Source organism: Anguilla anguilla, chromosome 16, assembly GCF_013347855.1.
Source record: "Anguilla anguilla isolate fAngAng1 chromosome 16, fAngAng1.pri, whole genome shotgun sequence".
Classification (NCBI taxonomy): Eukaryota; Metazoa; Chordata; class Actinopteri; order Anguilliformes; family Anguillidae; genus Anguilla; species Anguilla anguilla.
Window position 1 is genome coordinate 20,515,661 of NC_049216.1, and position 72,089 is coordinate 20,587,749.

Below are 72,089 nucleotides of genomic sequence, written 5' to 3' on the forward strand. Positions count from 1 at the left end.
TTGTTGTAGTACAAGAATAACATGGTATCACTCAGAGCTGCTCAACCTGGTCTCTTGAGGAAAACATTGTCACAGTAATGTTTTTATCTAGTCTCCTAAAATGTTGATATAATATTGATTAAAAAAATTAAAACAAACATCTGTAGTACATTGGCAAAATGTACAGTTATTTTCCAACATGACATTTTGTATTTTTTGTGCACAAGTGTAACAGTAAGCACATCTGTATTTGGGAAATGAATAAAATGTAGGTGCTGATGGTCTTGTCATTGTGTATCTATTGTAAAAACATACGACTTTGTAAAATATTTCTGTAGAAATCTATTACTTGCCATTTGCATTGGTGCAACACATTCTTCTTCAAAGACTATTCTGAACACTGATAATCTGCCTGCAGCAGTTGTGCACACATAAGAGGTTTCATATGCCAGTGTGTGCCATAATTCACATTGCGATGATTATCTGGGACTGTAATTATGCTTTCCAAATTGAAGGAGAAAAGGGGACTAATAATTATTTCAAATTATTATTTTTTGATGAGAAGTCTCTGCAAGTAATTCCATAATAGAATACTCCCTCTTTCATGTGTGTTTATGTATAGCAAACTATAAAATGAAGCATGCTGGCTATTTTATTGCATTGAGATTGAATATGTCCTACATCATAGTGTGCAGAATAATCTGCATATGCCAAACCCTACCAGGCAGGACATGAACACTGCCTTTGTCATTTGCTATGCACAACAAGACATAAATAGCCTATTTGTAATATTTTACTAGAAAAAGCACATGATGACATCACCCTAACCAGATAGCCAAGCAGGCATTTCTATGCTCTATACTTTTGTGAGAACATTCAATGGTATTTTTATGTTTTTAACTGCAAAATCAGGATAAAGAATTGACACTGATGTTGTGTTGTTTCAGCATTTTCTAAAATGCATTCAATTTTAGTGTGCCTGGAAGGGGGATATATGAATTGTTTACCCTCTAGTGGCTATGCAGTTTGTTCAAATCAGATGTACTGTATATACACTCGACTCGAATCTGAGTCTGCACATTTGCCAAATACCTCACTTACGGGTGTATTGTAAAGTTACAACCTTATCTCTAAAACTGAACCCTAAAGCCTGGGCATTTCAATGTGGGGCTGAGCTGAGTTATTACTGAGTGTGGCAGAAACTGACTAGGACCTAATTAGCTTTGTTTCACCAGGGAATGGTGGATTTTAGTCAGCCAGGGTTCTTCATTTATCACTGCGCAAGCACCCACCTAGCTGGTCACCAGGTGTCTACAGGTTATCACTTTTCAGTACGATGCCAATAGGAGGAGACACTCCTCTCCTCCATTTGGTACTCTCTGCTGTAGTATGCAATGCATCTTATACTGCGATAAGGAATCACAGTGGGGATGCAAGAGCATCCCCCACAAAACATGAGAGAAAAAATATCCCAAGAAAAGTTTAAAGGAAAATAACTACAAGTGTACCTTTTTTGGGGGCCTACTGGGTGGCAGAGCAGGAAGAGCCACCCAGCAGGCCCCAAACCATTCACTATGTTTACAGTTCCATGGAATATATGTCGCTCTGCACCAACACAACTGACAACATTTTTTATTTCATTAGAAGGCCAAAGAAACTTCTAAAAATAGGAATACTTACATTTCAGAGGTGTATTGAGCAAAATAACAGCATTAAAACTATTATGGTGGTGATATGACATCTATATAATAATAATAAAAAAAAACATCTGAATGTTTCTTTGAGACCACAATTCCGACAACTGCAACAGCCAGACATGGCTGTCACTTTCATACTTCAAAAAATGCTGTGCTTTGTTTTTGTCGATAGCCTCAGGGGATATATCATCAGAACTCAATTTGACAGAGCTGATGTGTGAATGCACATGATGTGTCAGAGCTGAAAAGCTGAAACTGCACATTTGCATTTCAATAACATTTTCTTGCACATGAAGCAACACGATCAATTTCTTCCCACTGTAATGAGTAGCAGAAATCATTTGTCTTTTATTTTACCATTCATGTTACAATTGATCTTTCAACAAATAGGCTGTTGTCATTTGCTATGAGTTAAGTTAGAAAACGGAATACTTCATAACTGAATCAAATTATACACTATTCAGTAGGACACAATTCAGGCTTTCTGATTCATGTATACTTTGTATTTTTGTCAGTGTGGGCCTTACTTGAAAGTATTTTTGTTGAATGCAAGTAGTCATTGCACTGAAATGTGACAATGAAACATCAAATAAGAAATGAACTTCCACAAAGTTCAGGATTTGTTATTTTGGATATTTATTATTGCTTTTTAAAATCATTTTACTGTCTTGAGTAGAGTTTCGGGACTGCTGGGCGGCTCATTTTGTTAAGGCACCACGCTGTGGTGGATGGATGTGTCCCACGGCCTCAGATTGAATCTGGAATGTGCCAACGCCAAAGCTGGCAGTAGCTCCATAGGGTGACATGAAATTGGCAATTGCTTCGACCAGGGTATTGGAGGGTTCAGTCAGATATTGGGCCATGTTTCATTGCTTTCTAGCAACCCCCGCTGGTCTATCAGGTGCCTGTGGACTACATGTCAAAGATGCTTATGAAGGGTGTTCCTCCAGCTCCTTCCTATGTGCGGTTGGCCGGACTCTTTGAAGTGAAAAGAAGCAGCTGGTGACGCCATGTGTTTTTGAGGAGAACTACAGATGTCTACACTTTGTTTGCACATGAACATAGCTGTGGTTGCAGAGAATTAGACATTATTAGTCTGGGAACATCCAAATGGTTGGGAATTAAACTTGTTCAGCCTCATGTTGAGTGCCAAATACATTTTAAAAATAATAAATAGAAAAATAAAATAAAGAGTATCAACTTTGTGCTGAACAATTTCTGAAGTTCCCTTGACTAGAAATTGGAACGCATTAAGTGAAACTTACCTTACACTATATACTACAGAATGTACATAAAATAGAATATTCCATTTTACTATTTTTACTGACCTCACAAAGACAGGTACTATTGATAATCGCGTCTTACATATACACTAGAATTATGTAACACTATTATCTGTAGTTGCAATACAAAGTATCACTGCAAAACCTTGGATCAGTTGTGTCAATTGTTTGAAGATCTGAAGTCATACCTCAGGACTGCACCTTTCTTATAACAAATTAATGATATCTTATGCTTAATAACCACTAATCACAAATTCAACATCAATTCAATTCAAGTCCAAGTGAGGATGCACAATAGTATTTCTCCTCCAGTAAAAGTAAATTAGAAAAAAAAGTGGGCCTAAAAAAATTTAGCCTATATGTGTTGATATTAAAACTGAATTCTGGGAAAAATCATAACAAAAAATTCCCCTGAGGGTTTATATTCTTTATATTTTGAGTCATGTTTAAGGATTTATAAAATTATATCTGCAGTATAACTGAATTGTGCTCCAGGGGTCCCACAATGACTGTAGCTCTCTGTGACTGTCCTATCTGTCTTTTTAAGACACTCTAACCCAGAAGCACCCTTGTGATGCCTAATCAAACATGACAGCTCACAGAAAACAGACAGGAATCCGGGATGGCAGTGAGTGACTTCTGCCTTTGGATTTTGTGCAACAGCTTTTTCTACCAACAATGAGGGTGGTACGCTAGTATTTAATTCAATTAAAGTGTGTGGAATTAAAGCACCGTGGAAGCTAATCCTAAGGTTCTCAGGTAGTGGAGTAGAGAACGCATAGGAGCCTAGTTTAATATTGAGTGTGAGTTCAGTTCAGTGCAAAGGTATTTCATTTGGGAAGGTTTGGAGCTGTGGAGATCCTACCAAAATTAAAGACTCAAGTGAAACATACCTTCCATAACAGTAACATATTCATGAACCAGACAGAAATGTGCTAATATACTGATCAAAGGACCAGAACTTCATAAAAGCAGAGCTCTAAATAGCTCTCTCAATGGCACCCAGCAAAGACACCCTAGGGTACAGCTGGATTCAATTCTGCAGTATAAATTCAATTTATTTCCCTTTCCATACATGTAATTTTATTTCAGTCAGGACAACTCACATATTCAAATATTTACATGAATATGTAGATACATTTTTCGTTTGCCGCTGAATGGATCTGCTGCAGGCATTAGTGCACACCCTATCTAACAGGGAGTACCATACACCTCCCCTACTAACCAGGAGGAATACCAGAAAACTCCGCAGTATCTAGAAGCAGATCCAAATAACAGGTGGTGCTGTTGTGGTGGAGGGTGAGTGCAATTCTGAGCAGGAGCAGTGAAGCATGCAAAGCAGCAGAGGCAAGCCGCACCACTGAGAGGTCTGATTGTTGGTTTAAAAAGGGGCTCCACTGGTGATGTGTGCCTGTGATTGGATGAGGAAGAGAAAAGTGTTGTGTGTATGCAATTGGTTGATTATGGAAAAGCATGAGTATGCGGTTACTGGGCCCGACCGATTGGTCGGCTGCAATTTTGAGTTTTCTGATTGAATTTGCTTTGCGCATTCCATGTGCGCCGCTCATTAGTGCATCGCAGCATACTGCATATTGTTAAATTAAACATATTAAAAATACATTACTCTATCTACACATAAGATTACATATATGGACCTGATATATTTCACATATGCACCACATATTTTCACGTAGATGTAATCCTACTATTCCTTTGTTCATATTTAGATAATAGATATTTACATACATGACATATATTAACTTTCATTTGTAGTGCAGCCTCATTTACAACTCCCATACATACCAGGTTATTGTAATAGCAGGTTCAGGGAACTGGAAAGTCACTTATGCAGACAGGAATGCAGGGCTTGTGTACTGAAGCTTGGGCCACCATGGTAACTATGGTAACACTATGGTAAAATGAACTAATGAGCAGAGACAGGTAAGTGAGCACATATTTTTTAATCAAAATTAAAACAAGAGCAGAGAGAGGGTATCTGTCTGTCAGTCAGGAACACAGAGGATGTCTGTCCCTGATGTATAGCGGGCTGTGCATGTGTTTTCTCCCAATGTAAGAGCCCAACTGGGGACCCTCGTCAAAACAGCATTAGCATCCCTAATGAAATCATTACTGCGGGGGCTTATTCAGTTCATCGAATTATATAATTTACAAGTCCTGAAATGAAAGCCAAGAAGCAATGCAACTTTTATTTTTACAGAATTAAACCCGAATTGACAGAAATGAATTATGACGAGCCCGACTGCTTTGCACGCAAGCAGCGTGTGATTGAAATGAACGGATTCCTCGTCACGTGACTTGAACAGGAACAGGCAGGAGACACAGAGGGTAAGGAGGATGTGCAGCCATCCCCTCTCCCGCTGCTTTCTCCTCCTCCCCCTCCTCCTCCTCCTCCTCCTCCTCCTCAGAAGTCCATGGACATGGAGCGCTGCTGGACGCTGTCGCTGCCGTTGCTGCGGGTGCTCCCGCGCACGTAGATCTCGCAGGGCACCTCCTCCATGACGCGGTCCTCGATGACCTGCTCGGCGCAGTCGTGCGCCTGCTTGTAGCCGTAGCAGCTCTTCTTGTAGGTGCTGTTGAAGGTCTTCATGGGCGGTGGCTGAGAGAAGTCGTTGCGGTAGGGCAGCTCCATGGAGCCCAGGGTGGTGCGGCTCTGCTTGGTGCTGGAGGCCTGCGAGCCGCAGTGGTGCTCGTGGACGCACCGCGAGGCCGTGGACGAGCGGCGGAGCTTGTGGTAGCTCTCCAGCTCCTCCGACAGGTCGGCCATGTCCGAGGAGACCTCCTTGTCACGGAGGGAGAAGAGCTCGTAGTGCGGAGGGTCGAAGACCTCCTGGAAGCCGGTCTTGTTGAAGATGGCCTTGCGGGCCACCACCTTCTTGCGCGGCTGCTTCATCTGGACCAGGATGGAGATGATCAGAAGGACCAGAACCACACCTGCGGACACACCGATGACTGTACCGTGCGTCTTAGTGATCTGGTGGAAAAGCCCATTGGACTTCCTCTCTGTGGAGCAAGAAAAATACACTCAAGTACAAAAAAAAGGTGAATACTCCGACAGCACCCCAAGCATGGCAAAGGAAAGAGAATAATTTTGAGAGTTTATTCATCTCACCCTTGCAGTTATTCTCATCCCAGGGGTAAACACAGTTCTGAACCCCATTGCAAACCAGAGTGTCATTGATACACATGTTGCTGTGGCAGAAGAAGGTATGGCTGGAACAAGGAGCTGCAAGAGATAACATAACAACACTTTCCATTCAAAAATCCCAAGCAATTAACTGTCATTATCTGCACAGACAATGTAATGCATAAAATATATATACAGTTCCTGCAGTCTGCAGCATCCTGCAGTAGAAGGATGCTGAGCGTTATGCGGTGCAGTATAGTTTGTTAGGATGCCCATCACGGACCCTAGGTGAGAATCGTGACTGAACTGGCTCATGGACTGTGAGCCGTTCGATAGGAGAGTGCTGCTAATGGAACGTGACTGCTCTGGTCAGGAGATGAGCTCCCGCAGCTGGTTTCATGGCCTCTGAGAGACACCTCTCTCCCCTTCTCTCGCCCCTCACCTCCCCGGTCTCAGCCGCAGCCCCTAACTGCCCGCCCCATCAATCCTGCGCCGCGCGGAGGTTGGGTTAAGAGCCGGCCCAGCGAGGCCTCTCCTGCGGTCCGCTAAGCAGGCCTGACAGCTGAATGAAGGGCTGGACTGCGCCACCCCGTCTCCCGCTAAGTGAGAAGGGCTCCCGCTACTCGCGACTCCATCCAAACACATTAGAGATCCCTCCCCTTCAGTCTGGCCCTCTGCCTTTCATGGGTCTCCCAGGTGAACGCCTGCAAATCAGGGTGTGTGGGGAGGATGGGTATGCAATGCATGTTGTCCATCAGTGTGTCAAGGGGGCATGAGCTGCTGCCCACTGCTGCATGGAGCATGATCACTTTTATTCATGATTTCTAGTCCTTAGAAGATGGCACACTCAGGTCTGGGTAGACTTTAAGTGTGAGTCATTATGACTGTGTGTGTGATTTAAAAAAATATGTCATCTGTTTATTCTAATAAGTTAGTTCTACTGATTAAACAAGCCAAAATTAAACGTAGTGATAGTTTTGTTTCTTTTAGAGGAAGATAGCTCAGAAGGGTGAAGAAATATTTAATAGCCAACACCACTACAGTGCCCGGTGTGAAGCCTGTTGAGACTGAATCAGATCAATTGCCGCAAGTAAATTACACTTCAAATTGGATTGAAAGGCCTCACCACACTGGCTTGAAATAAGAAAATCTATACGCTGAAGAACACAAAGTCAATACACCACTTTAACAACTGTAGTTTCAAGCCTCAACCATTAGGGGGAGACTGTTATCTTGAATAACTCTCGAAAGACTAACAGACCTAAGATAATGAAGGTTTTTCCACTTAAAGATATTATATTTGAATGCACTATGTCTGTTACAAATACAACTCTTAATTTTTATATTATATAACTTATAACTTTTCATAACAAACATTTCCTGGACAGAAAAAAGAGCTATACATATATAGATAACATATTTTTTTTAAAGTGGAATTCCTTTTCTATTAAGACCACATTAAAATAAAATTATATGAAACAAAGAAACAAACAAATAATAAAGTGGTTTGATTTATTAAGCTTAACTGTCCCCAGTGTAGCTAACCCAGTTCCTAAAAATATACAGCACGATGTGAGGGGAAAAAGTTAAGCTTTTCAAACCAATGTGCCCTAGTTTTCTTGAATATATTGTATATATAAAGGAAATCAATTAAAGCTGTGACTGACCCAGCCACATGGTATAGTGCCACTGTTTCCTGCATAGTCCTACTTAAATATTAAACCTATTAAAAGTAAATAACTTATGATTTATGTTTATAACTATTTTTATCTGTCATTTCCTTTATTTTCAATGTTTTTCCAAAAAGTCCCACTTTGTATAAGCATTGTGGTGAATTCACAATGTGATTAACCTGCATTTGTTTAAATGGGCACCTGAATTGAACAATTTTTTAAATGTAGCAAGTAAGTATAAATTAGTTTACATGTGCACCATAACTTAGTATATTCACTGTTATGTAAGTTGCTCTGGATAAGACCATCTGCTAAAACAATGCGATGTCAATGCACAGCTGAATATTCCTGTTTTGCCTGGTCAAAAGAGATAAGGACCACAGAACACTGTGAGGATCTTACGGTCGACAAAGGAGGTGAAGAGCATGCGGAAGCGACTGAGTCGACTGCTCTCGTCCGCCCACATCCGGACCACGCCCACCTCGCTCTCCAGCATGATGTCATTGGCCACAGTGCTGCAGAACTTGGCTTTCAGGTTCTCTATGGCACTGCTCCCATCGTATACTGCCACAAAGTTCTTCTTGCACTCGTTGGAGTTCTCCATCTGGTACTCCAGGAAGCGGAGATAGATCTGCGAATGGAGACAGACCACATCAGAGAACGGGAGAAGCTCTTAAAGGAGATACACATCACAGTTTAATGGTGTTTAATGGTGAAAGCTGGATTTTTTCTTGTCAGCCAGACAAGGATTGTGATGATGAGCATATCATGTATAGCCTTTTTTTTACTACAATTCCCATGTTTTCATCAACTATCAATTGTGTTGCATTGTGTGCTGGGTCCTTGTACTGTGTTTTGTATTTGTTTATATCACGCCAGTCAATTCAGGGAAAATAAAGTTATCCTAATCAATCCATCTAAACAAAATTTTATTCAGACAGAGCTCTGCCCTGATTCAGAAAACAACTGCAGTAGTAGTAATTGAAGTATTTCCTTCACCTACTCCTACATCACCCTATCATCTGTCACTTGGCTTATCCAGTTCACCTCCCTTGTCTGCTCTAAAGAAACCTGAGTCTGATTTTGGCCACAACTGAGAATCCCTGGACTACGTAGGCCAATGTGTGTCATCGCTTCAGTGACCCACTTTTTTCCAGCAGGAATGAGAGGTCTCAGATAGCACGGTCACTCTCTCTGAGCGGCCAAGCAATCAAGCATACTGCACAGGAGAGGAAGCTCCATAAATGTGTGTTTTTTTAAAGATTGCAGTTTCATTTGTCTGCTTACAGATCACTTCAAATCTATTGATTTGGTATGCTCAGACAGAAGAGAAATGTTATTTTACAGTCCAACAGAGCCAAGGAGGATGTCACCATGTCACTTCAGCATCAGCTCTGCAAATTGCTTAGCAGAAAGCAAACATTGGTACAGCGTTTACACTGCTTTTTCATTACTGCTTCTGCTGTGGCTATGGAGTCTTTCCTCGTTGCAGTCCAAACATGTAGGTGAAGGAGTAAGCCATCTACATTCAATTATAATATCTCACTACATAGCTAAAACCCCCATTCTATAGTCTGTAAGCACTATGTACTTTTTTGATATGGTATATGTTGAATTGCTGGATTGACTCCAATGAAATCCAATGGCTGGAGTGCTGCTCTGGGATTTCTTCCCAGTTGTGCTGATTCTGCCACACCAGTTACTGCATCACTGGCCTCTCACCCGGTGGAAGCAGTGGCTCAGTTGACGAAGGAGTGTGCAACAGCAGGCTGCATCCTATGGCTTACAAATCGCTGGTTTGGCCCTGGACTGTGTTATTGGCTAATTATGAGTTGGACATAATTGGTGTAAGCTGGAAATAAGATCTCCACAGTTTCTGCCACTATAGCTGGGTTAGCTCCTCCCTGTGACAGGAACCCATGAGTAAGACACACATCAGGTTGGTGCAATCTACCCTGTAGTGCTAAGCAGCAAATAGGATGCAGTACAGTCCCTGTCTCATTAGTGAATGTAGCAGAGGTGTAGCAGGGCTCCTTGTGTGGCAGTGGTTGACATAGTGGTCTGAGAAGCACAGTTCCCAACTCCAAATTAGGGAAAAAAGCTAAATCCGTCAATCAACACAAATGCCCTTTCTGTTGGTACAGGCTTGTGAGCTGGATATATTTTGTCATTACAGATGTATTCTGAAATTCAGAGTGACATGATCAATCACTTTTTTATATCAATATTACAGACACATTCTTCATTTCAATGTAAATGATTTTCATTACTTTCCAGTCGCTATTATAGTTATCCTTCCCGGTAGAAACTGCCTGAAGAATCTGTTTGAATCAGTGTGCATTACAACGAGAAGAGATGAGAAGTTGGCTAATCAAATATCTCGCAGCCGGAAAGATGTGGAGGGACAGGAAATGGTGCTGACCTTGGATTTAGGTGGAGCACGTATCGTCCAGATGCAGTCCACTGCATCAGTGGAGCCTATCTTCTCTTCCTCCTCTACCTGACTGGACTGGATAATCCCATCTGCACCTCCAAGCTCAAACTGACAGTCTGAGGAGAGGGTGGGGAGACACAAAGAGAGGAGAGAGAGAGACAGCGAGAGAGAAAGAGAAAGAGAAATAGCCTCCAGTCAGCTAAAGAAGACTTCAAATCCAATCAGTCCAACCACTGAAATATTGAGGCACTTGCTCACCTGGAATTGGATTTAATATTCCTCCCACGTGGAGACGAAAATCTGGGTCTGAGTATATGAAAAAAGACAAGCCCCTCAGAGCAGCGATATACCAATAATACATGAAGGTGTAGACAAGTGATCTCTAGCAAAGGCCCAGGAGGACCGATTAGAAGTTGGTCATCTTCAGTGATACACTTATGAGGATGAGGACATGCTAACAATATAATGGTTTAATTAAGTAGTACTGGAGCTATGTAAAGCTCTTGGGTATTGAAATCAATCAGTCACTTAACAGAAATTAAGTTCTTCAGAAAATGAATGGATCACAACATCTTTGGTGATGCTTGAGGTTTCCCAAGCTGAAATTCTCTAGGGCCAGAGCTGAAGTGAAGGAGGGTGGTCCCTAGGGGGCACCATACCTGCGATGAAGGCATATTTGACACGGAAGCCCAGGCCCTCCAGCTCCTCATCGCTGGTGAACTTGACCCACATGAAGCGGCCGGTGGACGTGACCACGCCCGGGCTCTTTGGCCCGCAGAAGCGGTCTATGAGGGGCGAGAAGCCAAAAGGGCCGTCCCGAATCTCGATGTGGTCGAAGCGGCACTCAAAGGACGGCTCGATGTAGTACGTGTTGTCGAAGGCCAGCTGAATTCTCTGACGGGGGAGGGCTATGGTGTCGGGCAAGGCAAGGTGGGTGGGGGAGAGGGGTGGGTAAAAAGGGATGGGAGGCATTTATTTTCAGATAAAAGCACTCGGCTTGCACCAGGGAATTAATACGCCTGCTCTGCCCAGAAAGGGGAACATTCCCAGCTCCTACAGGGACCTGTCATATGCACACACATTCTCTTTTTTGCTGCCTGTCACCAGGCTTCAACTACACAGAATAAGTGACACCTTAATGACACCATGTATAAAAGGAACACTAAGTGGATTTATCAGCTACAACCAGCTGTCAACCTCTGAATATGAAGAAAAAGCCTAGATCACTGTCACATGAATACATATGGCTCCCTCCTGAAAACCTCAGGTCTCTGAATGCGGGTCAAACAGTGGGATCTAGGCGATGACTGCTATGACAGATTATCTTCAGGTGTTGCTAACAGGATGAAGCCATGAAAATGGTAGCCATGGAAGAGGTGCACAAGAAGCAACACAAAGAAAGAAATCTGTACACTGAAAAGAACGATTCACATTGGTCGGAATGCACATCACAGGCTCAAACTCCAGGGTAAGCAGGAGGATGGGTCGGGTATGACACTACCCACTGTTCTGTTCATGCAACACAGTTACTGAAAACTACAGTCAACACTATTATATATAACATTTGGTTGTTATGTTTTCCCAGAGGCGTATATTTACAAAGAAAATGATTTCATTCTCATAACTGAATTTTCTCATTAAAATTGTTGATACAGTCAAGGAAAGTTTTATATATTTATACATGTTTCAAATGTGGAAAAACTACACAAAACATTCACTACTTTGCACTAATATAACTTGGAATGTCCAAACGTTCACATGCAGTGTGCAGGACATGTGGAACCCTATGTAGTAATTTCAAAATAAATACTGCAGTTAATTTACCAAGATGTCTACCAAGATTGCAGCATGACTGAAATCAATTCAACACTGCTAACCATTATATTCGATGCAAATGAGGGTACAAAGTTTATATAAAGTGTTTACTTTTAATATATCCTTTTAGCACTTTAAACTTTGGTTTGGTTTGAAAAATAAATGTAAATACATAATAAACAAAAAATTGGGATGCTAACCATTTATAAAACTAATGTATCTCTAAATAATATCAATTTAGCTTCAAGACATACACTGGTTTCCCCCTGAATTCACTGAAGCACAGAAAGTTTTAATCAATTCACTGCATGAAATCCAGACTAGTATGACACATAATAAACAGATGAATCATTTTCAAGTCATTCTTTTTTAGCTTTGTTTACATAAGTTCTTGTCCCTGATCCTCTCCTTTATTGTCTATTATCATTATTATTTCTGTGTCTGTGTTGGCTGACTTAAGCACATGAAAATGCGACCAAGAGTTGCCTTGTAGAACCCTTGTGCGGCTTATAAGTCATTATTCCTACTCAAAAAAATCCTTTCTCAGCACACACAAGTTCCTCGGTGCTTCTAGAAAGCTGTTTTCCAAATTACATGACTTGAAAAGAGCGCTAACATTGATTTCAATTCTACATCGTAAATTCTGTTGGGCCAGACAGAGGCATAGCACAGAGAAACTGTCAATACGAGCTTGGACTTCAAAAGCGCCATTGTTCTGGGGAATCGGCATGCAGTAATTATGAAGGACAGAAGCAGAAGTGTCAGCAGTATCTCCACCGCACCTACCTTCCAGGATGTAAACGCATTCCTTGTTGGGGGGGTAGGTGTCCGGGTAGTTGGGGGAGGTGAACAGTCCTCCGTTGGTTTCTCGGATCCAGGTGCCACACTGACCAGCGGTCTTAGTCGTCTGACCTGCATTCTGAGACTCTGGGGACAGAAGTGCTGGTAAATACTATATTTGAGAGAAAGGCACACACATCAGCCTATGAAGATAAAGAGATTAGCTCAAGACATGCAAGTTTAAGACACTGCAACATATTTGCTTCTTTTTCTAAATTCAAAATAGAGCAAGAAACCTTGAAATTAATAATTATCAATATCCTATTGTAAATTAAATCCTAGCAAGCATTATACAATAATTTAAATAGCAATATTTTATATACAACATAATTTCATAATAACTTACAATATGACCAAAAGTCATATTACACTACAATATACTTGATAAGACACTACAAGAAGAAGCAAACCTTTAGTTTTCTGTGCCAGTGCAAAGCCTTCTTCTATCAGGATGAGGAGAACCCAGGCTGCAATACAAATCATGAAAACAGATTTTTCAGATTTCCAGAACATTTCTATTCAGAAATTAAGAGCTGATAAAATACATTCCCTTTAACTATGTCACATGTATGACAGCATTTACTGTTTGGTTGCTTCATAAATGCATTGATTTAGACTGCATTACAAAAAAAATCTGTTTCTATACTGCTGTTCATATCACCTTATTTTTTTGCACTGATCTGTAAGTTGCATAAAATAGTGTATGCTAAATGTAAAATGGAAATACAGCTCAAGCCTTACTCCAAAAGGATGACAAAAAACTGGCTTTAGTATTTCCCAGGAAGGGCCTCATATATATACCATATGCCCTGTCTCAAGAGTGACCATTCCGGTTCGGAACTGGGCTTGTAAGTCAAAGGGTTTGATTACTAACCAGTACACTGCCCTTATACCCTTGAGCAAGGTACTTAACCTGAATAGCTTCAGTCAAGAAATACTCAGCTGTATAAATTGTAAGTGTCATCTGTGCGAGTCAGTCTGAATGGAAGTGAAATGTAATAGGATGAAGTGAGGAAATCACTGTGCAGCTCAGCTGGTGAACAGAGCTCAGAAGAGTGACAAGGAAGGAGCCAATGGCAATGGCCGCAGAAGAAGCTCATGCTTGCCTGTGCTCACCAGGAACCATGGATGACACTACAGGGATGAGATGACCCTTACCAAAAAATAACAATTTCACATGTGAATTTAATATTTTCACATGTGAATTTAACATTTTCACATGTGAATTAAAATATTCACGTGTGAAAATAAAACGGCACAAGTGAACTGGGCATTTTCAGGACTGTTTGGAATTTTTCACATATGAATGAAAATTTCCACATGCGAAAACAAAACATGAAATCACATATAATTCAACATTTTCACATTCCACTGACTTTTTCAAATGTGAACTACACTTTTTTCATATGAAAACAAAACATGTGACTTGAAATAGCGTAGGTCACATTTCCCCACTCTCATCTCATATGCGGTATTATTTTTATATTCACAAAGGAAAGCTGTTAGTATGCACAACCAGCCCAAGTTGGGCTCAGGTGAAGAATGAAAAAGGCAAACTCCAAAAAGGGGGAAAAAAAAGCAGACCTAAATGAACCTCCCCTCACCTCTCACAGCTGAATAACACCAGAAGCTATTTGACAGTCCTACTCCTCAGCTCTCACTACCTGCAGTATATTTTTTATTATGCTGCTGCCAGACTGCATTCACAGGAAAAATTAGTAAGACATAAAAGAAAAACATTAGCTAACACCACCCGCAAAATAAATCTCTGTAGATTTGTCCAGCTGTTTATGAAATTGTTGGCTAAAACAAACAAAAAGTTTATACAACTTTTCCATTGAAGAACACAAGCACAAAATGAATGTGTGTTTATGCAAACAAATGCATAATCTGTTATCAGTTCTGAAGTCTAATTAAGGAAATGGTCCTGATTTTAATGGTAATGGAAGAGAAATAGCAGGTAAGACTGACAGGAACCTCCATCTACCCCTCCAAACAAGCAAAATGCAAACAATGAATCATGATTTTTGGATTTCCAGACATGCCGATATGACAGATGCGTGGTCAAAGGCTCCATATAAACTGGTGGATCTATGGTTGATCTTGTTCCATCGCGGGCCTTTCATCACAGTATCTGGTCAGAATATACTCAGTCTGAGGCAGGGGACTCCCACCTCTGTGCACCATTCCCACTTCAAACAGATCGATAGGGATCTGTGGAAATCCCTCTAATCCGCAGCAATTCATGGCATGCCGTCACCAGCCCAAATGGTCAAGAGACATCTGATTTACTCCCTGTCAATGTGCGTAAAAGGCACGGATCAATACGCAAATGCCCTGCATTAATGTGTAGGGAAGAACAGAGAAGAAGGCTTCTACTAACTGAAAAAGATCTATGAAAAATATTCCCAGTGAGACTAATCAAAACAGGCATACGTTTCAGCAAAACATGGACAAATCTGTGCAGTGTGGTATTTTCTTTCTTTCTGGACTGATCTATTTAACAGGAGACAGAATAAATTCAAAATGGGTATCCACCAAAAAGATTTAATATCCCATTGTGCCTGGCATGTTGTACGCAGATGGTATTACAAGGGAGCATTTACCGTTGTTTTTTTGCAGTATGTTTTGGTCTAACTGATTCAGACGGTTCTGACTAAACTTTGGTTGCTATTCACCCCAACTGTCAGACGTGGAAGGGTTAACTGCAGTTAGTGAGTGCACCCTCATGCATTCAAACACGAGTCGCTCAGTGATAATAGCACTGTAACAAATTGGATAAGGCATGTAGTGCTGAGATACCTGAGTGAGACATAGAGCACTGTGGCACGTTATTATCAACGCGCCGACAGCCTCAGTCCATGCCACCTCTGTGTGTATTTTATGCTGTGACACTGTGCTTACCAGATAAGTCATTATTAGTTTACCAGAATTGGAATTAAATAGGCTGTATCTTTTATATCAAGGCCACCAGCAGGTCCAGGTCTGACAGATTTCATTATGAAACAGCATTATGCAGAATGAATAGAGCACTGTGTATTGCGAGAAGAAAACCAAAGGGCACTGTCTCAGACAGGGTTTAATGGGAACACTACCAAACTGAAGACTCCAGAGACAGCGCTAAGTAAGGGCATGATGAGTCAATTAAATAAGCATGGTAAAAGGCCATAGGAGGTCTCTTTCTCTTTGCAAAAAGAGACGTAATATTGGGAAATGTTTAAGGGGTCGATTCTTTTCCAAAGCACCTCGTCTTGGACAGGGAGATGGATGGAGCAAACTCAAGCTTGATTGATGAATTCCTTGAGTAACTGAGAAAATTGGCATCGGCAAACAGAAACTACCAGTAAACGCAGAACACAATTGATCCAATTGATGGATTGCAATACAGCAATGTATATCACTGGTCATTTGTGACAAATCTATTACCTTTCCTGGAATAAAGGTAGGTTGATTTAGATCTGTGCTTAAGTGCAAATAACTTGGTGAAAAAACACAATAACAGGAAAACTATTCCTTCATATGAGTGCACATGGACATTTCCCGACATTATGATTACTATTAAATTAATTATATTCTCTCTACTACTAATCACTAGTGTAATACATTACTATTGTAACCAATGTGATTTCCAGCTCTTAAAATAAGCACACAAAACAAATAACCTGTGTTGTATATCAGTCAGGACAAATTAACGATATTTAAACGCATAACATTAAGCACACGGCCCACCCTTTGAGAAAATGATCAAATCTATTTCTTTCTTTGTCTTTCGACTCAAAGGTTCGATTCTCAGTTGGGCACTGTAAGGTTCTCTGGACATATTATATAGGCTATATTCCGTTTTTTACATTTATGTGACACTTACGGCAGTGCAGTTGTATCAAACTGGACTTGTAAGTAGAAGGTTACAGGCTTCTTCCCTCCAAATTATTTCTGTCAACCACCCTACGTGATATTTCAATATTATGCAAAAAGTGAAAAATATTTAAGTCCTGTAATTCTCCCTGGATAAAGGAGAATATAAGAATGGCACCAGCCGTCGCAATGTAATGTTGCTCCTAAGTCCTAACCCCTCTACAATATTCAGGACAAAAGGCTGGAAGTATGGAATAGATCTTGATTATCTGTTTCCCCAGAATCATGGTTACTTAGGAGAAACATATTGGCCAAAATCTTCTACAGCACAAACCCCCCATACAAAACGCGGAGAGGACGCCTAAGTGTTCTGCGCAATTTATCGCTTGTAACACGTTGAATAGCAGGCCTATTGATATTAACAACTTTAAACTTTGATAAAATGTATCGAATGTGGCCTTCTCATCAGATGTAGAGTCAGCGGGAGCTGTCACTTCAGAACCATCCACTGGCTCTGCCCTCATTCCATGCAGCGTTGTAGCGAGTTCAAGCAAGGCATGTTTTATCACATATCGCTGAAGCCGTGAGTTGTCCTCACGATTTAAGAAAATAATGATTATTCTCAACAAAGTTAGGAGCTATCTAGGAATATGACCTGCACAATTTTATTTTAATTGATAAACCGAAATAAATGTATTGTTGTTCAATTTTAATATTGTGGATAGCAACACATCATTGCATTTTAGTTTTTTCTTTTGTTTGTTGCATACTTTGGTATTATTGTGGCAGTTTAGTCTACCTATGTCAAATTAAATCAACAGAGTTTTAATCTTAACAGCATATGTTAAATTAATGTGTAGGCTATGAGTTCTCTAAAGAATCTATATCGACTTATTTTCCTTTCCCAAATCTATAGGCTACACGGTGTCAATTGGCCAGAGACATATTATCTGTAGCTGAACCGGGCTTTGGGTGAAAAAAAACAAAAAACAAAACACCACCTTATTGAATAAACACATTATTTGCTCAGCCTCACGAAGGGTGTCTTAAAATGGTTGATTTTCTCCCTCCCTACCCAAATGCCCCTCCAAAATATCAAAAAATAAAAAAAATAAAAAAAATCCCCTGCAGGTGGCGATCTTATTCTGAATGTTCTGTGCCAAGAGTAAGCAACTTGGTGCAAAAGGCGGAATCGTGAGTAAAATAACTCACGAAAGGGAGAAAGGGAAAAAATAAGTTGCTAAATAAATCTGTCATTTCAATTCATTTAAATTGCGCGCTGCTCCTTAAAATTTAACAGTTATAACCGGGTACGGTTTGAAAACACTCCAGTGTAAATTATTCACAGACATCTCCACATCCATTCAAATACTCTACCCTCTGATCACAACCCGAAGCCAGTTCTGCGAATTAAACTCACCTCCGTGCATTTCCTCTTCCTGTATAATTCCGAATATGTTAGCCTTCTTTAATTGTTGAACTTGCTTTATCTTTCCATGTTGTGAATCCAAAACGAAGAGCTGAAGAGCTTGCGTTAAAAAATGCAAACTTTCCTCAATCGCTTCATACCATCCTTTATGCAGGATAAAACCGACTCGGAATTTTCCAGGAGAAAGCCAACAGCTTCAGTCCCTCCAGAAATGTATTGTCCACGGCTTTTAATCCCATTAAGAAAGATGCAATATAATTCCAAGTGTACAATATGCATTCGCGACGGCAGTTCTTGTAATCCAATAACACACGAGAGAACGACATATGTTGGGTGAGCTCAGTGAGTTTCCTCAAGATGAACTGAACCGCCGGGTCCAAACGAGGCTCTTTTAAGCTCTGGGCGCTGTTTGCTTGAATGAGCAGCTTGTACGCATGCACCCTTCTCTCTGAGTGAACAATTCCTATGGCAAGTTCACCCACTGTAACATACCACTAGACGCAGATGAGGAGTAATGAACTGGAGCCACGCAAGCGTGAGAAGACATAATTCTCTCCTTTGTAGGCTACACACGCACTAAATGTGTAAATCTCCTGTCGCAGCATTGCTACCCTGTTGCACGGATGCGTGCCGTCATACAGCACGTACTGTGAATGAGCACGCACACTTTATTTTGTGTTTATACATTTTTATAATACAGAAGTCCAAACCAACCCCGAAGACCCCCCTACAATCACAGAGCTTCAGGTGTAACAACATAAACAAGACCCAAAGAAAACGAGATATAACAAACATCAGAACATAGTTCAGACTTCGACATGTGAACTTAAAAATTTTAAACATTTTCACGCAACCATTTGAATGGGAACTAGACGCAGTAATCGTGCGTTTTACTGTTGCAACAGATACTGAAACTGCCTTACTTAAAGCTCAGAAATCCATATTTATTTTAATGTAAGACTGCAAAGTAAAAATAAAGAGTAAACTCAAGTCATGTTCTCAACAGACTCAAGGTCACCTCAACCAGTTTTGAAACTTTATTTTCAGACCATCCATTCCAGCGTCAGAACAATATAACATCTTACAGTAAAAGTTCACATGCAACATTTTCCCTCCAGTCTCTTTTCAGAAAATGTTGGAAATGAAGATCAAAACATATTTAGAAGTCTAAAATGTACAAATCACAAAATTAATAACAAGAGCTGTGGGGAATTTTGCTCACAAAATTAATAACAAGAGTTGTGGAGAATTTAGCAATACATCTGAAAAAATGTGTACCGATTGAGCAACAAGTTCTCTTTGTAGGAAGAAAAAGGTTTGGAACACATTTTATTGAACTAGCTGGTTTAAGCAGAGTGTGAAACCAACTAGAAAAGCCGTTTTATTTTTATTCTGGCCATTTAAAACAGCTCCCAGCCACACTGCTCTGCAATAAAGTATGACAGATGTGAAGGGATAATTTAATTCGAAGTTTACATTTCAAATGCCAATTTTGAATACTAAATTATGTTAACTGGATATGTATTTGCATTGAATTTGTAATGACATATATGGAATTCTTTACATTACAAATACCAATTTTTTGATTCAGTACATGAATAGTGTTTTAGTAGTGTCTGAATTTTTTGATTCAGTACGTGAATAAAAACTAACCATGAAAATAATAATATTAACTATAACAATCTTTTTTATTTTATTTTATTTTTATTTTTTAAAGCTGATGAACAAAAAAAAAACAAAGAGGCTGTATAAACATCTGCAAGTTTCCTAGCACGTTTGTTATCTTTAAATGGACACAATTAAGAAATTAAAATCCAATGTCAATGTTTTTTTAAAGTCATTTTTTGTAATGTCCAAATAATGTAAAGAATCCTGAGCACCCCAGAAAATGCCCATAAGTCAGACAAGCAACAACAGCAACACAAAGCTTAGCTTGGAGTTGGAGAAGACGTGGTTCTTCAGTGCAGTTCCCACCAGCATTACCCTGACTGGCTCTAGTGCTAGAGTGTGTAAGTGCAGAGAAGGGTCTCACTGACAAGGAATGATGGGCAACAGTTCTAAGAGGCAAGTGGTGCCAGTGGGGATTGGAGAAAGAAGGAAGCACTGGCAGCTGGTTGGGGTTTGTTGGGTGCATAGAGAGCAGCCCAGCAGCTTGGACTACAGAATATTTTGAGAGTGACTCGAACATTACAGCACACTTCACAGTAACAGACATTCACATTGCTAAGACATTGCGCCAGTGTACACACAGCAGTGTTAAAAAAGTCAATTTGACTGGAATTGAAAATTTTAAATGAAGATCAACACATTTCCACACACATACAGGCTGCATAACACATGAGCACACATACAAAACAAAATTAGTTTCACCACGTCTGACATAAATACTGAATTTGTTTTAATTTTTAGCCCCTCTTTCCTGACAGACACAGAAGTACAGTCAGAAAACACCCAGGTATAAACATTTAATATTAAATAAATACAAATAAATAAATAGGTGGTCATAAGCTTGTTTTTTATTAGATGTCATACTTACAAACCCTCCATCATTATATTAATTAACAAGCAGCAGTGTAAATAAATTAATATTCCAGTTGATGCACAAATGCTCCCATTTCCCAAGATGCCCCTGTGATAGAATCTCCATGGACTGTTTCCTCATCTGTTTCGGATGATCTCACATGGCATCAAAGTGGAAGTGGTGTGCTTCTTGTCTCTTCTCCCGGTCATCTGCTTTCTGCAATAAACACCCAGCTGTGGTCATAACAGGCATATGGGTCTGGGAGGTCACAACCTAACCATGTCACTACTAATGTCGATACATGCTGGGCTAGGAGCCAAATAAAATGCAGTTCAATGCGATTTATAGGAATTCCCACTGCTCTTAGTGGCTTGCGGTTTGCATCCTTCTGTTCTAATTCAATAAACAAGCAGATGAAGACTAAATGCTGAAACCTGTCTACTTCCTTTGCTTGCAATATAAGGGGATAGAGGTAAATGCTTTTGTAAGAACATGCCCACCCTAACCCTTGTCATTTTGTCACTATGGTGACCAGGTTAATGCTTAATGCCTCCCTAGATGTGAAGGGAAATCACATCTCTGATGTTGCTTCAGTTTGTTTCCTCTCACAGCACTGAGATGCTGCAGCAGACATAGAGTTAAGCCTGCAGATCACCAGCTCTCCATCTCTGAAATTCAGCTGCATGGCCCCGTAGAGCCAGTTCCTCCTATTTATCACTGCCTCAGCAGGTGGCAGGCTATGAGAGTAATTGTGTTGATAAAATAACTTGAATGCGTTGTTGGTTTAAGGGCCATTTCCATAAAGGATGGCATATGAGACAGCAGGCAGAGAGTTGCGGGGTCTTTGATGGTAATATGTTTTCTGGAAGGCTCTCGGGTGGGGTGGGGGGGCGGAGAATAATCTGAGTTGGCCACACGTCATCGTCCTCGTGCTTCTGCTTAAGCGGTGTGTCTGGTCTGAGGGGCTGGGAGACTGTGCTGATACACCAGCCTTTCAGTGCTGCTGCTCACACAGATCATAGGCGTATTGGTGGCTGACTGAAGAGCAGACATCCTGGCCTTGTATCGATCCCACTGTTGAATGAGCGCGTGGTGATTATCCCCCCCAATGGCCCAGACTGAAACGTGCTGTGTGTAGGTGGGTGCACTGAGCTTGTTTCAATGGCGAGCATCACATTGTGCTAACTTTCTATGAATGCTGCACCATTGGGCTGCACAGATATCTTTTTAGTACAGTTATTTTAAGTTTCTAACCAGTAAACAGCACACAAAGAAAGTGAATGTGATAAAAGGACCTTCACAGCAGGGAGTGGCTGTGGGGGGGGGGGGGGGGGTTACCCTGACAGGTGTAAGCTCCTCCTCATCCATGGCCCTGTCAGTGGGGAGCCTATCTGGGGCTTCAGTGAGACACTATGAGAGCAGAATGTGTTTGGGTCTGTGGAGAAGACCTGCCAGATGCAGATGTGCTGTTCCTCTCCTCTGCTGCTTTGAGGTACGGCACTCCAGGGGCAGAACTAGCTCCAATCCTCTGTGGAGGCGTGGCTATTTAAATGAGGATCACAGGGTTTCCATGGAAATGGGTGAATTTCATCAGGATTGAAGGAATTAAAATTGCATTCAGTTCCTGCTGTCCCCATGCAAAAATCTTGACCTCTTCTGACCTGACTTGGCTAATTCCGGGTCTCACTCTTACGTTGGCCTCGGCTGCCCTGGCCAAACACCCTCCATCCGCATCACATGGGCACATCACATGACTGACCTGGAGCTTTAGGTTTTGTTTAATGATAATGACACATGGTTTCTGACTCCAGGTTTGAGTAAACTACTAAAGCACCATACTTGCACAACATTTTAACTGTATCTGCTGCTGTACGATTCCTCACGTTGTACATGTTAAATGTTCTCAAGAGCTTTCAGCCTTATGGGAAATGCTTAGCTTAGTACATGATATGCTGACTGTTGTGTAAAAAAAAAGAACTTCTGGTACTGCTCCAAGCTCTTAAGCTCTCCAGAATTTAATTTACTATTTTGTCCCACCAGAAAATGTATTATAATGGTCCATTAAAGCTCTGATCAGGCACTGTCAGTACCAAAGAAAATAAATAAAAAATCTGGCCAACAAAATGCTCCTTTAAACAGCTGGTACCAATGCTGCCATCTGAAATTTATGAAAATGGCAAAACATACATTAATCTTACCAACACACATATTTTACATTTAAGTATCATCAGTGAATACTAAGGATCTCTACAGCACCAGCAACACATCACACACCCACTGAGACAAAGTCAACTACATGTGGCAAAGTAAATGGGAAAATTAATTCCATAGAGATAATATAGATTGGGTGGGCTTTCTCAAAATGCCATTTTCCCTTGTGCGAAAGCTTACTCTAATCTCTTGACAGCAGCTTCAGTTATTTGTGTTGGGGTAGAAAGCGCTGCGAGTTCTACAAATGGAGACAGCTGCTGTAAAAAATGGTGAAGAACAAGCTCTTGTGCCGAAAACTCTTGGGGTTAGAGGGTGAAAGCAAGAAAAGAAATGCAGCCTCAGATGATGAGCAAGGCTAATTCATTAGCCAAACTCATCTATCAGGAGAGTAATTATTCTATCAAATTCTAATCATGACAAGACAGAGAGCAATGTTTTTTTTTTTTTCAAAAATATAATTAGAAGCTGAAAGTCCTCAGATATGGTGCCAACATGTTATTTTAATTCAACATCGACTCTAATACACTTTCTGCCCAAAACAATCTCCCTTAACAGGCTGCAATTACACCTTGCTGTGTGCATAATTGTGTACCAATGGCAGCTGGCTCTGAGACGACACCAGCGCTGTTGTTCTCCTTTTATTGGGTCTGGGAACAATAAGAAAGACCCAGGAGGTACAGATATTCTGGGAGCTTTTCCATAAACATCATACACAGCAGACACAATGTCACAGAATAACAATTGGCCTACAAATTTTAAAATGTTGCTTGCTTGTTTATTTTCTCAGAAATGCTTAATGATAATGGAAAACTCAAATGTACAGGAATGACAAGAAAATACAATTCATTTCTAAAAAGAAAAAACTGTATAATTATCTGAACCCATAAATAAATGTGTGAAATTCTACCAATAAAAGATAAAGTAAACAGGACTTAAACCCTTGGGTTTTGTTTCCTACTTGGCGTTCCAACATATACATTTTACGTTCATACATATCATGTAACAGACATTTTTTCATCTTGGATTCATTATGTCATAACCACTGATTATATCTGCTTTATTTCTGTGTTCATATTTAGCTATGTTAATGTGCATTGCAAAGAATGAAGAAAGTATACCCAGAAGAAAGTATACCCCTAAAGTGAAATCCATGACGCCATTGTTAAGTGACTTTTGATATTGGCTGACAAATTGTGAAGAACTGGAGTTTTGTTGTCTAAAAGAGCTTATTCAGCTGTGTCGCTCACATTTTCTCACCAGTGCAGTATGGAGATGATGACCAGGATGAAGATGCACTCACCGATCAGTGCGATGGCTGTCAGCAGCGCAATATTACTAGGAGTCAGGTAAAGTTCTGCACTCCAGCTGAAACAAGACAAAGAAAATCACTCCATCCTCAATCAAAATGTTATAGTCTATTTTTACAGTGATACTGTCACAAAATGCTGAGACAGTAAGGAATGGAAAAAGCAGAATACCCATCTAGTTCATTTTTAGGTCCACTGACATTACTGGTGTCCTTCAGAATATACTCTTCAGCAATACTGCGGTTTCCAAAAGGTCTGCAGTCAAACAAAGAATTTTCACTTGCTTTTTAAAATGAATTTATTTTCAATGTAGAAGCCATACAACAGACATCTCAGCACTCAAGTCATCATCAATTTCACAAAGCTGCCAAATTTATATGTAAAAAGAGAAAACCGAAACAGAATACATAACGCTTGAGGTAACTAGGAAGGTACTTTTACATATGTTACTGCTGCATCTTCCCCACATTCAAGCATTAGTGGGTAAATATATAACTTACTTGCACTCATTAATTTATTGATGAGTGTAAATCAACCCCTTTGAGAAGGATAAACTGTGTCACAAAAACTCAGCAAGCAAAAATGTTTTCTCTGTCCATCGGAACACCTTTCTGTCTTGTGCTCTGATGACTGTTCAACAGATGCTATAAAAAAAGTTCAGAAAACAAAAATGAAAACTACGATTAGGACATGTGCAGTTTACCTGGTGAAATGTTAATCATGTAAGGTCTTAAAATGACTTCATTATCACACATGTATCACCCAAGTAGAAGTAAACAGATGAAACATTAATGATGTAGATTACTCTGTTGAGTAAAAGAGTTCCCCCAAAGAAAGGTGAAAATCCAAGCATTCAGTTGATGTCTTAATTTGTGTATCATCCAAGAGCAAATTTGAAAGACTTATTGATGAATATTGCTATGAACAGCGGCTACCGAATATGTAATGACAGGAATTGCTGCTCCCTGAGCAGGGATACAGCTGAAATACTCAAGCTGTAGGAAGTGTGAGCTTGGTGTCAGCTACCCCACCCAAATCACTGCTGCTGTAGATACATATGCAAAATGAACAGAATGCCATTATCTGATAACATCCCCACTGTTGTATCAGAGCAGTACACACCAGGCTTTACTATGCAAAATACACTAATATACTGCGGATTGTTTGTGAGAGGGTGGAATTCCTGGATTAATTACTTAAACATGCTAAGCTACCAGGTTTGTACCCCCACAATTCTACAGTGTTAGCCTATGCATCAATTAAACCAATGAGGAAAAAAGCACTGGCTCCAAAAGTAATAAAATAAAAAAAATTTTAAATGAATAAAAACAAATTAGGTCTAACTTAACATGAATTAGCTTTTTTATCATGGTACGTGAACCTATCGGAATGGACATCACTTTCTGAAATCTCCTGTATCCTATCTAGACACTACCATGGTCGCATCACTGAAGTTGTGACCAAAATACTTTTGATATTAATACTTTTGAAGATTTGCTGAATGTTGTCATCTTTATGATCGACCATGAAGTTGGTTGTCAATGATCTTGAATTGTACAAAGCAGTTTGGAAAAATCTGCGAGACAAGTTTGTGTGCCCCTGCCACTGGTATGGAGTGACATGAAATGGAGAACATGGAGTTCATATTTAGTATGACAACTGTGTTCAATGACATGTTCCTCGGCGGTTCTGTTTCAAAAACTCTGTACGTCATTTGGAGCATGGCAGAAAGCCTGTAACAATCACTTTCACTATGGCTCGTCTCTGATGAGGTGTGCCATACATTCAGACACAACAAGCAAGACTCTCCAATCCATCCCTTAAAAAAATGAACAAAGACCCGTGAGCTGGGAAGCAGAGGGAAGCAGGGGCACTCAATACCTGCGAGGATCACCGTGAGGGTAAGGGATAACGATAAGCTGAGAGTTGGGGATGATGGCCGTCCACTCCTGCTTCCTTATCTCCTGGTGACAGAGGGAAACTCCAGTTGAAAGAACACAATTTAGAAACAAAACAGGTCTTCTGTTTAAAATGATACCCGAGCTCAGAAAGAGCCACAGTTCAGAGTAATATCACATTCTTTCATGCCTCACTTCCAACTGAGCAGCTATAGTAATATTATGTATCGTCTCAGCAGGAAACAGCCAACGTAATATCAAGTAGGTACTATCACAGTGCATTTCTAGCCTTAGCCAGAAAGTAATATCAATTATATTAACAGTCTGCTTCCACAAGTGCCATAGTTGGAATTTTATGAAGTGCTATTACAGCCTGTCTCTGCTCCTGCCATAAACTGTGAGTGTTCTATATAGTCCAAGCAGAATGCTTCCCCACTGGTGAGCTGTCACATGCTGCTAATGTGCAGTACACAAAAACTCTTCTAAAATAATCCTCAGGGGACAAGCCACAATTTAATATCATATAGCACATACATCAGTTTCTGAAAATAAATAAATAAATTCTGGAAGAAATTGACAAATGCATGTGTGTAGCAGTATGCCTTCCTGACTATTGCATTTTTTAACTTGTTCCTAATGAGATGTCTGTCTTTGAGTAATTAGCTGAAGTTATTTAAAGAAGTGCATAGAATAATGCTGAGATTAGAATGTTATAATTACAGCAGAGAGGAATGTTGTAGCTATAACCAAGATGAGTGTTGTAGTTACAGCCGAGAGAAGTGCTGTAGAGAATCACAGAACACTGACACACACAGTGATGAACTACACCAGATGACCAAAAGTATCTGGACACCACTTGGTCTGGGGCCGTTTTTCATGGTTTGGGCCTGGCCCCTTATTTCCAGTGAAGACAAATCTTAATGCTACAGCATGCAATCACATTTTAGACAATTCTGGAAGGCCCTTTCCTGTTTCAGCATGACAATGCCCTCAGGCATACAGCGAGGTCTATATAGAAATGGTGTTGTCAGGAACAGTGAGTAAGAACTTGACTGGCCTGCATAGAGCCCTCATGTCAAACCCATCCAACACCTTTGGGATCAATTGGAAAACCAACTGCGAGCCAGGCCTAATCAGTGCCCGACCTCACTAATACTTTTCTGGTGGAATGGAAGCAAATCCCAGCAGCAATGCTCCAACATCTAGTATAAAGCCTTCCCAGAAGCGTGGAGGCTGTTATAGCAGCAAAGGGTGGACCAAATCCACATTAATGCCCATAATTTTGGATGACAGTAGTGTAGTGTATATAAGAACAATACAATATTGCTGTCAGGTTATTTTAATCTTACTTACTTAATTTTACTTAAGAAAAACTAGACATTAAAGTCCTCTAAGAACCATCAAGCATTCAAAAAAACGACTCACTTTACAGTAGAAAGTGCATTTTAGTACATACACACAAGACAATTTAACCAATTTTTTATTTTTTTATTTTAACGAAACAATGCTTTTAACAATAGGACCACCTATGCTATTAACATTCCTAAATTGAGTTTTGTTTAAATCAAACATTCCATGTATTACAAAGGCACACTGTGTGTGAGATGCCCCTTGGAATTTGCTTGCTACAAAAGCAGAGAAACAAGGCAAGTCTGCACCTCAGATGATGTTTAATAAAGACTTTCCTCCTTCACAGGGAAAATCTGTCACTGCCTTACATTCAAATGAGCCATGGAGAGAGTTTTCAGAAGGCTGTGTCCTTTCAAGCTCTGAGAAAATCAGGCCCTGAGACTCCACACATGTGAATATGGTCAGAAGAGAGACAGAGAACTGTCACTCCGTGCACACTAGAAAGGCTGACACACACCAAACAATGACAATGGAATCTAAATAATATCAAAAGTCAGTTTCAAAATAACAAAATAACTTGGGGTGCGAAAAACACAGGGGGAAGAGCTGAAAATGATGGCTTCAATTTCAGATTCTTTTTCCCATGTTGTTCATCCCAAAGAGAATCATCACAAAAGCACATTCAGGTTAGGATCTAGTATTGAATCCAATTTAAAAGCCCTGCAGCAATAGTTGGCCAATAAAAAGCAATGCTGTTGCTTTCGTTTATTGCACATTTGCCCTGTAGCTATAGGCATGATAATACAGATAAATCAATAGCATAATATTATGATTCAATTGTATTGTAACAATGTGAGGGAAATTAATTTAAACTATACAGTTATTTACATTTAGCAAAAGAATGGATTTCATTATATACCAGTCTTTCCACAAAGCTGTCCTCAATATCTATAATTTAAATTACAGCATGTGTTTTTAATTCAATATGCTGCTGTGTATGACCACAGATTCTATAGATTGAATAGACTGAATTGTCTGATTTTAAGATGAGTAAATTCTGTCTTTAGCATTGACAATGCTAGCTTCATGAATATTCATGAACTCTAGCACAGCACTGGAAGATACTGTTACCACCTGGAATCACCTTTAGTATGGGAATAGAGAGGAACACAGAGGAGCTGACCTTGCAACTGCAGATAATCTGTGGTGAAATCTGTTGTGACTCTAAACAGGCCAAACCTTTCTTCCTGGAGGGTGGGGAATGCCCACATAAAGGTGATCCTGGAAGCTGGCACTACGCCCAAGACCCAGCACGGTGTAGGGCAGCTGCAGGGAGAGGTGGGCCATCTGGCTCAGATGGCCAGCTTAAAGACAAACAAAACCCCCATTAGGGCAAAGGCACCACATAAGACAGCCAGGAGACACCAGCTCCACCCACACCTCCAACCTGCTGAGCAAACTGCTATAGAACGGCCAAAAACAAAAAAAAAAAAAACCCAGACTAGATGAACAAAGCTGCTGGACTGTTTCAATGCTCCATGAAGTAAGTTATAGGTCTTTTAAGCTGCATGTTATGCAATCAGAAGAAGCAGAAGCAGAAGAATAAGAATAAGAAGAGCAAGAAAAAGAAGAGGAAGAAAGCTATTCCATCCGGAGCCTTTCAGAAAAAAAGTCATTATGGGTTTGAGGTTATGTATGCTATGCTGTTTGGATGGTGCTGATGATACCGATTATATTCCTGAAGTTTAAAGATATGGATAATTTAGACAATGTACAAATGGTACAGAGATCAAAAGTGCCTTCATAGCCTGTGATTGGGGACACTTGAGTAAACTTGTCTTTGGATTAAAGAGCTCACAAGTTTTTGTTCTGTATGTCTTTGACTGATTGTAACAGCCCCCTTGGAGAGAGCACTTTGTGTGAAAATACACTGTAATTGCATCAATCATCGAAATGAATAGCAAACCCCATAGGGTTTGTATTCATGTTACTATATTTTTTCTTGTGTTGGGCAGAAAAACAAGACTACTAGTGGAAAAAAATGAAACTCTAAACTTTAAATACTTCCATAAGCAAATAAAATTTTGCTGAGCCACCCTCTAATGTTTTAACATGCATCTGAATCAGGAATTCTACTGTGCTGTTTATTATACAAATTCATGTATACATCATAGCTTACACATTTTGTCTGGTTTCATTTAAACATCCCTGACTACATGTACATGAACACTATTGTAACACATATGCTGACTGTAAATATTTCATTTTAATAACCTAACCATAAAAAGCCTCCCAAACCTCCATGAGTCTTCTCAAGCACAAAAAACACTCCCTCCTGCATTTGAAATGCAACGGCAGCTCCAAAAGGTCACCTCATCCAGTAAAGTTAATAATCTATGAAATAAAAAACAACACTACTTCATGTCTTGTAAAAATTGAACCGCTGTTGCTTCTTTCAATGTCTGGAGTTATATGAGGTCACCAATAACTCTGAAAGACAGCTCTACCGTGAATGTTCTGCTATAAGCTGAACTGTCAATGTCTGCTTCATTATACACTGCACAGTTCTCTTACACTTTCCTTAATTACACACTGCACAGTTGTACCACATTTTGCTTCATTATACACTGCACAGTTCTACCACATTTTTCTTAATTATACACTGCACAGTTCTACCACATTTTTCTTAATTACACACTGCACAGTTGTACCACATTTTGCTTCATTACACACTGCACAGTTCTCACACACTTTGCTTAATTACACACTGCACAGTTCTCTTACACTTTGCTTAATTACACACTGCACAGTTCTACCACATTTTGCTTAATTACACACTGCACAGTTCTACCACATTTTGCTTAATTACACACTGCACAGTTCTACCACATTTTGCTTAATTACAAACTGCACAGTTCTACCACATTTTGCTTAATTACACACTGCACAGTTCTACCACATTTTGCTTCATTACACACAGCACAGTTTTACCACATTTTGCTTCATTACGCAATGCACAGTTCTGTTATATCCTGTTATATGCTGCACCATATGGTTCTCTCACATTCTGCTGCATAATCACCACATGGTTCCACTGTTCCACATGCTGCACTCCATGGTTCTGTCAGGTTCTGCACAGCCTGGATTATTTAGGGCAGTAAATGCTCCCGCACTCGCAAACCGTTCAGGAAAAACACCGCACAAACAAAAGACTCATATCATTGAGCCAAAAAAGGACACACACATGTGCGCATGCAAGCACGCATGCACACATGCACACATGCACACACACACCCCTTTCTCAGCCGCAGAGACACTCATGGCGTTAGAGAGCAGTGAGCCTGACCCACAGGCCTCTACGCTCCAGTGAGAGAAACAGAATTGCTCTGAGCACGGCTTGCTATTGGTAAAAAGGCAGTACTGGGCTCCCAGCCCGGCTGTGATAAAGCAGGTTCCTGCTGGCCGTCCTCTGGGAAGCTCAGCGACCCGCTTCAGCAAAGCCAGAGCATGCACTCGGAAAGGCCCGCTCTCCTGCAGTCTTGTCTGCCTTGCTTTGAGGCGGGATATGTACACTGCTTTCTCTTCCATTACTTTCAACCCCCTCCCAGATGTGCTGAAAAAGACCTTAGGTTTAGCATCTGTCGCCATAGAAACCAGTCTTGGCCCAATCAGGTAAACATGCAGTGATAAACACCAATTGCGAAGCTGAGATTTGAGGTCTGCAGGACAAAGGGGTAGGAGAAATTAAGTTATATTTAGATGCAGGATTGCAACGGGGGGGGCTTGCCGAGGATATTTGGAGTTCACACAATGGTGGCAGATTTAGACATTGATTCCTTGCAAAGTTTGTCTCTTTGATGGGCAGAGATAAGTGCTGTACCCGGAGAGCTTTACTCACTATCTCTCATCACCACAGCCTTCAAGGGAATAAAAAGAAATGCAAAATGGCTGAAGTCTGGGATTCAGAACAGCAGTAATCATGAATAATACACTTTTTTGGGGGGGGGGGGGGGGGGTCAGTTAATGCTGGAACCATTTTAACAGATGCTTGGATTGATTATATTAATAAGACACAATAATACTATATCAGTAAATTATTATTAAGTCCATGTCTTAAATGAATAGTTTTTTTCATAACTGGATGGCACACTACAGCTTTGATGCATCTGACATGCATCTGTGGTGATAGACTGACAACCCGCTTTCAAAATCCATTAAGAGAAGGAAAGATAAGGCTTAAACAAAGACTGGCTCTTTAGAGGACGAAGACAGAATAGGAACCGCAAACCGTAATTAAACATGAGCATGAGAACAATAACAGAAGGCAAGGGTACACATGCACAAACCAGCATACAGATATGCACACGTACATGGACATGCCTGTCATTGATGAAAGGACGCAAAAACACTGTGTGCGACGTGTTTGCGTGCATGTGTCTACAGTATGTGCCAGGAGATTATTACTATGGTGTGTGCCAGCTTCCCTCTGCATTTCAAACATGCACAGCTCAATGGGCTGATTTCAGAAACCCCAAAAAGAGAAAATGACTCTGCGGACAAAGCCCTGATCAATAATAATCCTCCTCTTTGCTACAGCTGGTTAGCTTTGCCCTGGCAACGACACTTGAAGTGTTTCAACTGTATTCATGCCTGTAGTAAAAAAATCTCCAGGAGAGTCTGCTGGGGCTGGGTAGCCAGCAGGGGACTGATTATAGACGTATGTGTGACCACTTATGTAGTGTGTGTGTACATTTGTTTGTGTGTGTGTGTGTGTGTGAACGAAAGACAGCATGCATGTGTGTGTGTGTGTGTGTGTGAGAGAGAGAGAGTGTTAGTGTGTGTAGGTGTTCTGTATGTGTGAGAGATAGAGCATCTGTGTGTGTGTGTGTGTGTGTGTGTGTGAATATGAGATAGAGAGAGAGAGTATGCGTGTGTGTGAAAAAGAGCATGTATGAGAGTGTGTAGGTGTTGTGTGTGATAGAGAGAGAGATAATTTGTGTGTGTGTGTGTGTGTGTGTAGGTGTTGTGTATGTGTGAGAGAGAGCATTTGTGCATGTCTGTGTGTGTGTGCGCTTGGGGAGCTGAGGGAGTCAGGGAAGAGTTCATACAGCTCCTCCTTCCCGTGCTATTCCTCTTTTATTTTCCCTCCCTACTGCGGCACCCTTTCATCAGTGCAACCCTTCCCTCATGCTCTCTTTGGCCTACTGCTCCCCTTGACCATGCATCCATCTACTGCAGCCCACCTCTGCCTTTTTCTCTGTCCCACTCCCCTCCCTCTCTGTGAACACACAGCTCATTTTGGCTCATAATGAGGGCCTGCTTTGCCAGAGCTCAAACAAAAAGCCCAGAGAATCAATCTCGCCTGCTAAAATGGTAGCGCGCCACAGAGGACTACATTTTCCTGAGATTGAAAACAAAGCCTGCATTAATGTGTAACACTCCTGCCTTAACAATGTGGCTGCAATTCAAACCAACGGTCATGAGGTTAAGCTATCTACCAGTGTTGGGACCATGATCAAGCATAAGCACACATCACCTGGCTACATGTTGAGTACATAGTGTAATTTATGCTTGGGGAGAATATTGGAGAAAGCAGTGGGGCTCAGGGGTTAAGGAGAGCTCTGCCTCCCATGTTATGTGTGATGGGCGGAGAAGAGCGCTAATATTCTGGTTGCCGATTTGCTGAACAGCAGTGGGATTGACACACTGCCCATTCACAGGGGAATGCCAGCTGTGTGCACAGAGATAGGTCAGAAACTCCCTTGTTATGACAGCAGGTGTTCTAGATACAGAGGACTGTAGCCTCTCTGTTTCTTTTTTAATTATTCATCTTCTTAACAGATTAACTCATCTACAGCTACTCATACAGTTCAGATTTTCACTATCCATTTAAACAGCTGGGTATTTTGCTACAATTGTTTACTACCCTACAAGGCATCCATGTGATCTCAAAAAGAGGTCATCCCAGGAACACGTGGAGGCCCCAGTGACATTCTCCCCTGCAGCAGACAGGCGTAGACTTGCAGTGGTCAGCTCCAGATCTGAGGGTTTCAATACTATGCATGTAACACCTTCGAATGCACCCGGAAACAATGCAGATGTTGCTATATTAGATCTGTAGTCTCCTCACTCAGACTACTTTACCCTTATAAAAACAGCCTGGTCTGTCATTAGATACTATTCTAGGCAAACCCATCATGGCTCGTTCGCATTTTACCTCACCTCCCTCGCGTCCCCACCATATCAGGCACAGAGCATCTGGAAACCAGACATTTTACCTGCAGCATCCATTTCCAGCAGTATGTCACACTTCTCATAGGATGGAAAAATTGCTAATTGCAAAACGTGTCCAGAAATGAACAAATACAAAAATGCAACTATATGTACAAAATGTACATGCTGTATACTATACAAAATGTACATACTGTATACTGTACAAAATGTACAAAAAAACTGTACAAAATAAGTATTGTGCCTTATTGAACCTGTGTTTTGTAATTGTTCCAATGACCTTGATATGCACTTTTGTATGTCACTTTGGATAAAAGCGTCTACTAAATAAGTGTAATGTAATGTGTAGACCGCCACCCTCCTGTTAGTTACTACACCATGACTCTACTCTCCAGCCACGTCCAAAGCAGCTGAAAAATGAGATCAGGAGATCAGAATTGGCTTTTTCCATCTTACATTCCATGCTTTTATCAGTATTTCACACATACATATGTTACCAGGTGATAAAGAATGTAAGGGAATGATTCTGCATACTCCATTAGTCACACACATATACATACACACACACATGCATGCACACGCACACACACACAAAACTCCAGGTTTGAGCATTCCACAACTCTTCATATTGGCAGTGTAAAATCGGAGGTGGACCTTGCACTGGAGAATGAGTCCCTTCTTGAGCAGAAATAGACATGGCCGCTTTCCCCTCCTCATCCGCTTCTCCTTCACTTTTTTCCCAGAATTTCAAGGAGAAATGAAGAGCGCCCAGTACTACGGAGAACACAAACACCCAAGCCCCATTGCTCATCCACCGTAATTCATCTGCCAATGCTGGGCCAAACTCTGAGGAATAACACACTTTAAATACCACTATAGGTTTCTATGTCACAACAGATTTCATGAAATAAAATTCATGAACCTTGGGGTTTCTCACAGGCTGCTGATATTGCAGGAGTAGATGCCACTTTGGACCTTGTGCAGGGAGAACAGTCTCCACTTTATCTTAGCAATCGAAGGTCATTCGATTTTAAGTGACTGATGCTCTTGATCCAAGCATGCGAGCAAGTTGCCAACAAAGGATGGATTGCAAGGTTTGATGGATGGATTGCAAGGTTTTGAGTCACATGTTTATATTAAGATCCCATTAATGGATAAGGGAGGCTGTTAGAGAGCCAGGTTTTGGGGCCGAGGGGTGTCTGTGGAAGGACACTGCTGAATTCTGGGAACAGCAGCGGGGTTGCCAATGATGGGTCGGCGGTCGCTGCTGTGAACCTCACTGCAAGAACCACTGTGTGTGATTTCCTCAGGTTGACAGAACCCAAAGCCACACCCAGCGTGAATAGTAAGCAAAGCTTATCACAGTACAGAGGAAGAGCCACAAACTAACAAATGTGTGTTTGTGTGCACAATGGCAAAGTATGGAGTAGCATGCATTCAGTGTATGCAAAAAGTTCGCTGAAAATGACAAATTATTATTTAAGCGGTACCGGACATAGATGTACTCACAAATGCACTGCTCAAACATAAGGATATAGGAATGGTGAAGTGACACTGAATAGATTTTGTAATGGTTGGCTATACGATTCAGCTCCAGAGAACATATACTGTAGAACTGCATACATTCTTACTCCAGCAGTTACAGCCACAACACGTGAGGACACTGGAGACAGTAATGCATGTGCCAGTTAGCAGAGTCTGGGCCTTTCAAACCCCAACTCATTTGTCTTCTAAAAATCCTACTACAGTGTGGCGGAATTCATTATTTCCCATCGTCTAAAAATAATTTCTACCTTTAAGGGCCGGAGTGGCGATGAATCTTTGAAATGGGGCTGTCAGCACTGAGAGCTGCATTAGTGGTATGAGTTCCTATGCTCTGCTGTAGGCACTGAAAGGGCCTTATGAACAGGGTGCATGGAGCAGGAGCTAAGTGACAACGATTGAGCTCAATCGCAGATGGCCCACGTTCCCGGAGCCACGCCCCGCTCCAGCAGCTACAGGTAAAGGTAAAGAGTGCATTCATCAAGCCCTTCTTAACAACCTCCCCTTCCACTGTCCCCCAGTTCAACTGGCTGTCCCTTGTATGGAGAGCCTCAGTTGTTGCCGAAGCAACAAACAGGTTGTATCTCAGGGAATGTCTACTCTGGAGATCATTTACTTGAATGTCTGAGTGAAGGAAGGACAGCACCCCCCAGAACTAGCCCAAAATACAACGCTTTGCTCAAGCTCACCGGATGAGTTCTTCAGGTGGCCGTTGGAATCCACAGAGCTGTACATGATGTAGGGACCAGGCTGGTACACACCGAAAGGCTGCAGAGGAGGAAAGCGCAGGTCATAGAGAGCAGGACACAGTCAAACTGCCTTCTTTCTAACATGCTATTGTCATACCCGTTTGTTCACCAGTCCATTACAAACCATTATAAACCAATGCCCATTTCAGGCTTTCATGATTCTGACTTTCAACTTGTGGACAGTGAGGGTAGGAACACGTCCAGGGGGCTCTTGGGTCTGAATACCCTGGAGCGAGATTGTGAGTCGCTTTAGATGCTGTCGGAAGCAGGACACTTCACCTACACCGTAAAATCTGTTCCTGAAAATAAACGATTTAAATGTGAGGACAAATCGCACTGACAAAAGCTGCCCACAAAGCAAATGAATAATGCAACAGCAACATTTTAGTGTAACTGACCTGGGGAAAACATGGAAGGATGGCACCGTTAGCTCTTACACCAGCGCTGTGAAACACGTTCGCTGGCCTAACGGCCACGTTCGTGAACGGCCAAAGCCGAGAAGCACCTCCGCTTCCGTCAGAATAACGTGGAGGAGTCGAGCCATGACAGATCGGATGCGACGCGTCCGTTTCCGTCCCTGACAGAGGTCCGTTATTGCTTCAGTCCCAAGAAAAGCTGCGCTGGCCGACGGACGTCCGTTCAGATAAACCTCAGCGTTACACGGTTTGACAGGTACACAAGTGCGGTTTGAGGTATGACCCTTCAGAGTTACGCAGACAGGGTTTCAGAGCGTGGCCTGCAAACGGCTGTGGCTTTTCACACGCGAACGATGCATTCTTCCCTGCGACTCTGAGTAATCCCACAAAACATTAATGAACTGAATTAGCCCGGAAAGAAGGCATTCAATTTTAAATACATTTGGGGAAAAAGTGTCCCTGGAATTGGTCAAATCAGCGAATAATCATGAAAGTCGGGAGCTTGTTTGATGTTCACAAAATAAATCTTTATCATTTTACAATAGTCTTAAAGAGAAATACATAGGTTTTTTATTTCCATTTACAAATTAATGTTGTTAACTAAAAACATTTTATTTTAATGGAGGTGTCAAAATTAAATCAATTTCACAATAATTAAATTTTAAAATGTTAGTTTGGACAAGCTGTAATACACAACAAGTGGGTCTACAGGACTGAATATATTACATCCAGCCACCTTCGGTGTCCTTTAAAGCATGCTGTGCACGGAGTCAGCTCCTCCCCTGTCCCTTCAGAGCACCAGTACCCTTTAGAGCAGGACAATCACAAGCCGATCGTGAAGGCCCGCCATGTCTCTTCGTTAGGGGGCTGACAGCTAATAAAGAGAGGTATTTGTCTGCCGACAGTGTGCTCTTACTGTCTAATGAAAAGATATTGCTGCCTGTCACCTGCGATGCCAGAGCCACACTGCCCCTCTCCCTCTCCCTTACCGCTCAGGCCTGAGGAGTTAGCGTCTTTCACACAGGACACGAGTATCCAAACACACTTGAGACAGAAATTGAACAGGAGAAGACGCAGAGGGCCTTCTATGCTGTGCAATAAAACAAGGCTATTTGAGGGGCACTGGCTTGTGGGAATAGATGGACTCTGTTTACTGCAGATTAAAGGTGTCCTGTGATCCCATTGGCTGGACAAGCACCTATCAGCTCCACGTTGCATTCATGATTCATACGTCAGTGTGTTGCAGCACTTTGGAGACCGAGATCACCCCCCTCTCCCCCCTTTTTTCAATCGCCTTCCCTCTTTTTAGATTTTCTTTTCAGTTGCAGCCTGCCAGCTAGCTGGCCAGGGAGGGGGCAGGTTCTAGACTAATCCTTACTAGGGATAAATCCGTCTAAAGCTCCAAAAATGACCCCTACAATATTGAATATCAAATAGACAGGCAGTGGTCAGAAGCACAACACCCCTAAAAGCATATTATTTGAAGAATATGAGTCCCAGCTTCTCAGTATAGACATGGAAAAACCTCTTCACAAAAAGCCCCCACCCCATCACAGCCATACCCACCTTCACCTTCTCTGGGTAGTCATTAGAGCAGAGTCCACTGAGCACTGAAGAGGAGACATGCACATGAATGGGACTAGATGTTACCCCAAGGAGACATTGAAACTGCCCATACTTGTGTGTAATTATGGATTCTGTTAATGTTTAAGTGCTACAGTAATACACACCTACATTGACTTGAAAGGTAACTGCATTAATAATACTGATAAAACTATTATCACTATATTAAAACACCATCATCGTCATTATTTTTGGCAGTCCAGAAAGCTGTCCCTGAATGAAAATCTGTAAGGTTTCCTCCTCTGTGTTGTTATATTTGCAGTTATTGCATGTTTTAGAAATACTTTATGCAGTCAATGAACAATAACTTTCTATTTTCTTTTCTATTATTCTCTCCTTTGGTGGCCTCCAGCCTCCTGGCACCTCACACTGAGTTCATGAGAGCTACAAGGTAAAGCACATTCATTTCTCTTCATAATGCAAGTCTGATTCATATCACTTGGAAACCCTGATCCTAAGGGAGGCATTGCAGCATGCTTGTGTGTGCTTGCCTTGGTCTTGCTCTCTCTCTCACAGAAAAATGCACATGGGAACACACACACACACATAGGCACAGACATACAGACCTACACACAGACACATAGACACACACACATGCCAAAGGCCCATGTGGAGGACATGGAGAGTTTGGAACGCTGATGATGGTCCAGACACCAAGGCCATTGCTTCAGATGGTATGCCACCTTGACACGGAAGCAGCCACTTTGGTGCAATGTAGAATAACATATGATGGTACCAGGGTTCGATTCCCCCTGTGGCTGATTTGTACACACTCTGGGATGAGTGAGGATACTGCCAAACCCAGAACCACTCTCAAACTGTGGCACAATGCAGTCAAAATGCATTCAACATTCACACACTGTATCTGAAAAAGAATGCTAGTCAGTTTGGCATGCTAACTGGCTCCAGAAAAGTGAATTTTATGGAAGAGTTCACTGTTGTAGATCAAATACAAGTCTAATATGTAGTATTTATGGTGCCAAAAATTGCATTTATGAAAGATAGTTGTCATAACTGATATATCTGCTGTCAGCTTGCTTAGTTTGGCACTGTTGGGACATGAGAAGCTGAAATGAATCACAAAAAAATAAAATAAATGGTAACCAATATAGAACAAATGTTTTTTTTTTTTACATTTCTGCTCCTTCCATGCTGATGGTAATGATGGTACAAATCATGCTCACCAACACAAGCAAACTTATAAAATGAGGGAGTAAAAAAAAAATCTTTGGGAAAACGCACATCTTAACAGAAAGCATACATACTCCATGTGCACATCTCTAATCTCCATGAACGTTGACACAGTGGCACAGTTTCACCTCCATAATGAGCAATCAGAATTGTGTGAGTTGAGGAGAAATCAAATAAATGGCATCTTAATATTTCCAGAGTGCGTAAGTACATGGGTAGAAACCACAGCATTAAGAACGGTGTAAAAGTCCTGCGTGAGAATGAGTCATCCCTGATTGGAGACAGGAGACAAGGTGAGAAGGTGAGAGGTGTTGAACGCATGTTTAACTCTTAGGTGAGGCTGTGTGACACTACTCCTGTCCATGTCATGGCTTCAAAAATGATGAAGTTTTGATGCACACATCTCCCTGTGACACCGTACTCCGGTATTGACTTGCACTGCCTTTATCCCTCCATAGCAATGCTGTTAGCTAGCAACCAGCAGTCACGCTTTATAATGGAGTTGTTACATGTCGGTATTTATGCTGAAATGCCTTAACGCTTTAAAGGCAGTTAAATGCTGTGGGATGAATTGCATCTACCGGTTGCATATTGGTATTCTATATCGTTCCTGACCTGAATAAGGGCATCTGTCAAATACATAAATCATGTAAATAAATGATCAGTTCTGTTTCAGGTCCTAGACACTAATTAACAGAGTACTCAATCTACTGTGCAGGAAAATATTTTAGTGAAAAAATGTCAGAGGTTTTTCCTCAAGAAATGTGTTGTGATAAAATATATATTTGTATTCTGGTCAGGAGAGGTAGCCTACAGTTACTGCTAAGCAGGGGTTTCAGAGGTACAAAATATATGACTGTTTTAATGAGTCTGTGAGCAACACAGGTTGAAAAACAGCAGAGTATGCTGCTGTGCTTGCAAACTGAAACATTCGGTTATGGATGATCACTGAAAATGGAGTTAAATGAAGCATTCACAAAACAAATAGAGTTCGAGCACTGACAATACTGTACAGAAAAACCCAACTGAGAACCTACAGCAGGAATTCTCATTTTCATGGCAGCCTTTCTGAGAGCTGAACACGGTCATCAGAGGAAGACGATGAAATGAAGTTGAAACGAATGTCGTCTGGACCTGCTGGGATCAGTATCTCAATGGAGCAAACCAATTAATGGTGCTAAACGCTTTCTTCACACTGAGCCAATATGCTTCACACTAGCAGTAATGAGACAACAGAATCCAATTTCAACCAGTCTGAAACACATCAACATGCAAGGAATTTTAGAGATTACCTTTGTCACGAATGGAAAAGAATGCTTATTTGACATAAACAGATATACTAAAAGTGGGAGGGGATGTTCTTATTGGTTATAAAAGCAGCAGAATATTTTAGTGACTATATCTATAGACTGTGCTTCAAATACGGTTCTATTCAGAAATAACTACGGTTAACCAGACCCATATTGATGTGAATAGCATCCACTTGTAATCCAAGCTTCTGGCCTCAGTTTATACAAAATATAGATTTGTCCTAAAGACTTCAAAATGCATGATACCATTAACATGTTATAGCACATCTACAAAACAAGTCTCCGGAAATGCAATGCTTTATGCGGGGTGACCTGGTCTTTTAAAAGAGTACATTTTGTTCTATGCAAATCTCAAATGTGACATAACACAGCCTCAGGCCTCGGACCTAAAGTCCTGCAGACATTCTTATGAATGATTCATAACGGAGTTATGCTGACGGAGAGACTGAAAATGCCTCATGAAGGCTTTAGGAGCGTATTCAAAAAACTGTAACAAAACTTATATTGCAACAGCCTGGTTGGTCAGGGGCATGGTTAGCAAGCTGCTTGAAACAGCATCATTATACCCAGGTGCAAAGTCAGCGGAAAGATATATAACACTTCTGTGTCTATACTTCAGGAAGTAGAGCTACGCATTTAGCTGTCCAACAATTACATATTCAAGTCTGTTTTACCAAAACATCCAATACATCTCCAATTCGGTAATTGACAGTGTGTGTTTTTAAATAATTGCTATTGACAGCTACAAATAACTATATATGTTTATCAATTTTAAAATTAAGCGAATTATACCCTCTTCCATGTCAAATTTACTTGTGAAAAATGATTAATTATGTATATTATCATTTTTTTTTAACTTTGGAGTAACTTCAAAGTCCAAAGTAGCTTGCACAGAAAAATATACACTAAAGCTGAAATAATATATTTTTTTAAAACCCAGAAAGTGAACTATCCATTTAAGAAAGTACCATTCTATTTGATTCTGTTTTGAGCCACAAAGGAAACTCAAAGAGTCTTGTCAACTGGGCAAATAGATGCCTGTACAAGCAGATGTAACCAGTACTGTCATACAGAACTTTCAGATGGTCGGTAACAGAGTGACCTCCGCCTGTCTCAGGAATAGGCAGGGCTGCATTTAGAGTGGCATGTGATGTTCCTCTTCCTGCCAAATCCAAGCGGCTGCCAGTCAGGAACGGTGGTGTTAATGGTTGCCGGCATGCTTTGATTGACAGCTGAATGCACAGCAACAGCGGCCTCGTTCTGGGCCTGCTCTGCTGCCAAAGTGCTCGTCACTCTCTTTTGGTCACTCTCACCGTTTCTCTCTTTCGGTTATTAAGATCAATTCAGTTTACTTTATTAGCAAGACAGCCAAGGCAGCAATAAAAATAAAAATAAATAATAAAGATAATGATGTACAGACAAGAAAACAAATAACCAACAATTGCATATGTTTAAAAACATATTTTAAATAATAGTTTCTAATTAATCTCATATTCTCAATAACTCTCTCTCTCTGTCTCTCTCTTTCTCGCTCACTTTCCCCTTCCCCTAAGACTGAGTCATTCAGGGTGGGCGATCAAAGAATTTTAATTAACCTTTGGGATTCAGCTGAAGTGGCCTGATAGCGCCACGCGCGACCTTATGCACTCGCACGAAAGCGCAGGTGTGGGAACCCGGGAGGCCAGGCGGGAGAGTCATCAGCACCCCCCTGTTCCTCCTCCTCCTCCTAATGCATCACCCTGCCTCCTGCCATCACATCCACATGCGCACAGACTTGAGCATTCACAGAGCATCACCCTGCCTCCTGCCATCACATCCACACGCGCACAGACTTGAGCATTCACAGAGCATCACCCTGCCTCCTGCCATCACATCCACATGCACACAGACTTGAGCATTCACAGAGCATCACCCTGCCTCCTGCCATCACATCCACATGCGCACAGACTTGAGCATTCACAGAGCATCACCCTGCCTCCTGCCATCACATCCACACGCGCACAGACTTGAGCATTCACAGAGCATCACCCTGCCTCCTGCCATCACATCCACATGCACACAGACTTGAGCATTCACAGAGCATCACCCTGCCTCCTGCCATCACATCCACACGCGCACAGACTTGAGAATTCACAGAGCCTGCTGGCGGCCTCCTCTCTGCACCGCACAGGGCTCAGAAACACAGCTTCCATCACTGTCAACCTGGCATAAAACAGCCCATTAACAGCAGCTAGTGTGCAAGCATTCTCTCCCTTTCTGACTAATACACGCTGCTTTAACTTACCTTGTATCCAGAATTATTTAAATGTCATGACAATTAGTCTCAGACAATGTTGTCAGAAAGAATGTCTCGCCATGGTATTTTCTGAAAAAGCTAATTATAGCCAGAGGCGAAGCAAGTAGTGACTGAGCTTGTGCCGGTGGTCACAAAGGCATGCATCAGTGATCCCTGTCTGTCAGAACTGAGAGGCACACTCATTCAGACCTGTTTTGGATGCAAGGCATGGACACAGTTCTGAACGGAGCCATTTGTACAGACACAGGCAGGGGATATATACTGAAGGCATCACACAGACAGTCACTATTCAGAAGTCATCTCACACACACACAGACACAGCAAAAGCATTCTGAAATAAATCTGTCCTTGCCACACAACTGCTGACTGTATACTGACATCTGCACACCCCAAACTCAAGGTCTGCTGTGTTCTTAGGCAGTGTGTAGAAGTCTGAACTCAAGAACACAGGCTGAACACTGCTTGTACTCACACACAGGCTGAACACTGCTTGTACTCAAACACAGGCTGAACACTGGGAGCTGCATTGCACTGCTCAGCAGGGCATGCACAAAGAAGTGGAGGATTACAGGACTGCTCTTCCTCACTGAGTGATATCAGGGCAAACTATGGAGGAAGAGGAAATGTTACCGAGGCAGAGGAAAGAGGAGAAACACCATAAAGCAGTCCTGCTTTAAAAATATATCTCTCAGGTTTATGGACTGCTTGGATGAATTATGGCCAAGTCTCTGCTTTGGATAAATATATAAATAATAAATAGCAAAGTCAGTTCCCACACAAAAGTGGACTCAACACATTTACCACTCAAGTGTCAAGCTGGGAAGGTTTGTTTACAGGTTGACTGGTAATACGTCAAAGGCGCATTCAAAAGTTGTGGAAAAGCTATACACGTTGGTTTATTTTATTAGACTTCACGGAAAAGGCCACAGTGTGAGCCACGCACGCTAAAACTGCATTAGCGTGTACCCCCGAAGCTGAGCCCCCGTCCATTCATGATGGCATTTTCCAGAATGCGGCGAACATAGCTGCTGAAGTACTGGCTAGCCAGAGACAGGTTTGACGGAGACTGTCACTCCTGACAGGTGTAAAAATTGGGAACAGGGTGTCTGGCGCCTCGTTCTACCCGAGTGAGTTTGCGCTTGGCTGATGACATGGCTGGAGGTGACAGAAATAAGAAGGTGTCGTGCATCAATCACAGACCCACGCACGCCCTTACCCACAACCCCTCACAGACAGGAACACACGTACCCACCCCCCATAAACGCACACACATCCATACCCACAGCCACCCCCAACAGACACACACAGCCGTACCCACCCCACCACAGACTCACACACCCGTGTCCACAGCCACCTCCCCTCCCACAGATGCACACACCCATACCCAAAACCGGCACAAATGCACACATACATATATCCTAGGGGTGTGACTGCTAAATTTTTAATTTGCTAAACTTTTACGAAAATGTTAAATGTTTAGGACAAAGCAAGTAAACGCATTCTTTTTTGGCACCGACGTTATTAAAATAATTTATAACCATTTCCTTTGACAGTGCCCTATTCTCACTGTGATTGCAGTAGGCTCATATTTAAAAGTGTTAGTACTGATCTGGAGAGGATGAGATACAGACATGGGAAATATTTTCCTTGATTGGCTCTTAAGTGATAGCGTAGGCGTCTGCTTGCGTGAGCGGTGAAAATCAAACCGACATTCCTCAAAATGCTTTACAAAGAACAGAAGAGAAAAAATGCCATTTGGCCTCACTTTGAGCAGTTTTCAGTCAAATGTGAACTTTAAGGCACTGAGCTATCATGCATCCAGCATGGGAACTGTGCATTACATTACATTACATTACAGGCATTTAGCAGACGCTCTTATCCAGAGCGACTTACACAACTTTTACTTAGCACTTTACATTGTATCCATTTATACAGCTGGATATATACTGAAGCAATGCAGGTTAAGTACCTTGCTCAAGGGTACAACGGCAGTGTCCTTACCCGGGATTCGAACCTGCGACCTTTCGGTTACAAGCGCAGTTCCTTACCCACTGTGCCACACTCCGTCCTCCGTGCAAAATCATGAAAGATAGAACGCACTCAACAGTGATTGTGAGTGACAAACTGTGTCGCACCGTGCTCTTATATAGGCCACGGTATTTCCTTTTGCTTTCACAACTTTTGTATTGAAAAGCACATCTTGGCTATAGTTTGCATAGTGTATCCATTTAAACCGATATGCTGTAAATTTACAAAATGTCCCCCTCCCCCAGGACCTTGCTGTGTAAATGTTTAAATGTGTAAACACTTTGAACCATGTAACTGTTTAGTGCTTTTCCGAGTTTTACCCATTGAACACACAAAGGCACATGTCTAAACACATATGGGACAGACTCAAAACAACGAGAATGTCCATTACCTAGATATTAAGTGAACAACCCCGAAAGGTATGGTGGCAAATCAGTGACAAAACTTGCGAGGCCAAAAATCAGACATTGCGCATGAGCAAAAGACACTTGCGTGAGCTTGTATTCTCCCCACAGGTAGAGCAAAATGCATCCTCTAACTAATCAGTTTTTACAAGCAAAATTGCAGCTAACAGTCTGCGCTCAAAGTCTTTTTTCTGTGATCCAATTTAATTTAGTTTTGTCAGGCAGGTGCTGGCTCAGTGATAGGCTTTTGCGTCCAGCGATTTCATTGGTTAATGTCCATGTCCAGAAGACTGTAGTAATTGGCTGGTACTCTGTGTCAATGTCGAAGGTATAATACTCGCACACGTGTCCATTTTGCTCGCCTGGAGAGAATACTCTCGTGTACAAGTTTATTTTGCTAACGTGCAAGGTCTCGTTTTTGTCCTTGTGATTTGTCGCTGATTTTCCACCATATATAGGGCTCTGAAAAAAAAGCCTCAGAGGGGAAACCCCTTAAGTTCCCATCTCCTTCTGACAGAGTTCTCAAAGTTGCAGAGCGATTATTCTGGAAGACTGGCATTGCGGGGGCCCTGGAGTACTGTGGATGTGTCCAGACTTCTAATGAAACCTTCACTCACTATGGGCAGCGCTGGGGCCAGCAGTGAGTCAGAGCATGTCAGACAAGTCTTAAATATGAAAATAGCTATGCTAATACACCGTGATCTCAGACAAACCCTAAATATGAACATAGCTATGCTAATACACCGTGCTCTCAGACAACCCTTAAATATGAAAATCGCCCTGCTAATACACTGTGATCTCAGACAAACCTTAAATATGAAAATAGCCTTGCTAATACACTGTGCTCTCAGACAAAACTTAAATATGCAAATAGCCTTGCTAATACACCGTGCTCTCAGACAAGCCTTACATATGAAATTAGCGATGCTAATACACCATTCTCTCAGACTAGCCTTACATACTAAAATAGCTATCTTAATACGCCGTGCTCTCAGACAAGCCTTAAATATGAAAATAGCTATGCTAATACACCGTTCTCTCAAACAAGCCTTACATATGAAAATAGCTACGCTAACACAATGTGCTCGCAAACAATCCATTCTCTCTCGTCCACAAACAACTCTCTCCCAGACACAACCCATTCTCTCCCAAACAGAACCGCAGTAGGGCAGCCTCCAGAAGAGTCCCCCACCAGATGGAAATCTCCCTAAAGGTATCATAAAATATGCCAAACTCTCCGGCGTCCTGCTGTTTCTGCCCCAGAGAGTAACGCCTAAATCACTGACCCTAAAAAGAACCCAAAACACTGCTAAACAACGACAGTGTTTTATCACGAAACAAGGCTTGAAATGGCTGAAGCTAGCAATGTGACCATTTTCACACCATAAAACCAAATCACACACATTTCTATTGGCCTCACATTTAACATGTATCACAGAAAAGGCCTCACCCCATGCTAAGCACCTCAGTATCAAGGTATATATTGGACATATCCAATAGTCAACACTGATGCTGGTGAAACTTATAAGACACTGAGGTGTGCCAGAGTTCATCTACAGCTCATTTCATTCTGCATGCTAAGCATACACGTGGTTCTGATCATGATGCAGGAGGTAGATAAAGAGAATTCACAGGGGTTTCAGGAAAAGTTTCTCACCTAACTCATCCTCCGATCACAAACAGTTTGACAAACACTTTTCTTTCATAGTCAGCGACAGACTATTTTAACTGATACAGGCCTTGCTCAAGAGGTCCACTGCATTAAATGGATGCTTAATATTGAACATTTTACATCTGATTCACTTAAATGTCCGGATACTTACTAAAGCAATTAAGGCCGGTACGTGACTGGGATTTTAACCAACAAACATTCCAACAGCATACATTAGAAACACAAGCGAGTTTAATGATGAATGTGACACGATTAAATAAATGCATGTATTGAACATGCCATTGAGACCCATCTAAGGCTGCTCATTTTGCCTAGAGTCTCGAGTGCATCAAGCCCCCTGCTCTCCTCTCCCACTGAAGGGCTTTCCCTTGGACGGCACACATCCCTCCCCCTTCCTCCTTCTCTTTCTCCTGGCCGTTCAGAGAACGCTGTCTCCTGGAGGCCAGTGGGCTTGGAGAGGGGAGGGGTTTGAAAAGGCTTTACGGTGAAACGCTGCACTCTGGGAAACGCGGTCTATCCCCTCTGACCCAGAACCCAGGAAGTCAGAACTGCGGTGATGAATGGATGTGCTCTCGTGTACGCAGTCACAGGTGAGCGCTGAGATTATGTGTGCACGCTGAGATACGAGAACAGCACACTAAAACCAGCACGCACCATATCATTAACTATACATAAGCCCTGTAACCACACACTGATATAGGGATGTGTCCCAAGCTCCCTCTAACATTCATTACCAGGAGGAAGAGGCACAGTAAAAACACACACACACTTTACAGCTCATTAATCATTTGAAATACACAGTGTTCCCTCCTCTAATCCATTACACAAGCCCATCAGGAGGTAAGTGAATAGCATACATACATACTCCCTCTCAACTATTCATGAAAAGCATATTCAGAAACAAGTGTACCACGCATGTACACACATAAACACGCACTCACGTGATCATGCACACACGCTTGCTCACACGCAAAGTTTGCATGCGTACATGCACTCACACCCGCTAACTCTTGGTTATTCATTACAGACTAACAGGGACTGAACGATAGCCACACACGCATGTACGCACACACACACGCACACTCACCACATGCGCACACACACAAATGCAGGCACACACATGCATGCACGCACACATGCACACACAGGCACGCATGCGTGCACACACACACGCATACACACCCATATTCCCCTCTCTCTCACTTATTCACCAGACAGCAGCTGATTGCTGCTTCCGCTCCAGATTGACAGGGCTTTGTGAAAGATGATATTTCATTTGTGACAGATGGTGGAAACTGCAGCGGGCTGGGGACGGCACAAAGAGTGCAGATGCGTTTGTATCCTGGCTAATTAGCATCCCAATAGGGGAGGCAAAAAAGCAATCATGTCCATTGGTTTCCTCTCTCAGCCACCGACCGGTGTGACGTAGTGCGGGTTCTCCGACGGGCTCCCTGCTGACCGGGGTCCAAAGCTCTCCGAGGCGCGAGCGGTCCAGGGTGGCTTGGCCCATCCAGGGGTGCAGTTTGGTACCCATGCTTCCAGCCGTCTTGTGGAGCTGTTCCCTTGTCTCGTTTTTTTATTTGCAGGAACTAGCCGTCCAGATGATGTATTCTTTTTTCTACTATTACTCTAGCCTACTCTACTTCTGATCTTTCTTGTACTTTGTGAAACGTCGAAACATGGTGGTACATACAAGGTAGCCTGTGTTCTGTGTATGAAGGTTGGGCAATTATTGAGCGTGATGCTCAGATTTTTTGTTACTCTGCATTTGATATTTTTTCTTCAACTTGCTTTTGCTTTATTTTAAATAATTTAGGTATCCCTAAACTGACACTCGATATAGACACAATTTCCCCAAAACTGAATAACCAGTACGACAAGTTTTTTTTTTTTACATTTTTTGTCTTTCCCTCAATTTAGTCTTTCTCTCAGTCTCAGTGTAGTTATTGGAAAGAAGCAGGTCTCTGGGCTGACAGACAGGATGTGTCAATGCCAGACAAGAGACCGGTCACATCAACAAGCCGCATTTCATAGGAGACAGTGATTCTAAATACCTATCCTCTGTGAAACGCCTTTTCAACAATACACAGCAAACCACTGCCTGCCTCTGCCTGCTAACATTCAGTACAGCAGAGAGGCCCCCTGAGAGTAGAGCTGATCAAATGCAATTCACGGATACAGTACAGTGAAGCAGTCTAATCTGGACAAATGATTTCAAAAATATTATGATTAGCGTCAATACAAATAGAGATTAGTCATACTGCCTGTTGCCCAAAGTCCTCATTACAAGTAGTGCGCACAGGGCTGCCGGGGACTGCGGGTTCCTATATTTTTAGAAGCAGGCGCTGCAAGGTGAGGGAAAAATTACAGTAATAACCCGGACACTGCCTGCAGAGCTAATGCTGGCTGCCTCACCCCTGGAGCCACGGGCGGCCTCTTCATTTCCTCCTCCTCTGACACATTGACACTTTATTAAGTCGTCTAATTGAAACGCCAGTTTGAGTTAACGACAGCCTCAATGATGGTGTGATTAGAGTCAGTTTTATAGCGCAATAACGAGCGGTGTTAGCGCGGAGAGAAGCGAAGCCGCGGGGCTCCGGCGGCGGGGCCGCCACGGGCGCATTAACCGCCATCAGCGCCTCTGAAGCTCGGCGCGACGGCCGTTTGAACGCGCGATTCCCCAGATCAATCCGGGGGAGTAACAGTGCTGACTGCAGCAATTATTCCCATCTGGGCCTCATCCCCGGACCCATCTTTTATCATTTCTCTCTCTGAGCGATCCGGACTGAAAGTCGATACCGCGGCACGCTGCACGATGGCCGCTCGGGGGCGGCGGGGGTTGACGCCGAAGGAAAATCTGCTGATGTCCATGGTGGGGGGGAGGGGGGTAGGGGGTGGCTGAAATCTCATCTGGGTTCTTTCAGCCCCCCCGCCAGGCCATCCTTTCAGCATGCCGTCCCACCGCTCGTTCACCCGTCGTCACCCCCACTGCTCTCCTTCTCTGCTCCACCCACTGAGCGTCAGTCAAGGGCCTCAAGCTGGAGCTCATCAGCCACAGTTCCTTTCCCAGCCCTCACTGCCACACTGCGCTCCCACAGCACAGCTGTCAAACTGTGTAATCATACTGACAATAATCTCAGCAAAACACAGACACAGACAGACAGACGGACAGATAGACAGACAAACGCACACACACACACACATGTACACAAATACACTCTCTCTCTCTCTTTCTCACACACGCACACACACACACACGTATTTGATAGCCTGAAAGTGAATGGGACACAGGAGGCAGTGTGGCAACCCAAGCTGATGAGTGATGCAGATCTGCAGTAAATCACACTGGACAGTATCACCTCATCAGCACGTACCTGCACAAGGGATGCATGTTATCCATCAGCGCATCGCTACAGATCAATAGCAGGGCTGCATAGCCTTCTGGGTGACACCAACCTTTACGCATGAGCGGGGCTAAGCACACATAATAAGCCTAATAAATCGCTGATCGATACAGGTGGCAGGTCTGAGGCCGGGGCGAGGGAACGTCCCGGCCCTGATTGGATGAAATGAGAAGAGCACAGCTCCAGGGATGCTGGGAGAGAACTCATCGCCGGTCAGCCTTGATTAAAAGGCAGGAGCCAGGATCAAAGGCCATTTGCACCGTCTCTTCGACAGTCTTCACATTCCCAAATGTCAGCACCCTAAATGGCATCATCACCAAACCCACTGCTGCAAACCAAATGTGATAGGTTCACTTCAGCTGGTAAAAAGAGACTTCAAACTAAAAGAAAAGAAAAAGCTGGAAACATATGCCACAGGGTGCAAGACAAGATGTTCTTTGAAGTCATATGTGCTCTTTTGCCCTATTTGACATGGTAAGAACTGCTGAGGTTTGTCACTAAGGGAATTTCGCCAGCACCCAGATATTTCAAAAACAGGCTATTGGTGAAACATGTTAAACATTTATTTCTGCGGAACACATCTGACATAGAGCTAAGAGGCTGGGTTTAAAGCTGGGTAATTGTTACCATCAGCACCGTCAGTTCACAGTTGAGGGTGAGGGCCTACAGTATATGAAAGAAGAGGACACCTGGAGTGAGGGAACACGGGTCTGAAGGGGGGGGGGTGGGCTTTGTGCGAAAGCCAGAGAGCTCTGACTCACCGATCACTTTTTACGAAGTAGGCATCAGCTTTAAAGTTGTTCTTCAAAGCGTGGATGGCAAGCTCCCCTTTCACCCCCTCCCCCTTCGGCCGAGCACGATCATATCTAATATTCTCTGCAAACGTGAAATGAGAAATTAATCTTCCGAGAAGCGAGCCGAAGCTGGGCTTTTCCCTCTTTTCTGGTGCACCTTTTCATCTTCTAAAAGGACACAAAAAGGATCTTTCTTTATAGCTATAATCCATAATTGTCTGGTTTTCATGAGATTCTAAACTTAATTTGAGATGAAAGCCTGTGTCAATTTTTTGGGGCAAAGGAGACAAGCGGGTAGGTACACGGGCACACAGCGCCTGCTTTTTAAAAAAGTCTGCAGTGGTCGGCAGTGACGGGGTTAAATCCTGGACCACTCTCTCAGGGAGAAAGGCAGCATCTGAATAAGACATAAGCTGTCCCAGATGGTGCATCGCTGGCAAGATGAAGGCTATGTGTCTATTAAAAGCTTGAATGAAAAGCACATTTGGTGCCAATCTCCAGAGGAGATTTACATGGCACTCTGGTGGTCTAGCACCTTATCCCAGGCTCCTGACAGGGTGGGGAAGGTTGAGGGGAGGGGGGGTGGAGGATGAGATAATTGGGGTCCTCTGGGGGCCGTGGCCAGCCGTTGGCTGTCATGCCCTTTTGCTTTGTCGCTCCAGAGCTGCATTGGCATCTGGAGCTAATCGTGCCCTGTAGTGCCACGCTCGTCATGCCGGATTCTCGTCTCGGATGGAGGGGGACTGCAGAGGAGGGAACCGCGGCTGTAATCTGCTGTCAGACGTCTCGCTAGCTATTTGCGACCCGTGTACTACCGCTTCAGGGAGACTGGCTCTGTGACTAAAGGCCCCTCCGTACTACCTGCTTGGAGTTCAAATAATAAACACCATCCTGCACGTAGCAAAACTGGCAGAAACCCATTTTCACCCTTTACATTTGCACACTTCCAGGGTTTGCCTGAAAGATGCGAGCTTCATTGACTGTGGCTGCACCACAGGTGCTGATTACACTGAAACACAAAAGGCCGGGGCCACGCACAATACAGACCACTCCAATGACAGAACAAGCCTGAGTGCACTGGCACTCGGACCAATCAGCAAAACAAGAGCTCTCTCCAGTTTTACATCAGCTGCTGGGTACTGCCTGAGCGGAACTACTTACTATCATTTGCCAAGCACACATTTTCCGGGAATGAAAGGTTTCACCGAGGAGCGCTTGTCTCTGCGTTTAACCCCAGGTTATTTGCAAAGGGCTGCTCCACTGAGGCACTGGGGCAGACACAGTGCAAAAGCGCTAAATTGCTTAATTGTGAGATTTACGCCGCCGGTAATAAGCAGGATTCCCCTAACTAAAGCAAAGCCCTTTTTTTATTAATCCCTCGCTGTAGAGCCTTTGTTGAGAAGTGCAGTTAATTAATAGTCGGTGTGGCGCTCACGTCCTCGTAGATGTCGAAGAAGCCGGCTGCCACGGCGCTGGGGACGGAGGCGAGGTCAGAAGGTCCCAGAGCGCGCGGAACGCACGACCCACCCCCTGTGCTGCCGGCCTCAATGCCGCACGGGATGTTCTCCAGGAAGACGGCCTTCTGGCTGCTGGGATTAACCAAAAACACACTGAAAAACACAATTTATTTTATCTCTATCATATCTGTGTTTTATTCAACAAGCCCAGATACTGATACACTTTGACGTACTGAAGTTGTACACATTAGCCATCGTCACATCCCGACCACTCCATTCACCTTCTTCTACAACCGCACTTCCTATGATAGCCACTTGTGCTGCCTCAGATCTGTTCCCATGTGTCCAGCTGATGGAAGCTGGCTCTAAAAATAGAAGAGCAGTAGGGCGTTTCTTTCTTCACGGTGTCTGTCTTTCCTTCCATTTCCCCTGCTGGCTGCAGATGTCTGGCACAGGTTGTGTGTGTGTGTGTGTGTGGGGGGGGGGGGGGGGGGGGGGTGAAGCGTGAAGCTGTGTGACCACTGGCCACCGGGCTAATGGAGCCACTCAGCACAGGGAATGACTCAGTGATGCAGGCAAAAAGAGACAAACCCTGATGGGTGTGTGTGAGTGTGTGTGTGTGTGTCAGAGAGAGAGAGAACATGCGTGGGTGTCTGTCAGAGAGAGAGAGAGAGAGAGAGAGACAGGAGTGGGTGGGAGGCATTTGGGGATGATAAAACAGACAGCTTACCGTTCTTAAAATCAACCGAAACAAATGGCTGTCTGGTATGTAAAATAACCATCACACTTACCATGAAGTACACCGAGAAAGCAATGAGAAACAACGAAAGACAAGTGTAAAAAAAAATTACAGAAACCATGCAACAACACCCCCCCCCCCAAAAAAAAGAAACTAACAAAAATAAAAGCATGAGATGACAGTTTCATTGACCACATATTTGAGCAATTAATGGACATTTTATTGCACTAGCTGTGTTTATGAGCAGTTAAATTTAACTGTATTAGCTGAGATCAGAAGCACTTAAACTGAATTCTGCAGCACCTCCTGAGATTGATAAAAATGGTGATGTGTGACTGACTGCAGTTATAACAAATTTCAAAACGTATTATCTTTACTACACTACATAGTTCAACGTCTATGAACTTTTTCTCAGGTGAGTTTTATTTTGGCTGTTGTGTTATATTTTTGGTACTATTTTTGCATGCGTTCAAAAAAAAAACCCTCAGTGTTCAGTACAATCCTGTCCCTGTGAAATTATCCAGAAACCCCATTGATGAATCACATTGTACTCCTAACAATACTTAAGATTATTGAAGAAGAACCAGAAGAAATCTAGTTTCCAGTCTAAATACTGGCCTCCATTAAACGTTTCTATGAAACACTGTGTGATAGCTTGAAAACAAAATGCTCATAGTTCTGGTTTACAGCAGCTTGATTAAGGCTCAACTTCTGAGCTCAGCCCATGATCAGTGTACTGCTTGATCAAACCGGTCATTGTGGGCATGGACATGTAAAAACACACACACACAGAAGCATATACACACACACACACACACACACGTGTAAGCACACACACGCACACAAGCTCACACACACACACACACACACAAACATGCACTTGTAAACACACTGTAGCTCATCCACAAAAGTACAAAATAACTATATTTTCTAAACACTTTTCAAGAATAAATAAATAAAAGCGTAGAGTGAAGGACAGGGTCTCCAGAGCCACGGCAGGCCCCGGGTCATAGCCTGACTGACAGGCCAGAGGACCAGTGGACCCTCCCATGGCCCAAGAGCGCAGACTCTCCCTTCCCTGGGAGAGCAGCATAATAACACAGGTAATAAAGGTATTAAGAGCTCACCACACATATTACATCTCTCAACATTCGCTGCAGGAGATGGGACACGGAGCTGGGGCGAGGGAGAGACAGAGCCACCGCGTCCTGATGCACCGTATTTTTCACAACCAGTGCCAGCTACCTCAGGGATGAGTCTCTTTGAATACTGCCAGACTGTAACAAAAAGGTGCATCTTGATATGGTAATTACAGCCGAACAAAAACAGACTTAAAACCTCAGTACTCTCTCCTCCCTTTCCGCTAGTTTCTCTGCTCAGACAAGGGGGGGGGGGGGGGTACGTTTTTATGCCATTGTGCAGGGTTGTCAATATCGATTTGGCATTGCATTAACATTCTGTCTTTTCCTTGCCAAAAATACTTTCTTTTTAAGACTTTCTTTCCCTCAAGCTTCTCCATGCCCCTGAACACTCTTTCTTGACAGAAAACAATTTGGCTGGGGTTGGGAGCTGACTGTACTTTCTCCAATGGCCTTCTCAGCAGTGGCCTGAAAAATGTTGCACTGCCAGCTGGGGCAAGTGGAATCCCTGCAGCTTCTAATACTTGAGGGAAAAAAAAAAAACCTGGCTGTGCTTCTGTCCCTAACAACTAATTCCCAACTGGACTGGACTGCCCCCCAAAAAAAACTGTTACTGTCAAAATCTAAAGATTATTATGGGCCATGTTCAGTCAGCTACCTCCCAGGGATAATGAGCCATTGCAGGTGTCGAGAGGCTGGGAGACGTAGCGTAACCCATCTGCTGATAACACAACCAGAGGTGGGACAAGATCAGGGCTCATAACCTGAGTTCAGGTGTTCCAGGGAAAAAGCAAAACACGCAATCTGAGTTGTGTCCCAGGGCAGAAGAAAGCTACACAAACAGCATTCATTTCTAGAGGTAAAATGCAAACTTCCAACATGTTCCCTCTACCACAAAAGACTACTCAGCAGAAGCTGTACATTTTTCTGCATGCACCTTTCTTCCTGTTATATATATATATGCTTTCTTACAAACCACAGGCATTACATGAAGCATTAGTTGTAAGGTCTGATAAACAGGAACTGAAGAGCATAGGACCAGTGACTGAATGTCATCAAAAAGAAGAGGGTAGGGACCAAGGCTAAGCAATTACATAGTAAAATTAGTGAAACTCTCCCTACCCCATTAACACAAAACTTCATTTTAATCTTTCCACCACTTTGTTTTGTATTGAGAGCAGTGTTTTGACATTGTGTTAGCTGAGAGATAAATTTTAAAAAATGAAGTACAAGACAGCCCCCCAGTATAGCAGGTAAAGTAAGTTAAGGTAGCAATAAAATAGCAATACATCTGAGCCTGCATCATATTCAGAAGCTCCAGTAATATTGCCTGGTTATCAAATAATGTCAACAGGTAAAAGTAGAAAAATTTAATGGGCCTAGTCATTGACTGACCATGGCAGGGGCTCCGGGTGGGATTAAAATGGCCAGGGATTGATTTATCTGAACAATGTTCCTGACCGCCAATGGCTGCAACGTTCCTTCATTGATGGGCATGCTTCTTCTATGATGAGTGTTAGCTTTCCTATGATAGGGCTGTGTGCAATGCAGAAAACAATTTCTGGCTTGTTGCCAAGGGTGTTGCAAAAGAAAACAGACTCACTTGTGTGGGTCTGGTTAACACATTCAGTGAAAAAAAAACTGAATAAAAAGGGACATAAGAAGGGGACAGTTTATGAAATAGAGAATAAGAAATGAAGAGGGATGTACCTTACTGACATCTTAATTAACTCCCCTTTCGACTGTTACATTGCATTAATGTGTAAGTGGAGAAAGCTGTACAGTATGTGACCAGCAGTAGAACTGTACTACAGTTAGGGGTTTCGCACAAGAGTAGCTAATTGTAGTGTTTATTTACAGAAAGACCGGTTCATCTCCGTTTGAGAGATGGCAGAATCCAACCTTGTTAAAAAAAAATTCTTGCTCATTACCCCCTGTGTGCTTCAGCATTCTGCAAATGTCAAAGTTTAACTGGGTTATTTATGTTCATTCAGCCTGCTTCCCACTGCCATGGTGTTTGTACAGCCATGCTAAAAAAAGTCTCTGCCAACAGCCAGCCCATGCAGTAATGCTGCTGAAAACCCCAAAGCTGTCACATCACTAAAGTAAAGGTAGCTATAATTATGCACTCCTTAAAAAAAAATACTGTTATATTTCTGTTTTTTCCTGAATTAACGCTGCTTGGAATGTTGGTCATGCCTGTTGGGACATTCTGGAAGACACCAGATGGCAATTACTGCCGTTACTCTTTCATCTGTTTTCCCTCTCTCTTTATTTTGGTCCCAGCCCCACTCCCACTGCAGTAAGATATGTGGCATTTGAAGGCTGTTTTTTAACGGGTCTCTTTATACAGTGGATTGCTATTGCTGCAGCAGGTCTGAATATTGAAAAGGACAGAGACCACATTGTGTTGGCTTGCGGCTATTGGCTCCTGCCTCAGAGGTATGGCACCCTTATCACGGTCCAAGCTCTCCTTTTCACTGCTTTGGGAGAACCCCTTTCTAACCCGTGGTGTGGGGAGGAGAATGTCAAAGGCCCACTGGTATGGTATGATGTCAGAAGATCGGCTCCTCTGATTGGTTAAAGCTGAACAAATCCCTGTACTCACTCAAAAGCATCCTCTTACACCCCTATACAAAGAAGAAGCGAAATATAGAAGCCTGCTTGTGCTGATAAGACCCAAGACTCTCTGAAACAAATTGAATTTGTGATGACCAGTATTTGCTTCACTTTTAAATTAGTTTTTGGGAAGATTTTCCACTTTTAGACAAAATCAGAAAAAGGCTGTGTGTTTTTTTTTGGATGAGGACTCCTCATATATCAAAATGCTGGACTGAAGACACAGAACACAGAAAATAGCAGTTAAATCAGCTATATTATACTTACGAGTTTCAGAGGGCATAAAGACATGCCATTTGCTATTCAAAAAGAAATATGATGAAACAATCAAAGAATATATTGACCCACATAGCTAATCATACCAAACACACAAACAGACAAACACAAACACAGACAAACACCTACACAGACACACACACACACACATACACAGGCAGACAGACAGACAAACACAAACACACATGTTGTTTAGGGCTTCCCAATTGCCATGTGATTAAAGCTAAGGTGCTCCGTAAAATAAAAAGCATGAGTCAAGGCCCCCCGTGTGCAGACATGCAACTAGATCATTTTGCCGTTGAGCCTGAACATTTTTAAGAGATTGCTTCCCACTGATCTGAAATGAAAGCTCTGCACTCTGGAGAAAACCTCAGGGGATGCCGCCTACCGGCCCGTCACCCTCTTTACCCCCAGCTCCGCTACTCCAAGCCTTCATTTAAAAATGACTTTTGAATCACAGAATCCTTTTCTTCTTTACAAATAAAAATGGGTCCGGCGGGACTGTGGGAGTGGAGGGTTGGGGTCACGTGACCGCTGGTTGGGAGCAGGAGAGTGCTGAGCGCGGTGACCTGTGGGGGCCCTCAGCGTAGGCATTTGCAAAGGGGACGAGTGGCCTTTGGCCAGGCGCTGTTTTAGCGGATGCTAATGGAGAGCTACAGCGCCGCGCCAGCACAGGGAAGGAGCCACGTTCCCATGTGCCGGCAACCACGGCAACTGCTGCGCATTCTGCTGGGAGAGCCCCGGGGCACGCTCTGTATCGATTCCATTACTCAGTCATTTATTCCATCTGGGGAGGGGGACAAAACTAAAGGGGATCGCCCGTTAAAATCCAATAAGGTAAACAAGCCTCATTTGCAGTTCAAACATGGCCTCTTCTATCTCCAATCAATTTCACTCTGAGAGTCATTGACAGCAGAAAGCAGCTAGCAGAGAAGAACTGAAGACGATGTCATGGGATGAAGACTACCCTCAATTTGGCCGTGGCTGGGCTGCTCCACCCATGGAAAATAGTTTCTTTACTCAAATTTTGCATGAGGATTAACATTACACAATACAGCCTATGCATGTTTACCGCCCCGGTTGGGGCACAGCGCTTCACAGACAAAATTTTTTTTGCTTCTACATGCAGTTTGCTCTTTGTTGCAGTCTATAGGATTACTGGATGGCAGCAATGACCGAAAATAATAAACAGAATAAAACAGATCAAATAAAATACACTGTTACTTGAAAGAACTGATTCTACATTGGGAACGGCTTCCGAGAACATTCTGGCCCTGCAATATAAATCAAACTGTCACTTTCTGCCCAAGAGCCTGCAGTCACACACTGGCTTAGATCTGCAACCTGCAATGCTGAAGAGTAACTGCCTTTCAAAGGCCAAAAATAAATGGATCCTGGACGATCATTATCTCTGAGCTGTATAATGACTGGCGGAGAATGACTTTGATGTACAAATAAAATAAAAAAATAAATAAAAACACTTGAGTTAATGACTCTCTTCAATCTGCGAGTACTTTCAGATGGAGACCAGTCCACTTTTAAAATACAAACATAAATGCAATCTGGTGGGAGAAAAAAATCATCACAGTTAGGCGATTGTGGGGGACTGATTATCACCTCTGAGAAAGCCTGCTTTTTCCCCAGGGCACTTTCCTTGAGTTCAAGTTGAGTAAACTGTAAATTTAATGTGGGGATAATGGCGCTTCCTCTGTCAAATCCCTCCTTCAACTGTTGATATTCTTATTACAAAAAACCACTTCATTTCAAAGAGCCTAATTGGACTGCGAGACACAAGACACAGGGAGCAAATGCTGATAAATTTACAAATGGATTCAGAGTCTTAGATGGAATCATGTTTGTTTTCTTCTGAGAGTTGGTGAAGAAGAATTATCTTTAATAAATGTTGCATGTCAAATAAGAAGCTCAGATAAAGGGATGCAGTGCAAACAAGGGCCTCCTCTGAGTATCTCATATAGACAGCATAGGGCATTAACTGATACAGAGTACCTGTCAAATCAACATGCACAAACGCAAATGTGCATTACATATAGCCTGTGCGTGTACAATGCTAAGGGCAGCAGCATAACAGAACTGGTTGCCAAGGATACATGGGGAAAATGGGACATTGAGTTAATTAATTCCAGGTGAGACAGATCCATGAAGTAATGATGGATCTACTGTGGGGCAAGGGGACAGCACTGCCTGATGGAGATGAAGTTTTCCCATAAACATATGATGGCAAAACTTTGTGTCTAAGAAATTATTTTTCTTAATTACCTGAGCAGAATGAAATTGCTAAATCACTCAGCGTGCCAGCAAATTTGATATGCCCCTTGTACTGCTGTACAATGTCGTATAATGGGGTATTCAGGAGGGGAAATGTGGCCATACGACGATCCAAGACTCCCTTTGAATCACACCAACTGTTAAATGAGACAGGCTGTCAGAGAGCCTTTCTGAGTATGCCAAATTGCCATTCTATGTAGAGAAATATGGAGCTAAATTGGTAGTTTGCAACTGCTGTGAATCTTAGATAGTGAAAAACATGGCCGCCCGATAATTGTGTGCAAGTCTGTCTGGCCTTTTGGCAAACCCTTAAGTGAAGCAAATAAAGACCAGCGGGGGGACTTTTATGTGACACACACAGGCCCCTGTAAACACACAATAAAAAGGTGTAAGCAAAGCACTTATTATGGAGCATCTGCTAAGTCCAGAGGGAGTGTGTACACTGAGACATCAGGTGCTGAAGTCAGAGGAGAAAGAGGCTTGTGAACTGAAAGAGGGAACTCTTCCCATTAGATCAAATAAAATCTAATATTCCAGCACAGTGATGGGGTACTGTGCTGCAGAAGATGTCATGCTTTGGATGAGGCATTAAGCCAAGGTTCCGACGCTCTGTGCTCAGTCAGTATCGCAGGGAACTTGTAGGGATGTTAACATCGATGTCCTGGTCAAACTAAAACTCTCACAAATCTTCTGCTTTACATCTGACCACCTGTTCATTCCCCTACACAATCAATTTCCGTCCCTCCTACTTTCATTCCCAGTGTCTTTATTGTAAATGGGAATTGACTTGACCTACCTGACTAGAGAAAGGTGAAATACATTAAAACGCCACACACACACACACACACACACACATATATATATATATATATATATATATATATAGAGAGAGAGAGAGTGACAGATGTTGGGCTTTTTGTAGGGGAATCTTGGATCTGAAGCACATGACAGCCACAATGAGATGAACAATCCCCTAGTTCTTAGCCTGGATGCTAGGGGTGCCCAATATTCTGGGCCAGAATCAATAACCAATATTTGTCTAGTAAAACCGGCTAACACCAATACCGAAAACACTCAGTTTTCCATTGCAGCACACTTAAAAATTACAACCAAATTTCACAGTCATTAAAGCAGATAAGCACATGTGCCAAGGAAAAAAAAACAAAAAAAAACTGTACAGCAAAATATTTCAACTTGCTCCCATTATTGCTGAGCATAGAGCACGAGTCTAGCATAGGAATGTCATGGTATAAGTTTGTGAGGGTATGATAATGATCCTGAATACGAATAGCCACATGGTAAAAATCACTGGCAGTGGCATGCTGTCTCCTGAGCCTGCTTTTGACTGGCACACCCAAAAATCGAAGGCTGACCCCAACTCTGGCAGCGCTACTGATATAAATGAATAATACAATTTTGTAACAGATTTTACTAAATGCAACAAATACATTAATAATACATATGAATATCACAAAATGAGTAAACAAGATGAAAATATACATCATCAACAAAGCCTGAAACCCTCAGTGCTTCTCAGTCTGTTCAATTTGAGGGTAACCTGTAGCTGATTCCATTTAAACAGTGGATAAAAGGTAATAGCAGTCTTCCCAAACTCAGTGTTCATACTAGGGTCACAGCGAGTAAAATATTCCTGAGAGCGAGTATGCTGTACAATAAATCTTAATTAAAAAAGGGAACGGATATAAAACACAGCTTATCTAACACTGCTTTTTAAATTAACATAAGGCAGTGGTATTCTCTTTGAGCACTAAGTAAGGTCAATCCAACTTTCTAATACAATACACAGTGTTCTCAAGCAATCAACAGTAATAAACCTGAGCACATTATAATACACAGCATTAAGTGGTACGAGGTTAGTGGTAGATGCATTCAAATGAATTAGATTCGCTTATAATACACCTCAGATAAAAATGTTGCTTGTACAACTTCTAATTTAGAAGCCTTTGCTGAATTCCTGTAGAAAAACAAATTTATGTTTCTATTTTTCACCAGGTCTTCACTGTGTTTAGAATGATAAATCTAACCAGTTACCCAAATACTTGTAACACGCGGCTCTCTGAATTTCAAAACCAGCCATAGTGTAAATATAAAGATTTCTGTGATGCTTCCCTTTTGATCTACTAAAGAGCATGTAATTTGTCGAGGCCGGGTTAAGCACAAGTTTAAGATCTAAAAGAACATTCTGAATAGTATGAAAGTCAGCCTGTAAATTATTGAAAGCTTTAGCAACCAATGGGGCTGAATGCTGATGTGTAAATGAAGGTATCATCTGCATAGTAATGAACAGAACATTCTGTAATCAGCGAGCCAAGACCATTTATATATAAATCCATGAGAGAAGAACCTAATATGGAACCCTGGGGCACCTCTTTGGAAAGAGAACTAGATTGATGCCCATCTATTACTATTGCTTGTGTTCTGCCTTTAAGATAACACACAGACCACTGACAGGCATTGCTATCAAAGCCAATTGGCATAAGCTTATCAACAGAAAATAGTGTGATTAGCCATATGAAAGGCTTTGATATCAAAATGATACAATGCCCTTGCAATAAAAAACCCTATTAATAATATAATACCCTAACCCAGGTGCCCCAGTATTTCTGTGTGGGTCATTACAAAATGTGTTACTTAAACTAAAGGACTCCTCAATGTTTAGAGAAACTGAAGCCCCCCAAAAAAACATATATTTATATATAAATAATAATTAATAAAATAAAAATCAAAATTAATTCAATTGACATTTTTTTAAACAAACAAGCAAAAGCATTGTTTATTAGACATGCTGTTTTAACCAAAATCAGATTAAATAGATTATTTCTCAACATAGCTTTTGCCTTTTTCAAGCAAGGGAAAATAAAATTGCAGGTACACTGATCATGATATTCAATTCAGCTTAAAGTTGAGGGATGTCTGGGTCGGTATTTTTTAAAACTGTGCATATTTTTTTATAATCAGCTGAGTCTAGTCTAGAGAACTACTGAGTCTCTGCATAGTTCGGCTTGTGAGTTTGTCTGGTAGAAATGACAGATTCAAATTTATAATAGATAAGAGGCTGAGATCACTGTTATTAGGTGACTTTTTTAAGCATTACATTTTCACTTAATGTACAGCATCAGCATTGCATCACGTGTCCCCTCTCTGATGCCTATTGCATCATCATACGTATCAACCATAACCCTAACACCAGGCTGATACAAATAAATACATTTTTGCCAGTTATTGGCAGATACTAAGTGATCCCCATTACTATTGTGCACCCATGCTCACTTCAGAATCTCACTGGTATTTTCTTCCTTGTAGTCCCAATCTTATTTTGAGAGCACTCAAGATTGCTCACTATGAAGGGTAATCTTGCAAAGCCATTCCATTTTCTATCACAGCAGCTGAAGGTTTGACCACTCATACCCTGTATGAAAGCAAAGTCCACTCTCTCCAGTATGCAGGGTGCTGAAATACATTCAGGCAGTGACAAACATAGACGTCAAACAATGCACCTGTGACAATGAGGTGATATCGACATAATGCAGAACAAAACTAGTACAAAGAACGTACATGCATCTTTTACATGCAATTAATCCAGTCTGAGCCCATTAGAGAGCTAATGTCTACTCTCTGTAACATGAAGGTCTATGGCCCTATCAATGGGCCATGCACTGTTAGCAGTGGTAGTGAGCAGAGGTCATCATAAGGGGGAAGCTGGGGTTATTGCAAGGCCAGTGGTGGAGGACAGCTGAGGTGATAATAAGGGGCTCAACACTGGGTCAGCAGTGGAGGGAGAATGCCTGGCCTAAAGATGAACTAATGCAGTTACAAATTATTAAAACATTGGCTCATGCGAGAATCACCAGTGAAAGAGAACAGGGATGATTACATGGCAAAGATGGGTACAGCAATGAGCTGAGTCTGGAGGTGAGCGAAGGTCATTATACGGATGATGGGCCGACACAAGACCGGCAGAGGCCATTATATGAGCAAGCCTGAGCTCAGCTATGAGCCGACTCTGGAGGGAGAAGAGGAGATTATGTGGACGATCGGCCGACACAAGACCGGCAGAGGCCATTATACAGGGAAAGCCTGAACCTGTTGGCAGGTGGGTGCTGGGGATGAGCAGAGGACATAAGAAGTTGACAGGACAGGCACCAGCTACCAGGGAAAGCAGCATGAAATGACCTAGTCATGCCGAACACACCCCGCACGTTCACCATGGAATAATCTGGCCCTCCGTGGAGCCACTCTTTATCTGGTAACAGTTTTACATCCACAGCTACAATACTGTTCTGGAGAAATCCTGCAGGGCTGCAAATCAAAATAGAATGTAATTACCTGCCTTAATTTTGTACTTGATTGCACAATGGAACCTGCTGATACCCTACAGCTGAGACCTGGAACCAGAAAGCAAACAGCCGGGGTGTAACTATAGGGGTTAAAAATAATTACTCAGAACAGTGAGCTTGATAGGCTTCACTATATTCTCTTGAGAACATTTACAGGGGCTCGATGTGCCAGTCAGAGCGTTTCAGCAGCCCTTCCTACTCCCTCTAACACTGTGTGCTAAAACAGACTGTCATCTGCAGCTCCACAACCTGCCATTTGGGTGCAATGCCTAGGAATATTCAAGTGCCAACTGTAACAGGTGCACACACAAATCATCAGTTTGAATCCACAGAGGAACAGAATCCCATCATCCCATCACATCGCTAATAAGACAAAATCAAATCAAGAAAAAAATGAAACTCTAGACTAGATTAAGCCCCTCCTTTCATTTCTTATGAAACAAAGGCTAATAATACATGCATGCAAATCAATGAAGATCATTTCTTCAGGAGCGGATCACACTCTGTCCATATAATCTTCTGTAGCCTGGCTGGTCTCATAGCACTTATCACAATGAACAGAGGGTACCCTGATGTCCTGACCCAATTCCCAACCTAGCTTTCTCAATCTGGCCACCTAATCATCCAAAATTGAACTGGCTTGACTTCTGATGATGCATGGTAAGTACTTTGGTGCACAATGATGGTGTTAAATCAATTATGCTGGTTCTGCACATTGTCAGAGGCTGAGACAAGCGCTCCTCCATCAGTATGAAACACTGACATCATGAAAAAGTTCCATATAAATGTAATGCCTTATAATTATTAATGGTAGTGCACTTTTAGTTTAGGAGCTGTACGATTGGTGGGGGATGATCCTAATTAAATAAACAAACAAATAAACCAACAAAAAAATATACAAACAAATAAACATTACTAGATTGTGGGAATGCAAAACAGGGTTGCAATTAAGGATCTGGGGCAAAGGACAGACCATCTGTATAGTTTCAAGAAAAAAATCTGCTTATCTTGCAATGTTAGGAAAGATCAATCAGGCTTGTGGTTCTGGTATTCATCATGAGCAACATAACCTCAATCCAATTGGCTGCTATGGTCTTAAGAGTCCTTTCTTGGCTTCGAGCGTGCGAATGCGCCGCTCATTTAACTCTCATTATGGTCATGGCAGGGGAAACTTTGGGATTAAACTGGCAATGGGAGGTCTAAGCCATATGTCTGATGATACTGACCTAAGCTCTGGAGCTTCGGTGATTAGAGTGCCCTCTGCTCCAAGCCATCCGTTCTGCATCTGGAGGTCTCGTGCAACACTGAATGCTCTTCTGCATGTGCACTTCCCACAGCAAAAGCAGCCTGTCCCCTTCCTTACAAAGGCCTGTCTAGTCAAAGACTAAATACATACACAAATACATGTGTCCTACTTTATTTAGGCCTGCATCTTGGGATTCTTCTGCAAACTCAAAAGATCTCCTGCATTTATCATTGGGTCACTGCCTTCAGTTACAATGGAAATCATCTTCATAGCCTTCAGACGAGTCTTTTGGCCAGAGAAGCCAAGCACAATCCCCGAGGGTTCCATGCGTTAGCCATACAGCTTCACATCTCATTTCAATGGTTTAATTTGCTTAAAGGGGCAGTTCACCCAAAAATGAAATTAAGGTATGTTTCCACTTACTTGGAGTAGTATCTGTCCATCCAGATAGTTTTGCTGAAATGTGATGAATTTTCTAGATATTACCTGCAGGCCATCTTGATAAAATGGACCTTGAAGGTCCATTTTCGAGTGGCTTTAAAATGCCAAAAATATCTTTCCAAATATAATTGTGGGGTTACTCAAGAACATCCACAGAGCTGAATTTCTGCACAGTTTCTTCAAACAACTTCTACTGAACTACATCAACTGTGTAGCCTATAACCTATATACATATATTTATGTCATAGAAATTACACACATTAATATCTCAACCATGAACTTTGAAGCTGTTATGTGCTTTAATAAACAAAGGCACAAACAAATCTCTATATTGAAACTACAACAAACGGTTGCATTTTACCACGTCACATCACCACCTCTCAAGTTTCATAATAGTCTGCCTGCATGAAACCTTTTGCAGACTTAGTGCTCACCAGTTTTACACTTTAGTAAAACAGGTACCTGGAGCATATACAGTAGTCTGGGGCTATATCTCTGCACTCACTACAGGTAGAGAGCTCGTTTTAATCAGGAGGACAGCTTAGCTTCTACAACTAAAATATCAATTTAGGGTGGAATTCTCCTTTAATGAATTAATTTTCCATATACTTGCCTATTTTCTAAAACAATCTATTGTAAAAATATTTCTAGAGAGAAAGGCAAAGATACAATATTCAGCAATCAGCAATCATGCAAAAATATTAAAGTTTCATACGGTGCATCAACAGTATAAACTGTTTAACCTGCATAGACAAATAATTAAGGAATCTGGAACAGTAAAACAGAAACCCCAGCTTGCATATATTCCTCCAGGAATTGACTCTGAAGTGAGAATCTGCATTAGGATTGGGATGGCTTCCTGCCACGTAAGCCATCATATATACCAGAGAAAGAATATGTACGATTCATAAAGCACCCTCAGTGAGTGGAAAGCACAGGCAGCTGCCAGGGAAATAACAACACAGAGTGCTGTCTGAGTCATGCATATTTAAATTGTGTTATCTACATAAATTTAAGTGATGAAATGATACATTTTTATGCAAATTCAGCACAATACAGAATGTGTCAAATTGACCCAAATGATCGCAACACATGCAATGAGCAAGACGACCTGAAACCTGGTAGAAAAGCAACATGGTCCAATTAAAAGCCAAGGAAGGTAAAAACTTGTCAACGACCATGGCAGCTGCCATAGTTAAGCATGCAAGAGAGTTTTTGTTTTGTTGCTAAACGCTTTAATTTAAATTGGCTATTTGGACAGAGGTAAATACTTAGACAAAAGACAATTTTAATAACCATGCTGCACTACATGGTCAAAAGTATGTGGATACCTGACATACAACATATCCTCCAAAAGTATTGGCATTAATATGGAGTTGGTCAACCCTTTGCTGATGTAATAACCTCCGCTCTTCTGGGAAGGCTTTACGCTAGATGTTGGGCCACTGCTGCAGGATTTGCTTCCATTCAGCCAGAAGTGCATTAGAGAGGTTGAACACTGATTGGGTGATTAGGTCTGGTTCACAGTTGGCTTTCCAATTGATCCCAAAGGTGTTGAATGGGCTTGAGGTCAGGGCTCTGTGTAGGCCAGTCAAGTTCTTCCACACTGTTCTCGACAAAACCATTTCTATGGACTTCGCTGTGTGCCCAGGGGCATTGTCAAGCTGAAACCGGAAAAGGGCCCTGCCCAAACTGTTGGGGAAGCACAGAATCATCCAGAATGTGATTGTATGCTATAACATTACTATTTACCTTTACTGGAACTTTAAAGGGGCCTAGCCCGAACCATGCAAACCATATTCCTTTGGTCATATAGTGTACCTAAATAAAAAAATCAATCTCGTGAAATGAAATATTAAAGTGGTTCATTTTCTTGCCATTCTGATCTTTGGCTAAATTGTTCCTTTTTTAGTCATTATTATTCATTCACTATTATTTGTGGGTGAAAAGTGATCTAGTGTAAAATGACAGGCACGTGCACAATTAATTCTATTTCATCACTTGCTCAATAGATGCATGCAAAACCAGCCTTTCAATTTATTTGTACATTTTAAGATTTGACACCAAGGCTCATTTTGAGTATAAAAAATGTATAATACTATATGAAGCATTTAACTGATGGCACATAAAAATGTGATATTATCACACTTGTAAACTGCACTTCTTAAACTAATGCAATATGGATGCTTAGTTACTTGATTTACATCAATATTTTAGTGCAGGGGTCCTCAATCTTATCCAGAAAGGGCTAGTGTGGCTGCAGCCTTTTGTTTCAACCGTGCAGTTACACACCTGATTCTACTAATCAAGTTCCTTAGCACTCTAGTGATTCATTAGTAGAAACAGGTGTGTAACTTCTTGGTTGGTATAAAAGCCTGCACCCACATTGGCCCTTTCTGGAAAATATTGAGGACCACTGCTTCAGTGAATCAATTATTCATTTGCTTCTGTGCTTATTTTTTTTTATTAAAAATTTTTTTTTAAATATATATATATATATATATAAAGTATTTTTATTTGACCTGAAAGACCTCCCCTGAACAGACCTAGTGACTGGTCACTGACCTCCCAGTGGTGTTGCGGAGGATAACCAGGGCATTGGGGAAGTCGTCCAGGTTGTAGTCTCCGCAGGGTGATGGGGGTGTGGAGCTCCCCTGCGGGGGGGGGGGGGGGGGGGGGGGTGTGGGACAAAGCCCCACAGAGTGACCCACCCCTGGAAGTCTGTTAGGATGGGGGTGTACTGGAATGACAGACAACAGGACTGTGATTAATAAATATAACCTAGTGCTTTCTTAGGCGATTAAGTAACTTCTGAACTTGCCAAACTTATGAGGACCAAACATGTACCATTTCATTTAACTATCCAGCAAAATGAAGAGTAATGTTGAGAAAATTGCCATTCATTTTGTGAATGAATCAGGGCTCCTCTTTCAAATTTATTTAGCACAAAATGGAACCTTAAAAAATTGCAGCTTTGTGGAAAACTAGAAAGGAGAAGGAAAATAACTGAAATATTTCCTACTAAAGGATCGTTCTGTTGGATGTGTATTCTAGGCACAGCAAGAAAATGACCCTGATTTATAATAGCTTTGTACTGTAGCTTCAGACTGTATGTCTCATAAAATTACTTCATGGGGTCTATTCATGTGAACATAATTTAATATTCTCCAATATTGTTATTGGGTAATATTGGGTAACTCTTTCTGGCATCAACCATGTTGTGCAAAATGTGAATTTATTAGTTTCTGCTACCAAAGGAAGGAACACAGATGCTTCCGATTTAACTATTCATGAATATTAAACAGTGTACCAGGTGTGTGATTGCCATTAATGTTATTTTACCATGGGGAACATAGACAAGATCAACACTAGCAGAGAGAGAGAGAGAGAGAAAGAGAGAGATTTCAGGTAGTTATTATCCTGTTCTGCTGTTTTCTTAAAAAATTTGATGTCCTGAACAGCTACATGTCCCTGTCTGTATAAATGCCCTAAATGACAATGGTTAAGGAAATCAGTGGAGTTCCACAGGTGCTGTTAAACAGGTTGGTATCACTTGCTCACCCACGCTGAGATGCTTGTGTAACCTGTCCTATAAAACAGCGAGACGACAGCCCATTTCACATCCCTGGAGTTAGGGAGGTATGGAGCCTGTCTCTACAAAATTAATGTTTCAGATTGAGAGTCCTGCACCATGCAAGGAGGGCGTCTTCAACTGAATCAAGCGTCCCACGCAATTGCTCCCAAAACATCCATCAATACAAACTTACAGAACACAGTCACTGTTTAGCCATAAATGGGAAAAGAAAAAAGGACCCCAACCTGCAGCAGAGAGAAAACCCCTCTCTCTTCCAAAGGCATTCACTTCCACAATGGCCACTGCTCACACTGTCCACACAAATCCATCTGAATTCTCAAAGTGACTTCCATTACCAGCACTCCATCACTTATGATGACTGTAATAGTTATTTCTTTTTCGGAGCACTTTACCTACAACTGTGCGCAGAACATAACAGCCAAAGTACACCGTAAATTATAATTTACGAGCAAATTACAAAGAGCAAATGCAACAAACACTGTTAGAATTGTGATAATGAGCACGACTCTACAGCACAGGAAAGCTTTAACCCAGGGCCGCCTACACAATCTTGGACAGGGTTTTGGGGACGTGGCGTAGACGATCACGGACTGGGGAACCGACTGCCACAGACACATAAATAATAACACTGAACAATTAAAAACGTGTCCCAGAAAACACTATTTCTAATTTTAAACCTGAATTGTGTGGCCCAGGGACGGTGGTGGCCCGAAACGACTGAACAAAGTGTCTCCGCCAGCAGCCGGCTCTGCATAAATGGCTTTTTAGGACGGCTGACAAAGAGAGATTGAACTACGTGGACAACGCTAACTACAGCATAATGATCTGGCTCAGAGATTACATTTTAGTCAATGATCTAAAAAACGAAAAAAAAAGTGTGCAGAGGCGCACATCTAGATGACGCCCCATCTGTATGTGATGCTGCCAGCACTCTGGAAAGGTGCGTCAGCCAGCATATTTCCCAATGAAGGGTGCCTACTTCTCAAACCCGGGGCTGCTCCATATATCAAAGAATAAATCCTGCGTCTTATGACAAGAGGCGGTACTGACCACTGCTTTTCATTGGATGACGCAGATAACGAAAAGGCAATAGCTGCCAATAACAAGCCGTATTTTTTGACATTGAGATGGCCTCGTTAAAAGCAGAGTCACACAGCCTCTGGGACGTGAAGGCTCCTGTAATGGCTGAGGATGCAGAGCGTCCATGAGCGATTTACACTGCGATCTGGGCTGCTGCTGATCGAGGCAAAGTAAGTGTAATTAAAGTCGATCCACAGTGCGCCTTCATCACCGCCAGGTCCACAATGAAGACAAACGACGAGCTGGAGTGGCCAAGGGAGGGAGAGAGAGGAGAGGGTGGAAGCCGACTATATTGGTGAGTCTGCAGAAACTCCCCAAAATAAATTTGAATGGATGAATCAAAGCTCAGCTTTTGATGCAGGACTCGGATAGCAGTACCACAGTTTCAGATCGCACTATATGAATGTCGATATTGGCCTGGTTTCAATTGACATTTGTATTTAAACAACATGCGCTATTGAAGAATTTGCTTTAATTTAAAGCAAATTGGCTAGTTCAGAATCACCATAATGAACACTTTAAGCTGCAGCACTGAACAGTCCAGTCTTTTCAGCTCCCCACAAGGACATTTGCTTTTTTTAGTAGTAAGGGAAAGTTAACTTAGACTGAGGTGTCATCAGGTCAACTCCTCGTAGAGTATGTTCAACAACACAAGCACGACCACCCCAGGCTCAATTCAGCTTACAGCCCTTGGGTTCACCAGAAATGTAAGTAGCCACCTTCATGCACACATCCCTGGATTTACAGGCAAAGAAGCATAGGAGAGATGAGATGAAATAAAAAAGATGGATATTTATTCCTGTGCCAGGTGCCACGAGGAAGGCTGTCTCACTTGAAGAGGTTCAGAGAGACTGCAGGATTAATGAAAAAAGTAAAAAAGATATTTTCAGTGTCTGCAATTTAAAGTCCTTCTGATTAGCCACTCAATCAATATGATCACAAAATGGGCCTTACAGCAACCATTTCAGCTAAATCAAAATGTAACTCTAAGGCACTGGTACACAGAATGGTGATTGATATCATAAAAGTCAATGAGGTGAGTAATTAATGAACCGCAGGTAAATTCAACAGAACTTCCTTGGGAAATAAATATGTACGAGCATGAAAGATTACATTTGATTAGCCGAGAGATGCGTGAGCAGAATTATGCACCGTTAAAAAACAGCCATAATTTCTTCAAGGTGCAGGTAACAGGGCATCGCTTTCTCTCAGAACGTGCACAGGACAGAATCTTCTCCTGCTGTTAACTGCCAACAAAATATGTGCACTGTATACAAAGCCAAACAAGAACAACATAACCTCTACAGCAACAAGCTTTGCAATACTTGTCATCAAACCTCCAACTGTTATTAATATTACTGGAAACAATATAAATGTAATTGAGTCATCTACCAAAGCTGTATACACAGTAATCGCCTTGTTTTCAACAGAGAGAAAATATCTGTGGAAAGCCTGAGCACTGCATTTCCATTAGTGCAGGGGAGGCATTGAACGAGACCACAGGAGGACAGTGCAGGCCACAGCCCTGTTCTGTTTGAAGTCAGTCCATCGCAGACAGTGAGATGTTGGCTTGCATTCGAGCCGCGAGCGTTTGGAAAGGTTAGGAGATCCGCCGCTGTGTTGAATAAAGCAGGAGAGGAGCGTCATAAATAAGTAAAGCGACCGCTGCTGTTCTCCAGCGGTGGGGCGAGGCGGGGCAGGGCGGGGGGGTGCAGGGACACCCCCGAGCAAACCGCTGCAGGGCTGAGGAGGTGCG

General features: G+C 42.1%; 1 protein-coding gene and 1 long non-coding RNA gene across 2 annotated transcripts; both read right to left on the reverse strand.

The window, feature by feature from the left end:
* Positions 1-4,901: 4,901 nt before the first annotated feature.
* Positions 4,902-18,724, reverse strand: LOC118214882 (neuropilin and tolloid-like protein 2). Its single transcript, XM_035395165.1, has 9 exons — positions 18,142-18,724; positions 13,277-13,333; positions 12,813-12,953; positions 10,871-11,119; positions 10,470-10,517; positions 10,200-10,327; positions 8,180-8,408; positions 6,090-6,203; positions 4,902-5,980 (listed from the first exon to the last, which is right to left on the reverse strand). Exons 1-9 carry the CDS (start codon positions 18,149-18,151, stop codon positions 5,382-5,384), a joined length of 1,575 nt encoding a protein of 524 aa, XP_035251056.1. The 5' UTR covers positions 18,152-18,724; the 3' UTR covers positions 4,902-5,381.
* A 1,175-nt stretch (positions 18,725-19,899) lies between these two features.
* On the reverse strand, positions 19,900-42,900 carry LOC118215599. The gene is made up of 6 exons (XR_004762853.1): positions 42,784-42,900; positions 35,900-35,978; positions 26,071-26,153; positions 24,361-24,444; positions 24,183-24,247; positions 19,900-20,887 (listed from the first exon to the last, which is right to left on the reverse strand). It is a non-coding gene; the product is annotated as an uncharacterized LOC118215599 (long non-coding RNA).
* Positions 42,901-72,089: the final 29,189 nt, after the last annotated feature.

Bases quoted from the DNA above. Each gene is read 5' to 3' on its own strand.
- LOC118214882 (XM_035395165.1), bottom strand. The intron at 6,204-8,179 runs GTAAGATCCTCA...TATCTCTTGCAG, and splicing joins CTTCACCTCCTTTGTCGACC to CTCCTTGTTCCAGCCATACC. The intron at 5,981-6,089 runs GTGAGATGAATA...CTTGCTCCACAG, and splicing joins GGATGAGAATAACTGCAAGG to AGAGGAAGTCCAATGGGCTT.